The sequence below is a fragment of the Scomber scombrus genome, chromosome 20, assembly GCF_963691925.1.
Source record: "Scomber scombrus chromosome 20, fScoSco1.1, whole genome shotgun sequence".
NCBI classification, from domain to species: Eukaryota; Metazoa; Chordata; class Actinopteri; order Scombriformes; family Scombridae; genus Scomber; species Scomber scombrus.
Window position 1 is genome coordinate 22,368,647 of NC_084989.1, and position 69,689 is coordinate 22,438,335.

At 41.1% G+C, this 69,689-nt stretch overlaps 5 protein-coding genes across 6 annotated transcripts in view; 4 read left to right on the forward strand and 1 right to left on the reverse strand.

Annotated features, from left to right (window-relative positions):
* The first annotated feature begins 12,688 nt into the window (after nt 1-12,688).
* On the forward strand, nt 12,689-20,621 carry LOC134002133 (collectin-12-like). The gene is made up of 8 exons (XM_062441415.1): nt 12,689-12,782; nt 13,310-13,396; nt 13,497-14,540; nt 16,424-16,924; nt 17,841-17,977; nt 18,140-18,249; nt 19,458-19,603; nt 19,724-20,621. Exons 1-8 carry the CDS (start codon nt 12,689-12,691, stop codon nt 19,741-19,743), a joined length of 2,139 nt encoding a protein of 712 aa, XP_062297399.1. The 3' UTR covers nt 19,744-20,621.
* A 1,249-nt stretch (nt 20,622-21,870) lies between these two features.
* Nucleotides 21,871-37,173, reverse strand: hacd1 (3-hydroxyacyl-CoA dehydratase 1). Its single transcript, XM_062441834.1, has 7 exons — nt 37,055-37,173; nt 30,276-30,393; nt 30,131-30,149; nt 28,967-29,055; nt 28,235-28,356; nt 25,142-25,320; nt 21,871-22,712 (listed from the first exon to the last, which is right to left on the reverse strand). The coding sequence occupies exons 1-7, from the start codon at nt 37,171-37,173 to the stop codon at nt 22,630-22,632; spliced, it is 729 nt and encodes a 242-aa protein (XP_062297818.1). The 3' UTR covers nt 21,871-22,629.
* A 2,988-nt stretch (nt 37,174-40,161) lies between these two features.
* Nucleotides 40,162-43,141, forward strand: LOC134002517 (transmembrane protein 236-like). The gene is made up of 4 exons (XM_062441867.1): nt 40,162-40,558; nt 40,815-40,887; nt 41,641-41,764; nt 42,414-43,141. The coding sequence occupies exons 1-4, from the start codon at nt 40,287-40,289 to the stop codon at nt 43,139-43,141; spliced, it is 1,197 nt and encodes a 398-aa protein (XP_062297851.1). The 5' UTR covers nt 40,162-40,286.
* A 4,476-nt stretch (nt 43,142-47,617) lies between these two features.
* Nucleotides 47,618-60,176, forward strand: mrc1a (mannose receptor, C type 1a). Its single transcript, XM_062441529.1, has 30 exons — nt 47,618-47,759; nt 47,907-48,308; nt 49,627-49,800; nt 50,371-50,526; nt 50,610-50,723; nt 50,844-50,984; nt 51,095-51,277; nt 51,435-51,592; nt 51,695-51,811; nt 51,912-52,027; nt 52,267-52,415; nt 52,576-52,775; nt 52,859-52,971; nt 53,063-53,144; nt 53,233-53,377; nt 53,483-53,521; nt 53,672-53,835; nt 53,958-54,019; nt 54,164-54,264; nt 54,364-54,503; nt 54,719-54,827; nt 54,948-55,120; nt 56,021-56,126; nt 56,913-57,145; nt 57,238-57,403; nt 57,502-57,654; nt 57,747-57,863; nt 59,175-59,333; nt 59,414-59,446; nt 59,538-60,176. Exons 1-30 carry the CDS (start codon nt 47,690-47,692, stop codon nt 59,765-59,767), a joined length of 4,305 nt encoding a protein of 1,434 aa, XP_062297513.1. The 5' UTR covers nt 47,618-47,689; the 3' UTR covers nt 59,768-60,176.
* A 2,194-nt stretch (nt 60,177-62,370) lies between these two features.
* LOC134002402 (zinc transporter ZIP12-like) overlaps nt 62,371-69,689 on the forward strand; it is a 7,761-nt gene continuing 442 nt past the window's right edge. Inside the window, exons 1-12 of one of the 2 annotated variants that reach the window (XM_062441743.1) lie at nt 62,371-62,628; nt 63,387-63,740; nt 63,824-64,031; nt 65,019-65,182; nt 65,307-65,478; nt 65,965-66,137; nt 66,239-66,394; nt 66,425-66,433; nt 66,566-66,646; nt 68,246-68,318; nt 68,470-68,628; nt 68,741-68,928. In XM_062441743.1, the coding sequence (XP_062297727.1) occupies nt 62,371-62,628; nt 63,387-63,740; nt 63,824-64,031; nt 65,019-65,182; nt 65,307-65,478; nt 65,965-66,137; nt 66,239-66,394; nt 66,425-66,433; nt 66,566-66,646; nt 68,246-68,318; nt 68,470-68,628; nt 68,741-68,928 (1,995 nt within the window). The remainder of the gene's footprint in view (nt 62,629-63,386; nt 63,741-63,823; nt 64,032-65,018; nt 65,183-65,306; nt 65,479-65,964; nt 66,138-66,238; nt 66,395-66,424; nt 66,434-66,565; nt 66,647-68,245; nt 68,319-68,469; nt 68,629-68,740; nt 68,929-69,689) is intronic. The other variant, XM_062441744.1, reaches the window with a different exon arrangement.

Consider the following 69,689-nt stretch of genomic DNA (forward strand, 5'->3'; position numbering starts at 1 on the left):
AGGGAAGTAAAGGAGGAAGGGGAGGAAGGAAGGACAGAAGGAAGGAAAAAGGGAGGAAGGAAAGAGAGAAGGAGGAAGGAAGGAAGGAGGGAGGGAGGGAGGAAGGAGGGAGGGAGGGAGGGAGGAAGGAAGGAAGGAGGGAAGGAAGAAAGGAGGAAGGAAAGGAGGGAGGGAGGAGGGAGGGAGGAAGGAAGAAAGGAGGGAAGGAAGAAAGGAAGGAAAGGAACGGAGGAAGGTAGGAGGGAGAGAGGAAAGAAGGAAGGAGGGAGGGAGGGAAAAAGGAAAAGAGGAAGGGAGGAAGGAAGTAAAGAAGGAAGGAAAGGAAAAGAGGAGGGAGGAAAGAAAGGAAAGAAAGAGAGGAAGGAAAGAAAGGAAGGAGGAAGGAAAGGAGGGAGCAAGGAAGGAAAGGAAAGGAGGAAAGGAAAGGAGGAAGGTAGGAGGGAGGGAGGAAAGAAGGAAGGAGGGAGGGAGGGAAAAAGGAAAAGAGGAAGGGATGAAGGAAGTAAAGAAGGGAGGAAAGGAAAGGAGGAAGGGAGGAGGGAGGAAGGAAAGAAAGAAAGGAAAGAAAGGAAGGAAGGAAAAAGGGAGGAAAGAAAGAGAGAAGGAAAGAAAGAAGGAAGGAAGGAAGGAACAGTCAAAACGGACGGGGTCATTTTGACCCGGGAGGACGACAGGAGGGTTTATAAAGAAAATGATTGGCGCTGAAAATGATTATTAGTTGCAGTCTGATTCTATTCACCTCCACTGTACACGTGTATGTGAGCCTGCAGGCAGAGATCTCACAACCTCAGCACATGAAACCCAAACTGTCTGCATGACTTCATACAACCAGCAGCAAGTGAGAAAATCTGTGTCTTTGTCATTTCAGTGAACCGACTCTTCTCTCTCTTTTCTCTCTTTTCTCTGTCTCTTGTCTCCACCCCCCCTCCTCCTCCTCCTCCTCCTCCAACCTTCACTTAGTTTATTTTACCAACACCCCCAAAGCTGACACCTCCAGGGGGTGGGGGGGTGGGGGGAGGGGCGGGGGAGGTCTTCAGGCTTTTGTGGAGCTGAACTTCCTGGTTTCACATATTTTCCAGGTCGGGAAACGGTCCCCGCCGTCTTTTGCAGGACTGAACTCTGAATGTTCCTGCCATAATTGTCCTAAACATTCCCATATGCGACCACGTTAGGGTCCCCTCCTTATTTTCAATTTGTGTAAATGGCATGAAGTTAACATGTTCAGGGGGTTATCTTGTGTGTCTCGAACACACGATGTCCCCTCGGTCTTTGGGGCGCAGGCGGCCCTCCTTGTTCCACGCTGCATGTTTTCATGGAGGCCTAATTGATCCCAGATGAGCAGCGAGTGAACTCAGTGCAACTCCAGCAGAACCCACTGAAATTGGGTTTTTACTGGCACTGAAGCGCCGCTCTGTCAGGGGAACCGCAGCTCAGCCTAAACACACTCCCAGCTCCAGATGGTTATGTAGTAGAGACCCAGAGCGCTCTATGCAGCTAACATGTGTGCTTCCCTCTGTCCTCCATCACTGACCCACAGAAAAAATTGTCCTCTATGTGGCTCCCTCTTGTTTTGATGCAGTTTAACCAGGAAGTACGGCCGGCCTCTGTCTTCTCCGCTGCAGCCTATACTGTCTAGATTGACACGACCAAAGGCAATATGAGGTCACTCTCTGGGCTCTTGAGGTTTTAAGTCCCATTCATTTTGTTCTTGAAGCCGGTCACAAAAGAGCATTTTACCTCAGTGGCTTTGTGCATGTCTTTCCTCTCAGAGACCAACTGGTTTTAAATGATGCACAAAGAGGAGACTCTCTCTTCTGTAGATATTTTTATGGCTCTTAAAGGCAACTGAAGAGGGATTTATGTCTGTATCTAAGGGAAGATTTGCATGTTAATAACCTTAAAATGAAACATCTCAGTTCAATTCAGTCTAAATTGAATTGAGTTCGATGCAGTCCAATCAACAGCGAGTCAGTGTCGACTGTTGTTAAAGAGAGGTGATGTCACTTTTAACCCTCCTGTTGTCCTCCAGTCGAGGAAGGAAGGGAGGAAGGAAGGAAGGAAGGAATTGAGGAAGGAAGGGAGAAAGAAGGAAAGGAAAGAAGGAAGGAAGGGAGGAAAGGAAAGAAGGAAGGAAAGGAGGAAGGGAGGGAGGGAGGGAAGGAAGGAAGGGAGAAAGAAGGAAGGAAGAAGGAAGGAAGGAAGAAGGAATGAAAGAAGGGAGGAAAGGAAAGAAGGAAGTAAGAGGGGAGGAAGGAGGAAGGAAGGAAGGGAAAAAGAAGGAAGGAAGGATGAAAGAAGGAAGGAAAGGGGGGAGGAAGGAAGGAGGGAAGGGAGGGAGAAAGAAGGCAATGAAGGAAGAAGGAAGGAAAGTAGGGAGGGAGGAAGTGAGGAAAAGAAAGAAGGAAGGGAGGGAGGAAAGAAGGAAAGGAAGGAATGAAGGAAGAGGAAAGGAAGGAGGGAGGAAGGAATGGAGGAAGAGGGAAGGAAGGAGGGAAGAAGGAAGGGAGGAAAGGAAGCAAGGAAAGAAGGAAGGAAAGAAGGAAGGGAGGAAGGAAAGGAAGCAAGTAAGGAAGGAACAGTCAAAACAGACGGGGTCAATTTGACCCAGGAGGAGGACACAAAGGTTAAAAGAAGAATCACAGTCTTCTACTCACAAATGAAACGTTGAATCATGAGCGATAAAAACAACCTTTCTAAGTTCAATTGTTTTGCTGCTGCAGCCTCACTGAGTCTGGTAGTTTATGGAGGCTTCTATTAGTTGTGAATGTTATAAAACTAAACATAGATACTGCTTACATTAGATACTCATTCCTCCCTCCCTTCCTTCCTCCCTCCATCCTTTCCTTCCTTCCTTCCTTCCTTCCTTCCATTCCTTCCTTCCTTCCTTCCTTCCTTCCTTCCCTCCTTCCCTTCCTTCCTTCTTTCCTTTCCTCCCTTCCTTCCTTCCTTGCTTCCTTTCCTACCTCCCTTCCTCCTTCTCTCTTTCTTTCCTCCCCCCTACCTTCCCCCCCTTCCTTCTTTCCTCTGTCCTTCCTCCCCTCCTTCCTTCTTTCCTCCCTCCCTCTTCCTTCCTTCTTTCTTTCCTCTGTCCTTCCTTCCTCCCTCCTTCCTTCTTTTCCTCCCTCCCTCCCTCCTTCCTTCCTTCCTTCCTTCCTCCCTCCTTCCTTCTTTCCTCCCTCCCTCCCTCCTTCCTTCCTCCCTCCCTCCTTCCTTCCTTCCTTCCTTCCTCCCTCCATCTCTCTTTCTTTCCTCCCCCCTACCTTCCTCCTTTCCTCTGTCCTTCCTTCCCCTCCATCCTTCCTTCCTACATCCTTTCCTTCCTCCCTTCCTCCTTCTCTCTTTCTTTCCTCCCCTCTTCCCTTCCTCCCTTCCTTCTTTCCTCTGTCCTTCCTTCCTTCCTTCTTTCCTTCCTTCTTTCCTTTTCCCTTCCTTCCTTCCTTTCCTTCCTCCTGCTTACATTAGATACTCATTCCTCCCTCCCTTCCTTCCTCCCTCCCTCCTTTCCTTCCTTCCTTCCTTCCTTCCTTCCTTCCTTCCTTCCTTCCTTCCTTCCTTCCCTCCTTCCTTCCTTCTTTCCTTTCCTCCCTTCCTTCCTTCCTTCCTTGCTTCCTTTCCTACCTCCCTTCCTCCTTCTCTCTCTTCTTTCCTCCCCCCCTACCTTCCCCCCTTCCTTCTTTCCTCTGTCCTTCCTCCCTCCTTCCTTCTTTCCTCCCTCCCTCCTTCCTTCCTTCTTTCTTTCCTCTGTCCTTCCTTCCTCCCTCCTTCCTTCTTTCCTCCCTCCCTCCCTCCTTCCTTCCTTCCTCCCTCCTTCCTTCTTTCCTCCCTCCCTCCTTCCTTCCTTCCTTCCCTTCCTTCCTCCCTCCCTCTCTCTTTCTTTCCTCCCCCCCTACCTTCCTCCTTTCCTCTGTCCTTCCTTCCCTCCATCCTTCCTTCCTACATTCTTTCCTTCCTCCCTTCCTCCTTCTCTCTTTCTTTCCTCCCCTCTTCCTTCCTCCCTTCCTTCTTTCCACTGTCCTTCCTTCCTTCCTTACTTCTTTCCTTCCTTCTTCCTTTCCTCCCTTCCTTCCTTCCTTCTGCTTACATTAGATACTCACTTTGCTGCCTTTCTGACTCTCTCTCTTTCTACTTGTGCTACTGTTACTGGGCTTCATGTCACTGATTAACTGTTGAATGTTTTTGGCATAAAGATGTAAAACACCACTTAACATGAGACACATGAGTTTCCTGCATGTGGTCCCATACAAAGTCTCTCTCTCTCTAATGTTGCCTTGTAATGATGTCTGACTCAAGAGGCTGATTCAACGTGCCATTATCCTGTATTAGAGAGCCGAAGACCTGACGTCACCTTCAGGCTTAGCTGCTTTTCTACTAGATTAATTCTGCGAATCTCTCATCGAGCAAATATGTCCGTGATGTTAATCTATCCATTCGGTGATAAACGAGTATGTACAGTACGACAGCACCTGCTATTCACGGTGGCAGCTGAGGACAAAATGCATACATGAGAGAGTGCACAGACGTTGAGGGAAGCGCTACAAATACAAAAATACATGCATAAGTGCTTTGGACTGTAGCTGCATGATAACTTGGTTTCTTTATGTTTGTATTACTGTAATACTGTTTAAACTGTTATTGGCTCAGTGATAAATAAAGGTTGGCAAGATGTGCAATTCAAAAATATCGTTTAAAACTAGTTTTAAAAGCAGCATCAGGTTTGTAAAAATGTATATTTAGTATTTTTGTTGGTTTTATATCATTTGAAATGACAATTTACACCATTTTTTTTTTAACCAAAGGTAAGACTGAATGCTGCTGAAAATGTCAAATGGTGTAACCACAAAAGAATGATAGATATTACATATTTTACCCACCTAGAAAGAAAGAAAGAAAGAAAGAAGGAAGGAAGGAAAGAAAGAAAGAAAGAACGAAGGATAGAAAGAAGTAAAGAAGAGAGAAAGAAGGAAAGAAAGAGAGAGAAAGAAGGAAAGAAAGAGAGAAAGAAGGAAAGAGAGAGAAAGAGAGAAAGAAGGAAAGAAAGAGAGAAAGGAGGAAAGAAAGAAGGAAAGAAGGAAAGAAAGATAGAAAGGAGGAAAGAAAGAGAAAGAAGGAAAGAAAGAGAAAGAAGGAAAGAAAGAAAGAGAGAAAGGAGGAAAGAAAGAGAAAGAAGGAAAGAAAGAGAGAAAGAAAGAAAGAAAGAGAGAAAGAAGGAAAGAAAGAGAGAAAGCAGGAAAGAAGGAAAGAAAGAAAGAGAAAGAAGGAAAGAAAGAACAAGAAGTAGGAAGAGGAGGAAAGGAAGAAAAAGAAGTTACCACAAAAGAATGATAAATATACATATTTTATCACCTACAGTGTATTTAAGTGGACTTATACTAATAATTACTTCATTTAAAACATGTAAATGTTTCCTGATCTCCATGGTAACCAGATGGAATGTAATATTTAGAACAATTGTATTCCATACCTTTATTTAATATAAAAGTTATAATGTAAGATCATGCCAAACTAGTTGATATGGTGTTTTTATTGACAATTTACTGTTTTTAAGCAAGTTGAATTATTTGGTACAAAGTTTTTATGGTTACACCACTTAGACATTTTTACTATAATCCTCTAATATATTCTCTCAAAATGGATTAAAAGCAGAAATTTGATGCTGGGTCCACAAAAAAAAGAATGTGTGCAAGTTATTCATACGTTTATTTTCACATTTTAACCTCTTTAAATTGAACTAAACCATACATATGGGGTCACTGTGTCACTCGTTTGACCCTTCAAGTGCTGCTCGTAAAATGTTACAACTAACTACAGTGTTGGCAGATTGGCTCAAGTAGTTTAGAAGAGTTATTCCTTCACTTTCACATCTTTCCAACATTTAGCCAATTCAGCAAAGTGCAATAACACTACAAAAACATTACTTGAAAGCATGTAAACTATAAATCTCCCCTCAGTTTTTTTATATACTTTTTACTTCAGTTCTGCAAAAAATCCCCAAAGCATGCAGTTAACAACCTCAGTCTGTTTTGACTGTTCCTTCTCTTCCTTCCTTCCTTCCTTCCTTCTTTCCTCCGTCCTTCCTTCCTTCCTTTCCTTCCTCTTTTCCTTCCTTCTTTCCTCCGTCCTTCCTTTCCTTCCTTCCTTCCTTCCTTCCTTCCTTTCCTTGCTCCCTTCCTCCTCTCTCTTTCTTTCCTCCCCCCTACCTTCCTCCCTTCCTTCTTTCCTCTGTCCTTCCTTCCTCCCTCCTTCCTTCCTTCCTTCCTTCCTTCCTTCCTTCCTTTCCTTCCTCCTTTTCTTCGTTCTTTCCTCCGTCCTTTCTTCCTTCCTTTCCTTCCTCCTTTCCTTCCTTCTTTCCTTTCCTCCCTTCCTCCCTTCCTTCCTTCCTCCTTCCTTCCTTTCCTTCCTTACTCCCTTCCTTCTTTCCTCTGTCCTTCCTTCCTCCCCTCCTCCCTTCTTTCCTCCCTCCCTCCTACCTTCCTTCCTTCCTCCGTTCTTCCTTCCTTCCTTACTTTCCTTCCTCCCTTCCTTCCTTCTTTCCTTTCCTCCCTTCCTTCCTCCGTCCTTTCCTTCCTTCCTTCCTTCCTACCTCCCTTCCCTCCTTCCCTCCTTCCCTCCCTCCTACCTTCCTTCCTTCCTTCCCTCCTTCCCTCCTTTCCTTCCTTCCTTCCTCCCTCCTTTCCTTCCTCCCCTTCCTTCCTTCCTTCCTTCCTTCTTCCTCCCTTCCTTCCTTGACTCAAGGGACAACAGGATGGTTAAGGAACTTTAGATTTTTTACAACACAGCCCGGATAAAGAGTGCAGTGTTGAATTCCTCCAACATGTTGAACTGTAAAGAGTCTCTGCCAAAGTCCTGCTGACTCATTGTGTGTTTTATGGTTCATTTTGCCACAGTGTGATGCAATGGGACTCTCTGGAGGCCAGTGCACGGACAGAACATGTGGAAAAGGCCCAGAAATGTCTGTACGTGGGAGTGTGTTTGTGTTTCAGTATCTATGCTTGTGTATCCTGCGAGTGTCAGTGAAAGAAAACAATGTGCTCAGAGGTAAAAAAAAATAATGTGGTAATCCGAGGGTATTTTTATAGGAAGGAAGGGAGGAATAAGGAAGGAAAGGAGGAAGGAAGGAAGGAAGGAAGGGAGGAAAAAAGAAGGAAAGGAGGGAGGAAGAAGGAAGGAAAGGAGGAAGGAAGGGAGGAAAAAGGAAGGAGGAAGGAACGAAGGAAGGGGAGGAAGAAAGAAGGAAAGAAGGGAGGAAGAAGGAAGGGAAAGGAGGAAGGAAGGAAGGAAGGAAGGAAAGAAGGAAGGGAAGTAGGAGGGAGGAAGGAAAAGAGGAAGGGAGGAAGGACGGAAAGAAGGACAGAGGAAAGAAGGAAGGGAGGAAGGTAGGGGGGAGGAAAGAAAGAGAGAAGGAGGGAGGAAGGAAAGGAAGGAGGGGAATTAAAGAAGGAGGGAGGGAGGAAGGAAGGACAGAAGGAAGGAAGGAAGGGGGATGGAGGGTGGAAAGAGAGAAGGAGGGAGGGAGGGAGGGAGGTAGGGGGGAGGAAAGAAAGAGAGAAGGAGGGAGGAAGGAAAGGAAGGAGGGAATTAAAGAAGGAGGGAGGGAGGAAGGAAGGACAGAAGGAAGGAAGGGGGATGGAGGGTGGAAAGAGAGAAGGAGGGAGGGAGGGAGGGAGGGCAGACGGAAGGAAGGAAGGGAGGAAGGTAGGGTGGAGGAAAGAAAGAGAGAAGGAGGGAGGAAGGAAAGGAAGGAGGGAATTAAAGAAGGAGGGAGGGAGGTCAAAGTGTCTTTTGTGCTCTGCATGGCGCTGGACTGCGTCTGGAAATGTGTCCCGTTTAGTTTGGAACGTTTTCTCTCATTACCAAAATAATGTGGTAATCCGAGGGTATTTTTATAGCTTCGTATGGTTTTAAATCTGTTTATTTGTTCCATGAGACAACTCTAGGTGGGGTTGGAGGACATCTAACACGACTATAAGAAGGGAAACAAAAAACAGCTTTCACCATTTTACCAATTTAAAGTTTCCCCAAACATCTCAGTGTCAATTTCTCAGGATTAAAATTTTCCATAACATCAAAAACATCTTTTACAGTATATCTTCTTTTTTCAGTCTCGAGACCAATTACCCATTTTCTTTTTTACTTTGAATTCTTACATTTAACCTCCTGTTGTCCTGGAGTCAAGGAAGGAAGGAATTATGGAAGGAAGGAAAGAAGGAAGGAAGGAAGGAAGGAAGGAAGGAAGAAAAGGAGGGAGGAAGGAAGGAAGGGAGGAAAGGAAGGGAGGAAAGGAAAGAAGGAAGGAAGGAAGGAAGGAAGGAAGGAAGGAAGGAAGGAAGGAAGGAAGAAGGAAGAGAGGGAGGGAGGAAGGAAGGGAGAAAAGAAAGGAAGGAAGGGAGGAAAGAAGGAAGGAGGAGGGAGGAAGGGAAGGAAGGAAGGAAGGAAGAAAGGGGAGGAAGGAAGGAGGGAGGGAGGGAAGGAAGGAAGAAAAGAAGGGAGGAAGGAAGGAAGGGAGGAAAGGAAAGAAGGAAGAAAGGGAGGAAAGGAAAGATGGAAGGAAGGAAGAAAGGAATGATGGAAGGAAGGAAGGATGGAAGGAAGGAAGGAAGGAAGGAAGAAAAGGAGGGAGGAGGGAAGGAAGGATGGAAGGAAGGTAGGAAGGAAGGAAGGAAGGAAGGAAGATGGAAGAGAGGGAGGGGGGAAGGAAAGGGAGAAAAGAAAGAAAGGGAGGAAGGAAGGAAGGAAGGAGGAGGGAGGAAGGAAGGAAGGAAGGAAGAAAGGGAGGAAGGAAGGAGGGAGGGAGGGAAGGAAGGAAGAAAAGAAGGAGGAAGGAAGGAAGGGAGGAAAGGAAAGAAGGAAGAAAGGGAGGAAAGGAAAGATGGAAGGAAGGAAGGAAGGAAGGAAGGATGGAAGGATGAAGGAAGGAAGGAAGGAGGGAGGGAGGAAAGGAAGGAAGGAAGAAAGGGAGGAAGGAAGGAGGAAGGGAGGGAAGGAAGGAAGGAAGGAAGGAAAGGAAAGATGGAAGGAAGGAAGGAAGAAGGAAGGAAAGGAGGGAGGAAGGGAAGGAAGGAAGGAAAAAAAGGAGGGAAGGAATGAAGGAAGGACAGACGGAAGCAAGGAAGGGAGGAAAGAAGGAACAGTCAAAACAGACGGGGTCAATTTGACCCGGGAGGACGATACAAAGGTTAAAGGAATAGTTCAACATTTGGAAGGTTTAAATGAGAAGATTAAAGGTGTCACCCCTTCAGACGTGGTTGTCAGACAGTAGGAAGGGCTCATTAAACCTCCTCCTTCATCTTTCTCATGGTGGTTAAGAGGCAACTGTACAGTAAACTGCCATTTCTGTAACTTTCCTAAACAGACAAACCAACATTCACACCCACTTCATGCAGTGATTGGTCAGCTGTGCCGAGGTGAGAAAGGAGTCAGCGTTTGAATGTCTCTTTCTATTGTTTTTAGCAACTAGTTACTAGTTACGTTACTTTTCATGTGAACAGTACAACTGCTTTCCAGGAGAGACTGTCACGCATTTAAACAATATGACATCTACCCTGTTCCTCCTCTCTCTGTGACAGTCGGACAGTTTATATCTAGATATGAACATGCAAGATATTAATATCGCCAAAAAGCAACAATATGGATGATATCAAAATGAAGTAAAGTACCTCTCAATCATCGTGTGTCCAGCCCAAGCAAACTTTATTTAATTTTTAAAGAAAGAAGGAAGGAAGGGAGGAAGAAGGAAGGAAAGGAGGGAGGAAGGAACGAAGGAAGGGAGGAAGAAAGGAGGAAATGTGGGAGGGAGGAAGGGAGGAAGGAAGGAAGGAAAGTAGGGAAAGTAGGGAGGAAGGAAGGGAGGAAAGGAAAGAAGGAAGGGAGGAAGGTAGGAGGGAGGGAGGAAAAGAGGAAGGGAGGAAGGAAGGAAAGAAGGACAGAGCAAAGAAGGAGAGAGAGGGGAAGGAAGGACAAAAGGAAGGAAGGAAGGGGGATGGAGGGTGGAAAGAGAGAAGGAGGGAGGGAGGAAGGACAGATGGAAGGAAGGAAGGGAGGAAAGAAGGAACAGTCAAAACAGACGGGTCTGTTTGACCCGGGAGGACGACACGAAGGTTAAGCTTATTGGTCTGTTGTGATCATTATGCTGTTTTTTTTTTAAGAAGCTTCATTTTCACTGTTGCTACACTTTGAATGTCCAACAAGTGTGACATCATAGTCGTATCGATATCGAGATATTTGGTTTCAATATCAAGATACGATAATTTGTCCATATCGTGCATTTGATTTCTGACATGGTCGTATAATACATCGTAAGAGCCAGTTCTGATTTACCAAATATCAAGCTTAATGCCACTTATATCTATATAGTTTGGCTGCTGGTTAGCTTAGCATAAAGACAAGTGATAAACATATTTAATTGCCTTTTATCATATAACTTTGTGTAGTTAATTGTAATCGATTACAAATTAATAGCCCATTTTTCTGTTAAAAATATACCATAAAGTTACAAATATGATGGCAGATGTGTGCATTTTATTATTGGAAATCAATTATCAACACAACACAGTGACAAAGATGGTCAGAAACAGCATTAAGCTTTTTTTTAAATGTGCTCAAATCATAACTTTATGGCAAACCGAAGCTCAACAGGAACAGATGGGCACATTGGCCGGCCTTAAATGTTCCGTTCCTTCAGCACTGATTAAAGATCGCTCTGCGGATCCTCCACTTCAAAAGCAAATCACACAATGTAATTTATGTCCAACCTCACATGGGAAAAATAAAGACTCACAAAAACATCCTCTTGTGCTATGGGATCAAAAACAGGATGATGCAAAATAAACTGAACAATAAATAAAGTGAAACAGTGGAAAGGGAGCGGTGGAAAGAAGATGACTTCAGGCTCAGATACGTTGATGGGTCTCCATGGTGATTCAAGCGCGGTCGTTGTCTTAAATTTAAATTATTTCACAGTCACAGAGACTCTTGTCCTTAACTGGCCCGCATGCTGTCGTCATGCATTTAGAGATTGCTGTTGAAAGCTGGCTGCTTGTAGTTTTGTTTATGGGTTGTCCTCACATGATATCAAGTGTGTTTTTGCTGCAAGCTGGATGGTTCAGAGCCAACGAGACTGTCTGTATTAGCATCAGCTGTGTGTTGGAGAGTAATTATAATTAAATTACAGTTACTTATGAAGATGTTGGTGATTATAAAGGAGGTTATATCTGAAGTCAGACCTTTAAGATTTTACTCAGGAGGGTTTTTTCCTAATTTTTAAATATTTAACATGTTACTGAATACATATATTGCTGTTTTTAATTCTTTGAAATCAATATTTTGTTTATATATTTAGTAAATGGTAAATGGTAAATGGACTGTACTTATATAGCGCCTTTCTAGTCTTTTCGACCACTCAAAGCGCTTTACAATACATTTCATTCACCCCATTCACACACATTCATACACTGATGGCAGGAGCTACCACGCAGGGTGCCAACCTGCACATCAGAGGAAGCTAATCATTCATACACATTCATACACCGTTGGCACAGCAACGGGAGCAATTTGGGGTTAAGTGTCTTGCCCAAGGACACATCGACATGTGGACTGGAGGAGCCGGGAATCGAACCGCCAATCTTCCAATTGGTGGACGACCGCTCTACCTCCTGAGCCACAGCCGCCCCAATAAATAAATCATGACGTGGGCTTAAATGGAGTCACAGTACCAATTAAACCCACTTTATTCATCAAATATCTTTATTTTATATTCCAAAATCTACATGAACTAATGAATACATTTTCAAATGAGAGATAAATGTTGCTTTATAAGAAATGATCTCCCTTATAAATCATGTCAGTATCCATGAAACACAGCTGGACTTAGATTTTGGTGCTTAATGGGAACAAGGAAGGAAGGTAGGAAGGAAGGAAGGAAGGACAGATGGAGGGAACATTTACCCTAACAGCTGGAAACATTGGTTAGAAAATTAGAAAAGTCATCAAATGTAATAAGTTACATTACTTTGATGAAGTCATTGAAATAGTTACATTACTTATTACATTTTAAATAGAGTAACTAGTAATCTTTAATCTATGACATTTCTTCTTCTTCTTCTTCTTCTTCTTCTTCTTCTTCTTCTTCTTCTTCTTCTTCTTCTTCTTCTTCTTCTTCTTCTTCTTCTTCTTCTTCTTCTTCTTCTTCTTCTTCTTCTTCTTCTTCTTCTTCTTCTTCTTCTTCTTCTTCTTCTTCTTCTTCTTCTTCTTCTTCTTCTTCTTCTTCTTCTTCTTCTTCTTCTTCTTCTTCTTCTTCTTCTTCTTCTTCTTCTTCTTCTTCTTCGGCAGTTGGTATCCAGTTTATTAATGCATTACTGCCACATTTTCCTCCAGAGTGTGAATCAGATAATTTACTTACAATATAAATCCCTGTAACAGAATGCGTAAATAGCATCAATTAAATTGCGTTAACTTTTACAACCCTGTATAAAACTACATAAAGATGCATTTAACGCCATGTTGAATGGGGCCAGAAATAAAACCCCTTCACCCTAGCCCGTATTTGAAGGGATGGGTTGATTTAAAATGAATGATCTTGTCTCTTCTGTTGATGTAACCTCTGAGGGTGAAAGGCTTGGGTCTGAACTGTTGTCTTAACAGTTGGAACAAACAGCTTCCCAGCAGAGAAGCCCAAGCAGTCTCCAGAAAGAGGATGTGTCCCCCTGGCGAGGCTGGTGGTGGTAGCAGTGGGCCGGTTCCCCGAAATCCCAGACACATTCCAGAGGAAATGAACACTGGTGTCGCCTGTGGGGCGTGAAGAGCCTCCCTGCCACAGCGTCTGCCTCCTCCGGGCTGTCTTTGATCCGCCTGTTTACTGAAGACCCCCCCCTAGGTCACTTCCTGTCCCCTAGGGCCCTCGCCATGTCTCCCCATGCACCTCCAAACTCACTCTCTGTCATTGACCACCCACTCCATCTTTGCTGAATCATGTGTTTTTCCCCTCCCACCCTCCCTCCTTCTGTCTCTTGCTCAGTCACTTCCTTTTTCTTTCTCTCAGCCTAAATTTAGTTCCACTCCAATTTTAGCCTTTTCTACTTACGTCTGTCATACATTAAATGTGACCTAATCCAAGAGATTACGTTAATCGAGTCCACCATTATTACATGCCTACAAGATATGTAGACACGTCTCTTATAGTATCTGTCAGTGGTTTCCTCTCTGATCCCTTTTATATATGATGTCTGTGGTTGCAGGCAATTCTGGTCTGGTAATAAAGGACAGATCCTGTGTGAGACAATGACACTAACCTTTGTCCTACCTGCTTTTGTTACAGTGGTGCAAAAAGTTGACAGTGTGTCTGAAGGTATTGCAGACTATGGAGGAAAGATGACTGCTGTTGAGAGGGATTTGCAAAAGCTTGGTAAGTTTCATTCATCTGTGTTTGAATGAAAGTAAACGTTACAGTGAGAAGCTGAACTGTTTTTTATGATTGATGGTGCTGATGACTCTTTTTTCCTCAGATCATCGAACTGGGGTGAAATCTGAGAACACCACCACAGAGATCCAGAGTTTTAAGAACAACATCTGGACTCTTCAGAGGCAGCTGTCTGCGGTGGAGGAACGCATCCACAGCGACCAAGCTAAGCTGAGTCAGCTACAGAACGTTGGCTCAGACATCCAGAACAATCAGGACTCCATTCAGGGAGTGCTGAGCAGCAACACAGCCACCTTACGCCTTGTAAATGGCACCCTGCAGTCTTATGACGGCATCATTGGGGGTCTGCAGGAGGACACCGCCAGGCTGCAGAGAGAACTCCAGCAGCAGATGAAACGTCAGAACGAGGCGCTGCTCAGCATCAGCGGCCTGAACCTCACCCAGGCCCAGCAGAGAGGCTTCATCGCCGTTCTGCAGCGCTCAGTGGACGACACCAGCCAGGCCATTCAGAAAATGCGCAATGACTTTCAGAGCTTGGAGCAGACGACCCGACAGACGCGCTCTGATAGCGATTGGCTTCGAAGTAAAGTGGAGAACCTGCAGGTTATGTCCAGTAATGCATCAGTTCTGGCAAAGACCAACAGCGACAGCCTGGAAGACGTGGGATCGCAGATTACTATGATGTCCAACCAGCTCCAGAACACCAGCACCCTGGTTGAAACTCACGACCAGTCCCTGAGGGAGGTTATGGACCAGCAGAGGGACTTCGGCAACCTCACGTCCACTAGGTTTGACCGTCTGGAGGTGAGGCTGGACGAGTCAGAGCAGAGTATGGACCGCGTGACCGGCAACATCAGCTTCACCACGCAGCTCCTGGGCGCCATCAACCTCAACCTGAACGATTTGCGCACTTGTTCCGAGACCGTCGGCCGTCACGCAGAGTTCTTGTTGAACCTCAACAACAGTGTGACAGATGTGACGATAGATGCCGGCAGTCTGAGGTCCCAGCAGGAAGATCTGGCGGCACGTGTGGACAAGGAGGTCACCAACCTCTCTATTGTCATGGAGGAGATGAAGCTGGTGGACACCAAGCACTCACAACTAATAACCAACTTCACTATTTTACAAGGTGAGAGATGAACGGTGAAATGTTTCATATTGGGAAATACGAAACTATTAAATAGTCCATTAACCCTCCTGTTGTCAAGGAAGGAAGGAAGGAGGAAGGAAGGGAGGGAGAAGGAAGGAAAGGAGGGAAGGAAGAAGGAAGGAAGGAAGGATGGAAGGAAGGAAGAAGGAAGGAAAGGAGGGAGGAAGGAAGGGAAGGAAGGAAGGATGGAGGAAAGAAGGAAGGAAGTAGGGAGGGGAAAAAAGGAAAAGAGGAAGGGAGGAAGGAAGGAAAGAAGGACAGATGAAAGAAGAAAGGGAGGAAGTAAAGGAAGGAAGAAAGGAAGGAGGGAAGGAAAGAAGGAGGGAGGGAGGGAGGGAGGAAGGAAAGGAAGGAAGGAAGGAAAGAAGGAGGGAGGGAGGGAGGAAGGAGGGAAGAAAGGAAGGAGGGAAGACAGAGGGAGGGAGGAAGTAAAGGAAGGAAGGAAAGAAAGAAGGAAGGAGGGAAGGAAAGAAGGATGGAGGGAGGAAGGAAGGACAGAAGGAAGGAAGAAAGGGGGATGGAGGAAGGTAAGAAGGAGGGAGGGAGGGAGGGAGGAAGGACAGACGGAAGGAAGGAAGGGAGGAAAGAAGGAACAGTCAAAACAGACGGGGTCAATTTGACCCGGGAAGACGACACAAAGGTTAAAAATGAAGCTGGAACTAGCTTAGCTGGACCGTTACCTTAGTAGATGAGAATCTTCAGTCTTTTACCTTTTTTGATGATGTCAGAATTTGGCGTATTTATAGTTTTTATCCTCAGTAACTTGTCTTACTTTTTATCACTATTTATGAGATGTATGCTTTACTGTCATCCTGAATTATTTGGTACCGTACAGCTGCAGCGTTGTGTGTCCAAAGGGGAAATTTCCCTGTGGGGCAATAAATTGTTATTGTATCTTATAAAAATGTCGGCACAGGTGGAAACAACTATCTTGGCTCTCAAAAGCTTCAATGTGTTATGTGTTGTTTGTGTAATTTGAAGAAAGAAAAGTGTAAAAAGTTGGAGTTTTACTTATGAGTCAGTATTTGTTGGTCTACCTTTGGACAACGCCAGTCTTGAAAAGTGTTATCGACCGTTTCCTCCAAGTAAAGAAACGTATTATTTCAGAGTATTTCTCCAAATGTCAAAGACTCCTTTAACCCTCCTGTTGTCCTCGAGTCAAGGAAGGAAGGGAAGAAGAAGGAAGGAAAGGCGGAAGGAAGGAAGGAAGGAAGGAAGGGAGGGAGGAGAGAAGGAAGTAAAAGGAGGAAGGAAGGAAAGAAGGACAGAGGAAACAAGGAAGGTAGGAGGGAGGAAAGAAAGAGAGAAGGATGGAGGGAGGAAGGAAAGGAAGGACAGAAGGAAGGAAGAAAGGGGGATGGAGGGTGGAAAGAGAGAGGAACGAAAGAAAGAGAGAAAGAGGGAGGAAGGAAGGAAGGAAGGAAGGAAGGAAGGAAGGAAGGCAGGAAGGAAGGAGGGAATGAAAGAAGTAGGGAGGGAGGAAGGAAAGGAAGGACTGAAGGAAGGAAGAAAAGGGGGATGGAGGGTGGAAAGAGAGAGGAAGGAAAGAAAGAGAGAAGGAAGGAAGGAAGGAAGGAGGGAAGGAGGGAATGAAAGAAGCAGGGAGGGAGGAAGGAAAGGAAGGACTGAAGGAAGGAAGAAAGGGGGATGGAGGGTGGAAAGAGAGGAAGGAAAGAAAGAGAGAAGGAGGGAAGGAGGAAGGAAGGAGGGAATGAAAGACGGAGGGAGGGAGGAAAGAAGGACAGAAGGAAGGAAGGGAGGAAAGAAGGAACAGTCAAAACAGACGGGGTCAATTTGACCCGGGAGGACGACAGGAAGGTTAAAGATGGTTTCACTGGCTAATTGCTTGTTTTCTGTCTCAGGTCCTCCGGGTCCCAGAGGCCCAAGAGGGGACAAAGGACCTCAGGGACCAGCTGGTCAATCTGGCAAGAAGGGAGAGAAAGGTGATAAGGGTCCAGCGGGGATACCAGGTCCCAGAGGAGATCAGGGTTTCCCAGGACCACCAGGTTTACCAGGGTTAAAAGGTTTGCCAGGCGTCCCCGGCGGCCCCGGGTCCAAAGGCTCCAGAGGGTCAGGAGGCAGAGCCGGGCCTTCTGGTGCTAAAGGAGAGCCGGGTACTGCTGGTTTGCCCGGGAGAGACGGACAGCCTGGTCCTCAGGGGGCACAGGGCCCACCGGGTATCAGAGGTGCAATGGGGCCAGCTGGAGAGCAGGGACCAAGGGGACTGCCAGGACCAGTGGGGCCTCCGGGAGCAGCAGGACCACCAGGACAACCAGGATTCCCTGTTCGGGTTCCAGCGATGCCTCTGGGCCCGGTGTCTCTGCTGGACGACCGGACCGTGGCTCCTACACTTTGGGCTCCAGGTAACTTCAGTCAGAGAGCGAAAATAACTGTTTTGACTGTTCCTTCTTTCCTCCCTTCCTTCCTTCCTTCCATCCTTCCTTCCTCCCTTCCTTCTTTCCTCTGTCCTCTGGAGAAAGGAAAAGTGGAAGGAAGGAAAGAAGGACAGAGGAAAGGAGGAAGGAAGGATAGAAGGGAGGAGGAAGAAGAAGGAAAGGAGGAAAGAAGGAAGGAAGGAAGGATGGAAGGGAGGAAGAAGAAGGGAAGGAGGATGGAAGGAAGGGAGGAAAGGAAAGAAGGAAGGAAGGAAGGAGGGAAGGATGGAAGGAAGGAAGGAAGGAAAAAAGGAAGGGAAGAAAGGAAAGGAAGGAAGGGCGGAGGAAAGAAGGAAGGAAGGAAGGTAGGAGGGAGGGAGTAAAAAAGGAACGAGGGAGGGAAGGAGAAAGGAAAAGAGGAAGGGAGGAAGGAAGGAAAGAAGGACAGAGGAAAGAAGGAAGGAAGGATGGAAGGGAGGAAGAAGAAGGAAAGGAGGAAGGAAGGAAGGAGGGAGGTAGGAAAGGAAGGAGGGAGGAAAGGAAGGAGGGATGGAGGAAGGAAAGAAGGAAGGGAGGAAAGAGAGAGGAAGGAAAGAAAGAGAGAAAGAGGAAGGAAGGACAGAAGGAAGGAAGGAAGGAGGGAAAGAAGGAAACAGTCAAAACAGACGGGATCAATTTGACCCGGGAGGACGACACGAAGGTTAATAAACCAATGCATTTTGGCTTGAGGCCTTCATCATAAAACATTCAGACTTTTTTCCCTTCTCTATAGCCTTCTCATCAATCTTCTCATCTAACTCTCTGCAAAAAAAAAAAACCCAAATAAGCCTACTTCCTATAAATAATCTTGCACTATTAATAATGATAATGTCTCTTATTAAATGAAATCACCTGATGTTTGCAGGCTGCCCTCCTGAGTGGGCAAACTACAGAGACGGGTGCTACTTTTTCTCCAAACTAATGGACAGTTTTGATGAAGCAAAGGCAATGTGTGAAAAACAATCTGCTTCATTGGTGATCATCAATGATCTGGAGGAACAGGTGACTATTATTTTATTAGGGGGGGGGGGGGGGGGTGGGGGCATTGCAGTTGCTTATAATGCAAATAGGCAAAAAATAGCATGGATGAATGTTGTATTTAGTGTCATTTAGTATCATAATTCTTCTGTTTTTGACTCTTTTTCTGTCCTCATGTCACCTCAGAAATGGCTGAAGAGGCAGATCCTTGGAAAGGGTTTCTTCTGGATGGGTCTGACCGACAAAGGAGACGAGAATGTGTGGCGATGGCTGGATGGGACTGAACCTACTTTCACGTCAGTACAAACAAAAACAAAAAAACAAAAAAAAAACTCTCATCACTGGGAACATTTTCTTCTCTGTAAAAGCTGCTGCTGTTCCCAGGATGGATATTTTGTCTCAGAGCTGTGCAAAACACTGCTTTCCAAGAATAATAAGAGATTAAAAAAAGCACATTTACTGATAAAGCCGGTGGGTAAAACAACATCAAACCTTCAAATTCCTGTGAAAATCTCAACTTTCTGATTTTCTCTGATTGTGTTGACTAGCGAGTAAAATCCTCTGTTGCTGCTGCTCATTCAAACAAGACAAATACTTTCAAATTGAGAGAAGTGTGCAACCTGTGCACACAAAAATATCCAACAAATGTACAAAACTGCACATAAAAGAAATGTATAAAAAGGCGAAGGGTACAAAAACCAGCTTTAACCTTCCAGTCTGTTTTGACTGTTCCATCTTTCCTCCCTTCCTTCCTTCCTTCCTTCTTTCCTTCCCTACGTCCTTCCTTCTTTCCTTCCTTTCCTTCCTCCTTTCCTTCTTTCGTCTGTCCTTCTTTCCTTCCTTCCACCCTTACTCTTTTCCTCTCTCCCTCCCTCCCTCCTACCTTCCTTCATTCCTTCTTTCCTCCATCCTTCCTTCCTTTCCTTTCTCCCTCCCTTGTTCCTTCTTTCCTCCCTCCCTCCTACCTTCCTTCCTTCCCTCCTTCCTTCCTTCCTTTCCTTCCTCCCTTCCTTTCTTCCTTCCTTCCTTCCATCCTTCCCTCCTTCCTTCCTTCCTTTCCTTCCTCCCTCCTTCCTTTCCTTTCCTCCCTTCCTTCCTCCCTCCTTTTCTTCTTTCCTTTCCTCCCTTCCTTCCTTCCTTCCTTCCTTCCTTTCCTCCTTCCTTTCTTCCATCTTTCCTTCCTTCCTTCCTTCCTTCCTTCCTTCCTTCCATCCTTCCTTCCTTCCTTCCTATCTTCTTTCCTTCCTTCCTTCCTTCCTTGACTCGAGGACAACAGGAGGGTTAAATAAGATTTACACAGAAATACAGTAAAGTGAGTTAACTTAACAGATCCAAAACATTGCAGAGGCAGGAATATTTAATGATCAATAAAATCAATAAAATATGTGCAATCTGCTGCAGAAATTGGAAGATCCCTGTCAAATACCTGCTGCACTTTTATCAGACCCTTTATATGAAACAGTGTAAATCTGATGTGAGGTCGCCCCCTGTTGTTTGCCTGCAGGAAGTGGAAGCCCGGTCAGCCTGACAACTGGGGCCATGGGCATGACATAGGAGAGGACTGTGCAGGTCTCGTCCACGAAGGGTTATGGAACGATTTCTTCTGTGAAGATCGCATAGGCTACATCTGTGAGAAGAAAATGGAGACCCGTAAGTGATTGAACTTTCTGTATTAACATTTCTTTCAGGCTCTGTGTCTCTTCTTTGTCTTCCTGTTCAGTTTTTTTTCCTCAGAGCTTTGTTAATGTCACTTTTCCCGTCTTTCCGCAGCATTATTCCCAAGCTCATAGCATTATCTTGAAAGGGAGCTTGCAGTGAGCAGCTAGACTTCACCCATTGTGGCACCGGTCCACTGACCCAGCACATGGACGGTCGGTACGGAGAGAGCAAAGGGACAATTTTTTAAAAGAGCCCGGTGCTGCAGCAGCGAGCGTCTCTCTGATGCTGATGAGAAGCATTTCTCCTCCAAAATGAAACCAGTCCAACGTCACCAGCAAGTGCAATACAGCGGGGCAACCAAAGAAGGAGAATCAGTGTTTTCTATTTTTTTAAATTACCAAATCACCTATTGAGTTATATATAAATATATATATATAAATATTTTTTATGGTTATTTGAAATACATTTTATAAAACTGTATTCCACGTGCAACTGAATATCTGAATGTATATTTCATTATGCAAGTTTTGTAGGAAATTTATAAATTCTATGAATCAGAATGGATTCACCGTAGTGCTTTTTCATTATATGTAATTTGTCTTAAAAGGAGAATAAAAAAGGTGCAAAAATGATGCGCAAAAAAAATGACGCTGACATGCTATCTTCCAGAAAACTGTTATCTAACCTCATGAATGTCTTTATATAGAATATTCATTTTTATACCAAGAACGAATGAAATATTTACACATAAATGCAGAAAAATCAGCTTGAGTTTTGGTTCAAGACTGCAAGTTTACAAGTTTAATACTTTATGTACGGTATGTTGTGATTACGGGATTTATTTTTTAACTATTACAAACAACATATGTATGTTTATGAATGAGAATCTGTGGATCCCAGCTACAAATATAAAATGTGCCATTTTCTGCACTCAGGTAAATACTGTTCCCTGTTGAGTATAAAATGAAGTACGGCTACGAAAAATGAAGAAAACGCTCACAAATAAATCTGTAAAACCCCACGAGGCTTTTTGTATTTATTGGCTTATTTCTAGATTTACATGCCGATCTCGTCTTTCTGCGTGAGTCAGTGTGAAGGTAATCACAAAAACTCTCCAGAGTATTGTAGAATTTAGTTTATTGATTTTGCACAAAAGATATTTTCACATTTGTTGTTTTTTTTTCTTTTCTCTTTGACATTTGGCTTTTGTTGTGTTTTTGTCCTCTTTAACCTAAATTATGAGCAAAAAAAAAAAAAAAGAAAAAAGTTGATTTTCATGACAGACAACCATGAGCTACGCAGTTCATTGATTAACATTTCCTCTTTCAATCATTTCACATCCTGTTTTCCTACTTTAGATCAACTCCCGATCACAGTCACTTCCTTCAGCTGCACAGAAGATTGAAATGATCTTACAATAGCACCTTTTTATTAGGAGGGAATCTAACTACCTTTCTACCAACACGGACATCAGATCCTTTTTATTCAAAAACAAACAAAACAGTGACTAACGACTGCGAGTGCTCACATAAATTTGAATTGTAGTCTCAAAGACGAAAGCTTCTACTTTTCTGAAGACTCAAATTTGTTTTAAGATGCACTCTTGTAAATGAATTTGACATAGTAAACATCAAAGCAACATAAAAAGAATGCATGAGCTGAGCCAAGCGGACATAATGTAAAGTTTGAGCTCTAAGTGAGTATACAGTATGTGAATAAATTATCTTTTTAACAAACAGATGATGCTCACTAGTAACCGCTCCTTTCACATTGCATCATTTAAACATAAAAGGTAAAACAAACATACACAAAAGAAGCAGCATATTGTCTAAATGTAGGTTTATTGTTGAGGTATGATAAATCGCTGAATATTTTCTTCATATTTTAGATTTTTTTTTTTGGTTTTGTTTTGTACAGCCACACGATTCGTTTTGTAGAAAATCGCTATGATGGAAAATGCACACACACACACACACAAATATATATATTATTGCCAATTGGGGTGGGCTTGTTGGGGGAGGGGGGTGCAAGTCAAGACACTAGGGCTGGGCAATTAATCGAAAAATAATTGAAACCGACATTTAGAAACTCTAATCTTGCTCATGTCAATTCATTGTAGTGTTCACTGTTGCCATGACAGCAAAGGTTGCATATCTTTAAGGAATTTGAAAACTTGTCTCCAGTGATCATTTCAACCCAAACCATGATCTTTACATAGTTACATAGTTCTAATCAAGTAAACTAGACATTAACCACAGCGTCACACCTTAAAACATCATTATTTTCACTCCCTAAAGATCCTCATGTGTGAGGGCAGCAGTGTAAAATACAAAACAAAAGAAACTGTGAAAATATATAATGGTTCATCAAGGGTGGAGATAATCGTTCATTAATCGTAATTGAGGTTAAAAGTTCAATTATTTAGATTTTTGCCATAATCGCCCAGCCCTACAAGACACACATTACAAATCTTCCTCCAATGTTTCATTTCACATTTCCCTGGAAAGCTTTTCATTTGCTGTTTTCTCGCCCAGACGGTGGATGCAGTGCTGTGACTCAGCTGTGGCTCATGTTATATGTTATTCATGGTCAGCGCGTGTTTCTCTCACTGCGGTGAAGCCGGTGGGTGAATACGCGACTCTGCTTTGAGGGGGCGGGGTTGCACTTCTGCCCCCTCGAGCTCCCGCAACACTGGGGACTGTAAACATGTTTTCCAATATTAGAATTCAGATAGGAATTAATCCTGTAGAGAGAGAGACACTCAGGATTCAGCTTTTTATCAGAACTGATGAACTCCAATGGGGTTTTTTTTTTTTTTTTAGTTTTCTAGCTCTCGTCAGACAGGTCGTCAGCTTCCGGTCCCGATGCGATGTAGAATGTAACGGCTGATGGTGCTAAAAGATGAGATGGTGATGGTGATGAAGCAGGTTGGGGGGGTGAGGGGGAAGGGGGGATGATGAAGGTGAGGGTGATAAAGAGGCAGGCTGGCTCAAACGAAGGCACGAGGTGGTGTTTGTCTAGTCGTCTTTCTCCACTATGACTTCCCCGTGAAGCATCCTTCTCCTCTGCCGCAGCATGTGGAAGTAGAGCTGAGGAAACACTGCGGAGGAGATGAATAAATGAAACATGATCAATCACATTGTCAATACTTTTTCTAATCAATATGTGTCATAATCAGGCGGGGAGCTCCGGTCCTCTGAAATGATGCCAATGCGGAAGTAACTTAAAACTGCATTCTATCAAAAGGCCACCAGGGGGCGACCGTTTTGGTGTCAAAAGGACTTCCGTCTCTATACAAGTCAATGGAGAATTCACCAACTTCTCACTTGATTTCTAACCTCAGTAAACGTTTTCAAAATGTGTTTATGGTCTCAATCGCTAGTTTAAAGCCTTCTTCAATGCAGTATGATGTTCATTTGGGACATTTTGGCCTCCCTGATTTTATATTTGATGATAAAGCAGGTCAAATCACCCCACTCTAACACACCTGATTCTAATAATTAACTTGTTATCAAGCAGCTGAAGCTTGTCAACAGGCTTGTTAGTGACTTAATTATTAGTATCAGGTGTGTTAGAGTGGGGTGATACCTAAAACATGCAGGTCAGTAGCTCTCCAGGAGCAGGGTTGGAGATCACTGCTCTAAAGGCTTCGCTCATAGACACTGAGGACAATCTCTCAGGTAGGCCTGTCATATTAATTATCAACATCATCGTGTCTATATACAGACTTATCTTATGATACATGGGCATGACCTTTGACCTCAGTATTGCCACACTTCACATTAGCAGCTAAGAGGCTATTCATGTCACATTGGCTAAGTGAGTAGTGTCCTCCATTCCTCACTGTGCTCGTGACAATGACAATAATATTGTGATTATTTCTGAGACAATATGCTGGTATGGAAATCTTCCCATCTGAGAAAAGAATGTAATGTCAAAGATTGTGAAGGTGGCCAGCAAGATAGTGGGAGTGGAGTTTAGCAGTCCTGCAGCATTTTATAACAAGCATTTGTTAAACAAAGCAATCAACATTTATCAAGACAAATTCGCCCTCTGCATGGAGAGTATGTACGCTTTTACCATCTGGGAGGCGCTCTAGCACTCCCATAGCTTTTAAACAGCGGTACAAAAAATCCTTTATCCCTCTTTCCATCCAAGCACTGAACGCACTTTACAGAGGGAGATAGTCCATGTCCATCCTAGTCCTCCCTGTCCCTGGCTTGGACATATTTATTCGGATTTATTAGTTTAAAAAAATGTGTTTGTTGTGTTTTAATCTGTTGTGTGATCTGTGTTGTTTTTTCTGTATTCCTGCTGCAAACTAAGTGCCCTTTTGGGACAAAGAATAAAATTAATCTGAATCTGAATATATCGTCTATAAGTAGTTATCGTGACAGGCCTACTTTCAGGTTTCAATGTTGAAACTGGGTGCAAAGAATGTGAGAGTTAAAAAAAACATTGCATTGCAGAACTTAGTGGACAATGGGGGATGTGGGGGTATCATTTCCAGTAAGGTGTGTCCTTAACTTAATGTAAGAGGTGTAGGTTTGGTGGTGGCCGTTCCTTCCACCATTCAAGCAGCTGCAGTGCATTTAGAAATCCACAGACTTAAGTAGGCAAAGATCTCTGATTGGCTGGTATCTTGTAGACTACATTTTTGGGAAATGCGCTCATTGACTTGATCAGATTCTTCACATCCATTTATAATTGTGTCATCTTATTCTTCCATGCTGTATTGCTGTAATTTTGCCACCTTAGTCTATTATGCACACACAACATCTACAGCATGCTTGTCTGTCCTGGAAGAGGCATCGCTCGTCTGATGCTCTTCTTGAGGTTTCTTCTATTTGTCCCCAAAAAAACCACAGGGAGTTTTTGTCATATACAAATTGAGGGTCTAAGGATAGATAGAGGCAGATTTGTGATTTGTGGTATACACTTAACTCTACTTTCTTGCCAAAAGCTGCTTAATAAGGCCTGTACATCATATACGAAGCTATTGCTAGAAAACTGTACCTTCATATTTAGAGTGCAGACATGAGAGTGGTATCATCCTTCTTCTCTAAACTCTCTCTAGCAAGAATAAAAATGAGCATATTTCCAAAGATGTCAAATAATCCTTTCCCAACCCAAGTCTGCCTCTTGCAACATAACAACGCGTAGGTCTATAATAAGACATGTGAGATGCTTCTTAACGCTTCCTCTCCACTTGTCACTTTGCTTGTCATAATACTTCAAGACACACGAGAAGCTGCCATGTCTCATTTAGTGAAATATGCACGAGTCTATCCTGCCTTTTGTGGGTCTGACCTCCATCTACAGTTTAATGTTCACAGCTCATTATTGTAACATGACAGGCCATCAATCTATTACGTCAAGGTATAAAGGTTAATCTGAGAATAATGGTGCACATAAGGAACACTTCAAAAGCTAAGTGTACGGTTTTCTTCTTTTTTTTTTAAAGTAAGGCGATCTGGCTCTATGTGCTTTTACAAAGTGCACAGTTTAACGACTTCAGATCCTCCTTACGTGGGATGTAGGACAGCATGATGATGATGAGGCAGTAGTAGTAATCGAAGGACACGTTATACTTGTTGGGGAGCCTCATGGAGTACATTCCAGATCTGCGTACGAACGGCAGAGCAGCATAAATGGTTAGCAGCTCTCCAACGACTCCCAGAGGGTACAGGATGATGAAAAGGTTGTATCTGGAATCAAAGAAAAAGGAAAAGAAGGATGTTTTAACTGTCTGCAACATGCTCAGAGATTTACACGGCTTTACAGATCTGCAGCTACAGATTGTGGAGGTTAAAACACTCGTGCACGGGAACTCAAACAGGAAAACTAATGCACACTGCAACAAAGTCAAAGGCACCAAACCCTGATGTATCCACTTAAGATAAATCCTAAGTAAAAATATAAATCTTGAGTCATCATTTGGCACATTTTGGCTCTCAAAATCAACTCATCTTGGATCTTTTAGCCAATTTACTTGTGCAAAAAGTAGAAATAAATGGTGTTTTCCAAATTTCTAAGACAGTTTAAAGTAGGGCTGGGCAATATATTGATATTATATCGATATCGTGATATGAGACTAGATATCGTCTTAGATTTTGAATATCGTGCGTGATATGTCATCAGTCGTCTTTACCTGATTTTAAAGCTGCATTACAGTAAAATATACAATTTTTCTGAACTCACCAGACTGTTATTTACCTTTTACCCACTTTGTCATTATATCCACATTACTGATGATTTATCAAACATTTCATCGTGTAAATATTTTGTAAAAGCACAACCAGCCATCTCTATAATATTGCTGCAATATCGATATCGAGGTATTTGGTCTAGTATCGTGATATTTGATTTTGTCCATATCGCCCAGCCCTAGTTTAAAGACCCTGTCCATACTGTCCAGCACCAACTAAACTGATCAACATTAGCTGAATAATTATGTGATTTTATGAATGGGCTAAAAGAAGTATTATTTGCTTAAGGCGATAAGAAGATATGGGAGTATGACACAACTTGACAGGTGGTAGTAAAATACAGTAAATAAGAAGACGGAGGCGAGTTTTTAGGTTATATCAGATGATAAAGATAATAACTCATTGGGACTGACTGGAAGGTTAAATAAAGCCTGGTCATCTAAAAAGGGAGACACAACTTCTGCCTTGAAAGTGTGTCTATAATGGGTTTTTTAAACATTTAATGCATCCAAAGAGAGCAAACCAGCCAGACAGGAAGTCAGGAAGGAGCCTTAGTGACGAAGACTTTGGAGCAAAGAGCTGAAGATTTGATTTGGCATGTGTTCAGACAGCTGTCAGCGAATGAATCGCTCCACTAAATGGTTAATTATTAGAGTGACAATGGATGCATTTTGGTTATTTCATTACTTATACTTACAAATATTGCTAAGTAGGTATTTTAACTTCCATAACATGGTAAAAGTAATGTGGGAATCTTCCAAATGTGGTCCTAAATTTGTCATAAAATCATCTAAAATCCATTATTGAGCCATTAGAGTCAAAGTGAGCAACTGTGAGATATTACACATACAGAAATAATCCACAAACTATCATGTTCTCGCCGGTTACTCCACATGCAGCGGGGTGTGAGATGGCGTGACTCCCTTTTGTGACAACACATGGCCTCTCTAGTAGGGTATACGCCATGACTCAGGGCTACAAGGGGGTCCTGTATTTAGTCAAGACCGCAGCGAAGGGGCTCGGGGGAGCGTCTCAGCGGATGTGGGGAGAAATGTTGGGTGGACATTCCATGACCAAAACAGATGGGGTCTTAAAAAACAGGAGCAGCTGAACATGAGCTACCCCCCCCCCCTCCTCGCTCAAGAGAGAGGGGCGGCCTGGCGTCTCCTCCATGCTTTAAGAAAAAGACGTAAAGGGTTAGGTAGGGTGTGTGTGTGTGTGTGTGTGCAGGGAGCGATATTTAATGCACGAGAATCAAGACTCATTACAAAAGGAGAGCTGGCATGAAACTACAAAGCCTCCTGATGATTGCATTGTAGTAAATCTCTCTCTCTCTCTCTCTCTCTCTCTCTCTCTCTCTCTCTCTCTCTCTCTCTCTCCAAGATGCCAAGCCTGTGTGTTGGACGGCTATCAATGTGTACAGCTGACGTTCCTCCCGACCGACGACTCAGGTTTCAGCTGAGCTACTGTAGAGCAGGGACACATGCAAGGCCAGACTGCCACGTCATAAGTCCTCTTCATACAGTAGTAGGCCGGCATTATGTCACTCTACAGCTGGGTGCATTTTGTTGTTCGTCATATTTAACCGATAAACACGAGATTTGCCTCAATTTTATACTTTTTATGCTCAAAAATCAATACTTTTTGATTGCTAATTCTAAGAAATTCTGTTTTTAAAAAAAAAAAGTTTGATAAGTACATCAATAAAGCACATTTTATACATAATTGTCACATTTCTGTTAATTTAGTGTCATTATTTAAATTTTTTATATGCATTTCCATATATGCATATTTATTATATTCCATATATTTATCTGTTTTATATTCAATTTCTTCTTTTACTGGCATTTTACCTCTTTAAAGTAGCGTATTTCTTTAATTCGCACTTAATTTCTTCTTACTTTAACTCATTTCAGACTTGCACTTTCATAATTTTTTATGAAATGGCCTCAGTGTTAATGGATTTCTGTTTCTTGTATGTCACACAGCGAGTGGCTTATATATGGATTTCTGATTCTTTATTCTGTAAAATATTTAATAAGGGAAGCAGTTTGTTATTGTAGAGTGCTATAAAAATACAATCATTGCTTTTAAAATACATCTAGTATCTCAATAAACCCTAAAACTATTAAATATCTTCTGTAACATCAGCATTGTCCGAGTTAGCGTTAGCGGTTAGCCCACAAAGTGCTAATCAATAAACACACACATGCTTCTTCTATCTGCACACGCGGCTGATCTACTTCCTCATGTAAAGCCAGTCTCAGGCCCGAGGGGGGAAAGGGAAGCATGCCAGAGGTGAAATAACCAGATCGGGCCGACATGCTCAAAACACAATATCAAGACAAGACATCGAGACAATTCAAGCTCAATTCCAGCCACCACGTGTGTTTATGCTAGCTAGCGTCTCCACCTGGCCCATTTGATGAAGTACGGCAGGAGGTGGAGCAGGTTGAATGTGTAGTAGGAATATCTGGTAATCTCTGTCATCGTCCACACAACCAGGAATAGGAGTACGCTTTCTTCATTCTGGATCTTCGGTTACGTCAAAAGAAATTAACAAATATATATAAAAAAGGAAGAAAAAGGTTTAACATCAATCAAACCTGGTTTCAGACATGTTTTGTTACCCCCGTCTGTTTTGACTGTTCCTTCTTTCCTCCTTTCCTTCCTTCCTTCTTTCCTTTTCCATCCCCTTTCTTCCTTCCTTCCTCCCTCCGTCCTTCTTTCCTTCCGTCCTTCCTCCCTCCCTCCTTCTCTCTTTCTTTCCTCCCCCAACCTTCCCCCCTTCCTCTTTTCCTTTCCTCCCTTCCTTCTGTCCTTCCTCCGTCCTTCTTTCCTTCCTTCCTTCCTTCTTTCCTCCGTCCTTCCTTCCTTCCTCCTTTCCTTTCCTTCCTTCCTTCTTTCCTTCCTCCCTTCCTTATTTCCTTCCTTCTTCCTCCCTTCCTTCCTTCTTCCTCCTTTCCTTCCTTCTTCCTCCTTTCCTTCCTTCTTCCTCCTTTTCTTCCTCACTCCTTTCCTTCCTCCCTCCTTTCCTTCCTTCTTCCCCCCTTCCTTCCTTCCTTCCTTCCTCCTTTCCTTCCTTCTTCCTCCCTTCCTTCCTTGACTCGAGAACAACAGGAGGGTTAAATATAACAGTAGTCACCTGTCTGATGCTGTTGGTGACGAACCAAACCATGAAAATCCGCGAACACACTTGAACCCCGGTTACAATCACAGAAGTCCTCACGATACCTGCAGATCAGGTAAGAAAGAGTTATGTTTGTGTTGACACATAATGAAAAACTCTTTTAACCTTTGTCGTCCTCCCGGGTCAAATTGACCCCGTCTGTTTTGACTGTTCCTTCTTTCCTCCCTTCCTTCCTTCCATCTGTCCTTCCTCCCTCCCTCCTTCTCTCTTTAGTTCCTTCCTCTCTTTTTCCTTCCTTCCTGCCCCCTTCTTTCTTTCCATCCCTCCTTCCTTCCTTCTTTCCTTCCTTTCTCCCTTCCTTCTTTCCTCTGTCCTTCTTTCCTTCCTTCCTCCCTTCCTCTTTTCCTTTCTCCCTCCCTCCCTCCTTCTCTCTTTAGTTCCTTCCTCTCTTTTTCCTTCCTTCCTCCCCCCTTCTTTCCTTCCTTCCTTCCTTCCTTCTTTCCTTCCTTTCTTCCTTCCGCTGTCCTTCTTTCCTTCCTTCCTCCCTTCCTCTTTTCCTTTCCCCCCCCCCTCCTTCTCTCTTTAGTTCCTTCCTCTCTTTTTCCTCCATTCCTTCCTTCCTCCCACCTTCTTTCCTTCCTTCCTTCCTTCCTTCTTTCCTTCCTTTCTCCCTTCCTTCTTTCCTCTGTCCTTCTTTCCTTCCTTCCTCCCTTCCTCTTTTCCTTTCTCCCTCCCCCCCTCCTTTTCTCTTTAGTTCCTTCCTCTCTTTTTCCTCCATTCCTTCCTTCCTCCCACCTTATTTCATTCCTTCCTCCCTTTCTTCTTTCCTCTGTCCTTCTTTCCTTCCTTCCTCCCTTTTTTCCTTCCTTCCTCCCTTCTTTCCTTTCCCTCCCTCCTCTCCTCCCTTCTTTCCTTTCCCTCCCTCCTCTCCTCCCTTCTTTCCTTTCCCTCCCTCCCTCCGTCCCTCCCTTCCTTCTTCCTCACTTCCTCCCTCCCTCCCTCCTTTCCTTCCCTCTTCCTTCCCTCTTCCCTCCTTCCTTCCTTCCTCATTTCCTCCCTCCCTCCCTCCCTCCCTCCTTTCCTTCCCTCTTCCCCCTTTCCTTCCTTGACTCGAGGACAACAGGAGGGTTAAAAATGTAAAAATGAATCTGTAATATAAATAAAATCATCATCACGTACCTACGGCACAATGTCCCACCTGTAAGACAAGAAAAACGTGTTAGTTCATCCTCTGTTTCCTTTTCTTGCTGATTCCTTTTCAGGTGAGACAGCATCTTATCAGTTAGATGTATGACATAACGTCTCTCTCCTCTTAAAGTCTTACCTCAAGTAACGCAAAGGTCTGGAAAAACTTGAGTGTCCTCGCTATACTTCTGTACAGACCCTTGTGTGTGCCTTTCTGGATGTAGAAGCGCATCATTGCTATGGCCAAAACCAGCCACCTGCAGAGGAAACACACAGGGATATGTTAGAAAATGACACGTCTAATAGTGAAGAGTTAAAGACAACAGATTGTATAGGATTCATTTGTACAGACACTAATATATAATAATATATCAGTATAGATGAAGCAGAAGATGGAAAGAAACTTCACTGAAAGTTAAAATGAGGCTAACTTCTTCTTCTTCAGCTCTGTACAGACGAGGGCTCGACTGGTAGTTGATTTCTGGGGCTGATGCCGATATTAAGGAGTAAAAAAAAAAGCTGATCAGCTAATAATCATATGCATTTTTTTTTTTTTTTTTTGCAATGATCCCTGAAATGTGAATATCAAACACTTGCGACAGAAATATGTAATGGAGATAAGTTTGCTTAAATATGGGACCCAGTATTGAATTACCTTTTAAAAATGTGAGCTCATAGACACTGGCTATTGTACAAAACCTCACAGTGAGAGTATGATCTTGTATATGGCTACCAACATATTTATTTTACTATTATATATAATTTTTTTTTCTGCTCTTATATTCTGTCTATAGTAGATACTCATTTTATGACCATAAAATATCATTGTAGTGCCTGATGTGCTGTGTTCTTTACATTTTTTTTTTCTTCTTCTCTTTTTCCTCTACTTATTTTCTCTCTATTTTTTTCTTTATTTTATATTCTTTTTCTTTTTTCTCTATATTGAAAATCGATAAACATATTTCGGGGGGGAAAAAAGATATGTAATGGAGGTATGATATTCTACAGTTTAAGAATAAACGTAATTTTTATAAAAATGACAAACTGTAAACTTCACTGGAAATTTAATATTTAGATTTTATACTTGATATTAAGAAAAAATAATCAAATATCCATAAAATGCAGCCAATATAGGGTGAATTAATGTAATGTGGGACATCTAAGCTCCAATGCATTTATCTCTCTTTTTTTGATCATGTGACTTTGTAGTTATGATGTCATAAATGGGGGTAGGAAAATAGTCAGACAGGAAGTAACCCCTTGTGAAGTCCATTTATAAAGTGTCCCACATTACTCTACTCCATCCTATCTTAAAAAAATAAATATCGGCACATATCGGGCGGCATAAACACTGATACTGGTATATCTGTGATAGGCCAATATCAGCCGATAATATCAGTTGACTAATATATCGGTCGAGCTCTCGTACTGACTACAGCAGAAAGTTGATTTTAAAGCTTTTGCTGCTTTACTTATTTCTGTCTTATTGATAGAAAACTGAATATTTTTCAGTTTTTAAGCTGTTGGTTGGACAAAACAAGCAGTCTGATAACTTCCGCTTAACCTTTACACAAATTAGGATGCACATGTTTCACTATTTTGTAACATTTTATGGATTTTTACAACAATTAATAAAGAAATGAACTGACAGCTTAATCAGGTCATGCTCATTTATTAAAAACTCTAAACTCTAATCTTGTCTCTGCTCTGCTTGCATGTTTCTCTCTCCTCCTCTCTACCAGTTTTTCTTTCTTTCACACCAAAAAGAAAACATTGGTCCTCTCACAGATGCATTGGACCAAAGATCAGATAAAAGCACAGCAGCAAACATTACGTCCCGTTTGTGGACATTTTAAAATGTTGGTGTGCGTTTCCATAATGTAATTAAACTCTCCACTGAAGCGCAGTTAACCCTCCTGTTGTCCTCGAGTCAAGGAAGGAAGGGAAGTAGGAAGGAAGGAAGGAAGGAAGGAAAGGAGGGAGGGAGGGAGAAAGGAAAAGAGGAAGGACAGAGGAAAGAAGGAAGGGAGGAAGGTAGGGGGAGGAAACAAAGAGAGAAGGAGGGAGGGAGGGAGGAAAGAAGGGAGGAAAGGAGGAAGAAGGAAGGAAAGGAGGGAGGGAGAAAGGAAGGAAGGAGGGAGGGAGGGAGAAAAGAAAAGAGGAAGGAAAGAAGGACAGAGGAAAGAAGGAAGGGAGGAAGGAAGGAGGGAGGGAGGAAGGAAGGACAGAAGGAAGGAAGAAAGGGGGATGGAGGAAGGAAAGAAGGAACAGTCAAAACAGACGGGGTTAATTTGACCCGGGAAGACGACACGAAGGTAAAATAGAAAGATTTACTGACGACTATTAAAAGATGACATGAGAGGGGACATCGATGAAAGCGATGACTCTGCATTTTTAAAGTTAAACTTGAGCTGGAAAGAAGCCCAGACCAGACGTTTCATTTTCACCTCCTTCATCAAGAGACGACATGACATGAGTGTCCTCACGACGCTGTATAAGTTATGTCACATCTAGTATCAACACAACCGTGACCCCCCCCCCCCCCGAAAGCTTTACAGGCTCCCCCCGTTTGAACTTGATGTTGACGTCTCGTCTGCTTTTAAAAATCATTTCTCACCCGCACATCTTCACTTTTTAACCAAATATTTACAGCTTCTCTACGACCTATTAGCTTGAGGTTATTGCTCTTTCCAATACTGACATAAATCTCCTTCACTTAATCTAGAAAAGAGCTGCAACTGATGATTGTTTATGCTTTCAATTCATATGTCTTCTATTAATCTATGACTTATTTAGTCTATGAAATGTCATAAAAATCAAAAAATGTCTGATGTCATGAAATTGCTTGTTTTGGTCCGACCAACAGGCTAAAACCAAATATATTATATTTACAAGCATTTAGGAAAATGGAAGCAGCAAATATTTTGAGTTTATTCCTTTTTATAAATTACATAAAATATTACTTTTTTCACTGCTTTCTGACAAATGTTGATTTTTAGAAGAAGAAAAAAGGTGATTACAAAGCCTTCACAGTTTTCCCCCTGGTCAATCTAAAATAAATCATAACAGATTTAAATGTGTATCCTGTAGATGGCATCACTGGCACATTTTTATTTATAAAGCTATTAACGGTAATCTACCTAGCTATCTCGCTAGTCTATTGACCTGGAATCCCTCCATATACAATCTCCGCTCCGTTAACACTCTGGTTCTAAATATTCCACGTAATACAACCGAATTTGGTAAGACTACTTTTAGTTACCCTTCCTTCCTTCCTTCCTTCCTTCCTTCCTTCCTTCCTTCCTTCCTTCCTTCAATCTGTCTTTCCTCCCTTTCTTCCTTCCTTCCTTCCTTCCTTCCTTCCTTCCTTCAATCTGTCTTTCCTCCCTTTATTCCTTCCATTTTTTCCATTCATGTTGGAATCTGCTCCAAAAAAGTTTTGAAGCTTTTCTGTTTTTATCCCACTTGGACATTTTAAACAATTACTTAAACAATCCAAATCTGAACAATGCACATGTCTTCAATGACCCCCCCCCCCCCCCCCCCTCATTTTTAAATTGCTTTTACATGTAATTTATGTAAATCTGTTTTGTTTTGTTGTGTGTTGCTTTTTTGGCATGTGTTGCTGTTTTTCTGTCTTGTCATCATGTCTTTCTTCCATTTTATTTTTGTTCTTATCAGTCTTGTCATCAATGTTTCTGTGTAACTTGTCTATTTGTTGCCCCAGGGCTCCTTTGTAAAAGAGATTTTAATATCTCAATGGGACTTCGTCTGGTTAAATAAAGGATAAATAAAAATAAAAATAATGGCCAAAATGTTGGTGTAGAAGTCAAAGAAAGAAAGTAGTTAAGATTCAGAAGGTCTCTAAAAACACATCTCACTCCACAGTATAACAGACTATAGCCATGAAATACTGGTTGTGGTAATGACTGGTATTAATATCTTTGTTGGTTGATAGTGGGATTGGATACTTTAAATACTTTAAATGCTGCTCTGAGTGGAAAAATACCATAATACTACATAACTATATTATCTTCTTCCAATAACTACAATATATGCTCACGCTGTGGTGATTAGGAGACGAACAAAACATTGATAATCACCCAATATTTTGATATTGGAAGTCACTTTCACTAGTTCCACCTGCACAGATACGCTGGAGTTAGTGGTAGATTACAGTAAAGTGAATATCTTTGGGCTAAATAAGATATTTCATGACATCATCTCCAACTTTTAGGAAACTGTGATGGATATTTTCCACAATTTCAAGATGTTTTGTAGAGTTAACGATTAAATCTGTAATGAAAATAATTGTTATTTGCAGCCCTCCAGCATTAATGAATCTGTGTTATTATGAAGTGAGCCATGAAGAAGTACAAGAATAGAGGGGCTGCAACTATTGATTATTTTCTTAATGAATTGATTAGCTACTAACATTGAAAACAGTGAAAAATTGTATTTTTGTCCACAACCTAAATATATTCAGCTTACTGTCACAGAGGACTAAATAAACCTCATTTAAGAAGCTTGAATCAGAGAATTATAACATTTTACCTTTTTAAAATATGTCTCAAAACGGTTAATCGATTATCAATATAATAGGTGATCAACTATCTGTTTTATCGACTAATCATTGCAGCTCTACAAGAATAAGTCTCAGTGACGATAAATCATTATTGACCGAGCAGACAGACACAAGATTATCATAATATCCTGCAGAAACATCTAGAGCTGTAAATAAAGGTGTAATCGATGCCCGAGGCACTGTGTTTAGTCGTCAGGGCCACTTGCTGATCCGACAGCAGCTCTTCCAATATTTTCATTGCTGAAGTGACACGAGCAGACAAGTATTGACTCTTTCTTCGGTTTCTGTTCTGTCTGGCCACTTTTGAGGAAGACGTGGAAAAAAAATGGACTTGAAATTAAAGCTTGGCGATAAAGATAAAATCATATATCACGATTTTTTTTTTTACCAAATACCTCGATATAGATATTACAACAATATTGTAAGGATGACTTTTTGACAAATAATCAGCAGTAATTTGAATATAATGACAAAGTAGGTAAAGCCAAGTCCAACTAGAACAATGTGGATAGTTCAGAAAATTACATCATTTTAAAACCAGTGTTGTTTTTTCCTACAACACTTCTGCTGTATCACGATATTACGATATCCAAATTCTAAGACGATATGGAGTCTCTATAAAATATCGATATATGGGTCAATGACGTATAAGGACTTGCAACAACTCAATTGTAGATTGATAAAAACAAGCATATCTAATGCAGTAGTTCAAACATTCAGAATGTTGTGTACCTGAAGATTCATATTATAAATGTGAAATTAAGTGATTTTAGTGTTTTTTCTAGATTAATTGGCCTTAAAACAAGTCATGTGGTGCGACCATGATTCATCTTGAAATAAATTAATTTATTTAACCCTCATGTCGTCCTCCCGGGTCAAATTGACCCCATCTCTTTTGACTGTTCCTTCTTTCCTTCCTTCCTCTTTCTTTGCTCCGTCTTCCTTCCATACTTCTTTCCTAGCTTCCTCACTTCCTTCCTTCCTTCCTTATTTCCTTCCTCCTTTCCTTCTCTCCTTACTTCCTTCCTCTTTTCCTCCCTCCCTCCTTACTCCTTTCCTTTCCTTCCTTCCTTCCTTCCTTCCTGCTTTCCTCCCTTCCTTCCTTCCTTCCTCCTGTCCCTCCTTCCACCTTTCCTTCCTCCCTTCCTTCTTCCCTCACTTCCTTCCTTCCTTCCTTCCTTCCTTCCTTATTTCCTTCCTCCTTTCCTTCTCTCCTTACTTACTTCCTCTTTTCCTCCCTCCCTCCTTACTCCTTTCCTTCCTTTCTTCCTTCCTTCCTTCCTTCCTCCTGTCCCTCCTTCCACCTTTCCTTCCTCCCTTCCTTCTTCCCTCACTTCCTTCCTTCCTACCTTCCTTCCTCATTTTCTTCCTCCCTTCCTTAATTCCTTCCTCTTTTCCTCCCTCCCTCCCTCTTACTCCTTTCCTTCCTCATTCCTTCTTTCCTCCCTTCCTTCCTTCCTTCCTCCTTTCCTTCCTCCTGTCCTTCCTTGACCTGAGGACAACAGGAGGGTTAACATGCTTCACATCTTTCAGTAATATAAAGTGTTTGGAAACAAAGTATTTGCATCTTTTTTTAAAATGTTGTAAATGATGATCTTTTATTTATATAAGATATTTCAAGATGAATCATGGTCGCACCACATGACTTTTTTTTTTAAGGCCAGTGCCAATTAATCTTAAAAACCCACTAAAATCACTTTCAAATTGTAATATGAATTGTCAGGTAAACAACTTTCTGAATGTTTGAACTACTGCATTAGATATGCTTGTTTTTATTATTCTACAATTGAGTTGTTGCAAATCCTTATACGTCATTGACCCATATATTGATCTACCCTGCTGGAAATTGCAAAAAAAAAAAATATCATTGCAATTCACTAATATGTGTTGTTTATTAAGAAATCTGCCCATGGAGCATTACACTGTCCCAGACCTGAGCTCCAGTGTCAGCTACACTCCGGCTATACTTATCACTGCAACTGTCGGGCCGAGCTGTGGGCCTGACACCATGCAGTCAACCCTATTTGGACACGGCTGCAGCGCGAGCCTGTTACTTTCACCAAACGCCATTCATTCATTTTCAACAACGCACATAAATCCCACTCGCTTTTTCTATATATATCATATTTTTTTTTACTATTAAATACTCTCCTCAAGTTTCCTCCAACTCCTCTAAAGCCGCTAAATTCAGCGAACTGAACAGGCACTTTCGGCTCGACACAGAGACACACAGTCCTATAAACAGCAACACACGCTTACAGTTTTTTAGGGAGAGGCTAAGTTGAAGGGTTTTCTTATTAATAGGCGACAGTTGCGCGTAATTACGCACGTACCCGGCGGTCATGGCGATGTTGTAGAAAGTGAGCCATGCTGTAGCGACGGTGCCTTTCGTTCTCTTCTTGTTGTTGTTTTCCTTCTCCTCAACCGTGCCGTCCTCCTCGCTGGACGCCATGGTACCGGGGGCAGCAGGGTGGGTGAGTCAGGAAGGGACCTGACAGCTGGGGCTGGTTGGGAGGGGAGCAGGAGTAGGGTCATCCATCCATCTATCCGCCCACGGCTCCCCCCTCTCTCGCGGGACTAGTGCTGCAACAAGTGCGTGGCCTGCCGGTGGGCCAGAGACTGTTATTATAAAGCTTGTATAGAGAAGCAGTGTTTGTACAGTACAGGGGCAGTGCTATAGAAATTGGGGACCTTCTACTCTGGGGGTCCAAAATATAATGCGCTTATGTCCCCTCAGACAGGTGCAGGGTTATTATAGTTTTGAAATTTCCATTAGTTTTTATTTGCATTTAGTTTTTGAGGTTTTTTTTTTTTTTATTTCAGTTTAGTTTTAGTGAGTTTAACAAGTGATTATGCAGTTTTTATTCAGTTTTAGTCTTAGTTTCCCGGGTATTAGGAGGAAAGTCTTGATTAGTACAAGCTGTAAAGGATGAAATAATGCTACTGGTGAATGCTAATGCTTCTCCCTACTGGTACTTGCCCGTTATCTCAACAAGTCAAACTGAACACAACACAGTAAAAATGGAGAAAATGAAAAGAAAACTAAAACTAAGCTTTTTTCACTGCTGGTTTTAGTTTTAGTTAACTATAATAAGCCTGCTCAGGAGTACATTCATATTTCCAAATAGATGTTAAATACGTTTTGAGCCTCCTTTTAAATCACTTCTATATAACTATAAATGGAAAAAGAAGAAATAATGCAACAATTAACAAATCAATCAAGAGAAATTTAATCGCCTATTAGTTTTTTTGTCATTTAAAAAGCCCAAATTTTGTTGTCCCAGCCTTTCAGATGAACATAATATTTTCAGATTTAGATTGTTGACTGTTGGCTGGTACAAAACAAGACTTTAAGCTTTGGTGATTGACACTTTCAACAACAATGTTCTGACATTTTATACTCCAAAATGACTAATCGAGGAAATAATCAACACATTAAATGATACTGAACTTTTTTAGGAACTGAGTGTCCACAATTGAGGAGGCTATTAACCTTTTACTGTAGCTGTTTACCATCTACTTTTATCCTCCATTAGGGTAAGAAGAGGAATGGTTTACAGATTATTTTGAGACAGGATGGTACGAACATCACTAGAAACCAAGCTAACAAACCTAGCAAGCAGTTAGCAAGCTTGATTGCGTGAGAGCAGATTTTCCTCTTCAGTAAAACTCCGTATTGTATTAAATGATGTGCAATCTTGAGAACTAAATGACTAGGTGCTGTCAACTGCACGATACAGAAGAAAGAGAAAATAGCATGTTTCCAGGTAGCTGATACAAGCCAGAGTACTTCAGAAGTCGGCCTGGTGAGTACAACAGTTTGCCTTTAACACAAGTTTCCTCTAGTTTGACTCTCATCTCATACAAATAACAACACATAGCAACTATAAAACAGAAACAACACAGCCATACATTTCTTGCTAGTTGCAGAAATTGCCAAATCTGAGTGTTTCTGCAGGAATAACCGTCTGTCTGAATGTGCTATTGCTGCAGCTCTGAAATGGGATAATATTATATTTATCCATGTATTTTATACACTAATTAACATCAAAGGTTTCTACTATAGAGGCCTATTTGTTTTAAGTGTGCACAAACTAACTGATAACTGGAGTTGTCAGCATCTTGACCTGTTCATAACTGAAACTGGAAACAGCCACACAGGCGACTAAATATGATTTTTATTGTTTATTTTAAACCGCAGATGACTTTGACTCTTACTCAGGCCCTTTGTGCCCTCTACCTGAATGTGGTGTAAAGAAACTTGTAAAAAAAAGTCTGACTGCTTCACAGCTTTGAGTCTTGTCTTGCCAAGGAAATTATAATTAAATTGGTTGAGTAGAAGCCTGTGGTATTATTGATGGGCTTTGGTTTTAGAGTCCTTCTGTTCAGGGTTTGTCAGTCACATAGTCAAACTGACCTGAGCTCCTCAATTGTAGGAAGAACTGCCAACTCCATTATACAGTGCAATACTTTCTAATCAATCAATTCCATCACTGCTATGGCCATAATTTTCCCTTTTTTTCCTTATGCAAAGTTATTAATCTGTACTGGTCTGAGATCTGCCCTCATGGAGACATTTCCTGACAAATTGCATCAATGCAGACGATACAATTAGCTCTTCTAATGATGCCTGATCCTGATACTGAAGTGTTCAGGTGTCTGAGGTTAGAAACACCAGCACAAAATCCAGCTGTTTCAGATTTTATGGATGCAGACTGCCGAAGATAACAACAGTTTCTCTTCAACATTGGTTTCACTGGGTCCTGACTGGTATTTTAACTAAAGAAACCATTGATAAAAGCACTTCATCCATCATGTCAGATTAGATACAAGACAGAGAGCCAATAAGGCATATCTGGCAACGTTTCATTATCATCTCATCAAGTCTTAAATGATTTATCTGAATTTCAGAATCAGTAAAAAAGAAAGCTATGATGTGCACTACCAAAAATATTTTTACATTTTGCAGTTGTCACATTTTGCCACTAGATGGCAATGTATAAATATGAGAGGAGCCACAAGAGCGATTAGGTTTTCTGTGTTGAAGGTATACAGCCGCTAGTTCCTGGACGTTGCTTTTACAGTGGGTGTTATCATGTCCATCATGATTTGACTGGTCAAGCAGAATACAAGGCATATCTGTGTTTTAGTTGTTCATAATAATACAGGTAGTCTGTCATGTATAGCAGATTGATAAAATGGGATTTTAGCTTCAAAAACATTGATTGAAATGCCATTTTCAAGACTTTATCATCCCACTGAGATGCCCTGTAGTACATACATATCCTTCAGGGTGCAGAGTTAGACAACGTATGTTTGTATTCTGTATATAAAGAGAGTAAAGAGCCAGTCACATCACTGTCACACCGAGGTACACAATGCCTACTGCAGTGTAAGCAGTTGGGTGAGCAGAGAGCCAGGGCTGTGGTGTGTGGAAAATGCTAGTGGAGGCAGACAATGCACTGGTCCGAGGCCTGACCAGCCCTCAGAGGGACAGGGGTCGCCTCACTGCGACAACAGCCCCTGTCTCCCTCCCTTCTTTTTCTTTTTTTGAACTGCCACAGCATGGGCTCGGGGAGGACGCTGAAGTTCGCCCTGTGCGAGGTGCTGCAGTTTGCAGGCCTGTGCGTGCCACTCTTCATCGTCATGCAAAGGTTCGCCATCATCGTAGCAAAGGTCAAAGCGTCGGCGCAGCCCCCCGGTGACGGCAGCACGGCCTACTGGTTGATCGTGGCTTCCTCCATTGCCTATGTCACTTCCACCGCCCTGCTGGTCTGGGTACCCCTGAAGTATATGGTCTTTGTGAAGAAGAAGTTTCTAATTGGGAGGAAGAAGTGGTGAGTTTCTCCTGCCTTTGTCCTGATGTCAGGGCCCTGGAGCGTTAGCATGGGAGATCTTAGCTGTGTTTGGTCAGCAGCTGTGATCCCAGTGAAGCACTGACTCAGACCTGACCAGCTGGTTTGAGTCTGAACAGGCCTGTAGCTGGTTTGGACTGCACTTGGCTGGTGAATATCATGAGTTAGCAAATCCTGCAACTGCCTTTGTCTTCCTTCCTTACTTTTTTGTCTTTCCTTTCCTTTGTCTTTGTATCAGGAGGCCTGTGGCTCTCGTATATGTGATCCTGTCCACATTACCCTGCTTTGCCTTTCTCATCGCCAGCTCTGAGGTACAACATGTTGCAGATTGTTTTTCATTTGTTTTATCACATCAATGTATCTACTCTGATCATGAACTCTGACTCTTATATTGCTATATTTGTAAAAAGACTTGTCTGGTATTGTCGACCCTTTGTAGTTATTTTGGATGACAGTGTTTATAATCCAAAGAAGTTGCTTGGATAAACTTTACATTTGAGAGCAAAATTACATAAAATTATGCAGAGTCCCAGTGCAAGGCCTCTGTGACTGGAATAAAGGTGATGATTTGTGTGGAACCTTTTGGTTCTCGAGGGAGGAATACCCAGCCTTATGTATCCAACCTTATGGTTCAGGAGCTACAGATAAGCACCTTGGGTCCTCTTCCTGTCCAAGCTGCCCCTGTCAAATCATCTGTCCATGAGGCACATTTTCACTTCCTTGATGGCTGCAGCCCAGGTCCCATTTGCAGTTTTATGTGGTACTTTGTATAGCCCAAGCTGACCTTTCGGCCTTTTCTTATCTGGTGACTTTTACATAAGAGCCATAAATTCTGCTAAGATGTCTGCTTTGTTTTCTGTCATGTTGGTATGAAGTCCTGACTCAGGCAAATACCAGAGCTGCAAGTGATTTAGCCCACAAATCCAGAGCTAAAGCAGGTCAGAAATTTGATGTAAACACTTGGTGTAAAGGTCCCTTGTTGTCCAATATTGATTGTAAGTGAGTAAATACATTAAATGTTCTGGTCAGAATGTATGTTCATGATTTTCTGGTTATTTACTCAGGTTCAAATAAATAACAACATGAAACATGATACGTTCACGGAGCTCCCTGTATCACTAGTCCTCTTCTCTCTCATCTGTATTGATGTTGTGGAAAGGATACGTCACTGCAGACTGACCGGCCAGGGTGAGCACAGCTCTCTGAACACATTACACAAATCACTCACTGAGAGCTATAGATCCTGAACTTTCCTCTGCCAATTTCTATAGTGTAGTACTAGGCTGGCTTTACATTACAGGAGCGCGGAGGCAACAAATACAGTTAACAGTTCTTTAGATAATTTATCCAGAATGATTTACAGACCCAATTTGAACTTCTTATTCTTTGGCTCTGTGCCGACAGTTGAAAAATATTGCTGCAACTGAGGAAATGAGCAGGAAATTTGGTAGGCCAGCTTACTTCTTATGACAGATGCTGAACTGACAAAACCGCAGCAATGTTTTTCTAAAGAAAAGCACTGACATGGTCTGAGTAAATGCTGAATTGGTTGATTTGTGAAGTCCCTGGAAATACTCATGAAGCTTTGGTTTTCATCAAACAGCCTATTCAGTTGGTGACTCAGTTGGGGAAGTCAGAAACTAACCACAACTTTGGTCAAATTGTGTTCAAAATGAAATTCGGCTGAACATTATGATTCTCGTCATGTATGTTAATTTTTATAAACACCAACACTACATGAAGAAAATAAAGAAATGCAAACTCTGCTCTGCTTTATTCTATATAATCTGATTTAACTGGACTGCTGTCATCAAAATCTTTCCTTTTCTCTCTCCAGGTAGTGACATGGAGAGAGACGCTGACGTCCCCTCCGCTGTCCTCACACACATGGAGCAGGTAACACCAGTAGCACCTGTCACACCAGCTGTGCCAGGGCCAGCTGCGCCTGGGCCAGCTGTACCCGGGCCAGCTGCACCCGGGCAGGCCCAGCCCACTCCTGTGCCACCCGGACCAACCCAACTCAATGACAGAAACCAAAACGGAGCTGGGGCTCGACCAGAGACCAATGGAACAGTTCCAGGTGTACCAGGTAACACGGGGAGACCATTTAGTATCTCTGGATTGAGCTCACGTTCAGCGAGCACCACAGCGTACCACCTATCTCCATACGCCTACGCAGGGCCACTACGGTTCCTGTGTGCTAGTGACGCCCGTGCTGATGTGTTTGTAGACAGCTTTATGTTCTGGATGGATACAGTGGAGATGGTGAGGGTGGCAGGACATCCGCTGGTCTACTACTCTGGCTGGGTGTTCCCTATCTATATCTTCAGCTACCTGTCTTGCCTGCGTGTGGTGGTCATGCCCCACAGCCCCCTGCTTTCCTCACTAGGAGTGGTCCTGCAGGATTTGCCCTTCTTCTTTGTGCGTATTGGCCTCATTGCCTTCTTTGGGTTTGTCACACCCCTACTCTATCTGATGAAGAACCTGTTGGTCTGCCTGGCCTTCATCTATTTCAACTTCATGACCAAGCTGAGGGTCTTCAACACCGAGAGGATGTTCTTTTGAGACCAACACGTCAAGCAATAGGTTGGCACAGTCAGGAAATGTAAGATGCTAAGATTCAGGAGCCGGTTGCACCAGCTCTCCATAACTTCAAAATTATTCTTTGAATGGATATTTAAGCATCACTAACACTATAAACAGGTCACACTAAATAAACCTGTTCTTACATAAAGATTTGTTACTAAATATTGAGACCCAGTAACTGCCAGGTTTAACTGTTGCATAGCTAACTAAACTAGTTAACTGACAAAATTAACATAAACTTTCCAGTAACGGTTAAAGCCTGAAAGAATGAAAACAAAAAAAAATATCGACATATGTGAAACTTGAGCTTGAAGTCTGGAAGGATTACAAATTCTATTAAAAAAGAAAGAACAACATACCTCAAATTTCAAAATGTTATGATAATGGTTGACCGAGCTGTATTGCAAGTTACATTGGCATAAGCAGTGTAAGGCGAGTTTTATACAACACATTTCAGCAACAAGGCCATATAATATATTAAAAGCACTGAGACAAAGAGCAAAAGAAGTACACCATAAAATATATATGTGTATTTCTGTAATACACTAAAAAAGTTGAAGAAGAATCATAAGCTAAGAGAATAGAAAACAAAAAAAGTTAAAATAGAATATGACAGGTATAAAATGCGAGAAGAAAAAATACAGTGCAGTGTGAGGATCAGACTAATTATTTGATTTAATCAAAGACAGCAACAAATAAACTCGTCAACCTTGATTTTAAAAGAACAGAGTTGCAGCAGACCTGCAGTTTTCTGGGCATTTGTTCTAGATATAGAGCATAAAAACTGAACGCTGTTTAGTTTTGACTCTGGGAAACAGACAGCAGACCTGTCCCAGATTAACTGAGAGGTCTGGATGGTTCATAACATAGCAGCATATCAGAAATGTTGCCTATTTTGTCCCGAAACCACTCAGTGCCTTATAAACCAACAGTAGTATTTTTAAAATAAATTATTTGACGAAGAAGCGAGTGTAAAGATCTGAGAACTGGAGTGATAGGATCCACTTTCTTGGTCTTAGTGAGGACTCGAGCCGCAGCGTTCTGAATCAGCTGCAGCTGACTGATTTTTTTAAGGAGACCTGTAAAGACACCGTTACAGTAGTTGAGTCTACTGAAGTTAAATGCATGGGCAAGTTTTTCCCAATTCAAGTCCTTTAATCATTGATATATTCTTAAGGTGATAGTAGGCTGACTTTGTAATTGTCTTCATGTGGCTGTTGAAATTCAAGTCTGAGTCCATGACAACACCAAGATTTCTGGCTTGGTTTGTGGTTTTTAACATTACCGATTGAAGCTGAGCACTGACTTTTAATCGTTCTTCCTTGGTTCCAAAGACAATTTACTTCAGTTTTGTCTTTGTTTAATTGAAGACATGATGTAAAATGGGAAGCATAATCATATACTTCCATTTAAAACTGCATGAATACATGTATAAATAAAACAAAGACACATCTGCACTTCCAAAGATTGTATGTTTATCCCTCAACCCCCTATGACTGTTTTACTTGGCAGTTATGTTACAGTTTGTGATGCTAGTTGATCGCTTTTGGTAGAACGGCACTACAGTTTCTAAGTGTTTACTAAGTGGAGATTTACGTATCTCTAAAGTATGGGTTGCACCACATAAACCAGCTCTTATGTAGCATTAGTGATTAGTCCTAGTAGTATCTGCCGGGTGTAACTGTTGCATAGCTAACTGAACTAGGTAACTAACAAAATTAACGTTAGCGCTCCAATATTGGTTCAGACTAAAATAAGTAAAATGAAATTGTATTGACATATCTGAAACTTGATTAAAATGCTTTTTAAAAATGAAAGCTGGGAAGATTTAAATTTTTATATATAATAAAAATAACACAATATACCTCAAATTACAAAAATGTTATGCTAACAGTCGACAAAGCTGAATAACTAGATATACTGCAAGTCACGTTAGCATAATTGCTCACTTCCCATTCATTCTAAACTGCATGAATGCTAACTGAAACACAGATTTCTTCATGAATGCATGTATAAATAAAACAAAGTCATATCTGCACTTCTGAAAATTGTGTGTTTATCCCTCAGCCCCCTATAAATGTTTTATTTGGCAGTTATGTTACAGTTTGTGATGCTAGTTGATTAGCTTTTGATAAGAGCAGCACTCCAGTTTCCTAGCAACCATTTTACATACACATTATTAAACTCTTTACTAGAAGACATTTCGTGAGTTTTAATGATGCAACCTAATTTTGTAATTCACTAGTTTCTAGCTAGTAGTTACTATGAACTTCAAAACAACTTAAAACACAAACTTAAGGATTTCCTATGGGTATATTTATGTTTACTTGTGGAGATTTATGTATCTGTAAAGTATGGGTCACGCCACACAAACTAGCACACATGTAGCATTAGTGATTAGTTATAGTAGTAACTGCCAGGTGTAACTGTTAAGCTAACTGAACTGAGTTTTTTGATATATGACCCATTTTGACTGAATAAACACCGACAACACAACTTCACATTTGAGTTGATGAGTTGTTTCCTAGCAAACGGTTTACACACTACTACTACTAGCTTAGACATTTCTTAAATTATGATGGTGTAACCTAATTTAGTTCATCATTAGTTTGAAACTAGTAGTTACTAAGAAGAACTTAATGCATAAACTTGGCGGTGAATTTACGAATAGCTTATAAAACCCAATCCACATGAGTACAGATGAAGAATTTTCTGTATGCTGCACAAAAAGAGATATTTTGTTAAAATGCATGGTGGTGCTTTTCAGAAGGCCAAAAGGGAGATCATAGGCAATCTTTTCCCATGAAGGACATTAATTGTGAAATGACTATATTGTATGTTGTGTTTATTAATACCTTAATGTTCAAAGTTATTTTTTTTACCACTCACCCTCACCAAGCATAGCACTTTGAGAATGTACCTGTAATGTCACTTAAGAGTTTATAGCAGATTTTTTTCTACTATCATAAAGTGCGGTGTAACAGATGAATCAATGTTGTTTATATTAGGTTTTTCTTTGCTAAGTTATATCCACTAAAGGAAAACAAAGCGTGAGTTTGTACCATTGATACATATATTTTGGTAAGATTAATAAAGAAAATCATTCAAATTTATGCTTCACTTGTGTGATTTATTATGTATGTAGAATGTATGAGTATTTATTTAAATGCATATACAGTATGTGTGTAAGGCTTTGACCCCCATTTTAACATTTTACGCTCTCATCCCATTTCTTCATTCCCCAAGAGAAAAGGTTTCCTGTGATTATTCTGCAAAACATTCTCATCACTTCCCTTCCCGCAACCTTACATGGTCCATAGCACAAAATCAACTCTCAGCAAATACCATCACACCTATGCAATTTACTGTACTGCAAGTCAACACAAACGCCTTGCAACAACAGAATATATTCCATTAAAACAATACCATAAGTTGAAAAAAGTTACTATTTATTGCGGAGCTTTTGTACTGGATTGCATTAAATAACAGATCTTCATGATATTACATCCACTATTCAGTATATGATCTTTTTTTTTGTCTACTACTTGAAAAGAGCCTTGTTGTTGTGTTTAACATCACAAGATTACAGCACAGGAATGCATTTCAATAAACAATTAACTGCACATTATGACTGAAGTCTTGCCATCCTCATCCTCAAAGTGCATTTAAATATATTGTTTACATTGTTCAGAGATAGACTCTTCTAAATCTTAGTTCAGCATACAAGGGACAGGTATTTCACAGGTACATCATGGCCAAAGCTATTTGTCTGAGCAGCAGTAAAGGGCATCCCTGGAGTTTGAGTCCAAACAGGTCAGATCTCGACTTCCCCTAATAGGAAGCAGGATTTCCTCCTGTCCTGTCTTTCTACTGACTCCTATCATCACTGCACTCCTCACCCAAAGCCTCTCAGGCCTCCTGGGGGTTACTATCTCACAGAACCTGCATATCAGCAAAACCTCATTTAAACTTCATTCATTCGGGCACAGTCATTATGAAATCTGTACATTCCTCTGATTCCTGAAGCGTATTCAAAGCAAGACTTCAATCGTCTTGATGATTGGCATCTGCTCTCTGGGTTGGTTATCCAGGTACAGATTTAGCACAGACACAGACTGAGGGGCTATTTTTAACAGAAAATCTCAAAGCCTGCTGATCAAACACTTAGATCAACTTTCCCCAAAGCCATCATCCAGTTCTTGCTTGTCTTTGATTTATTAAAAATAGGCTTGTGGTTCTACCAGGATTTTTATTACTGTCATTGATAACTTTCAGTTCCTTGGTAATAGTAAGAAGAGATTACTTGCTTCCCATTTCCTGACTTCCTCTCCTCTTCCATTGAAATTGCTGCCGTTTGACCAACCTCAACTATGCCATGTGACAGGATATCCATCAGTGTGATTAAAGGAGGAAAGCACCATGTCCCTGTGTCATTGTTGCTCTATGTCACACACCTTACCACACACCAGACCTGCTCTCTCATGAGTGGACAACTCAGCCTCATCCTCTGCTGACACACCAAGGATAATGTTACCCTGTTTGAATTTTGCTGTAATCATCTGTCTCCTGCAAGTTCTCTGCATCACCGCTGATGTCGGTAGGTACTCTTGACAAAGTTTTCTTTTAATCAGCTCGACTGGGAATAACAGATTTGTGAATTCATCTGAAATTGGGAATTTTTAATGTGGTACTGATGTAATTTTTTTTGGCATATTCACGACTGTTCTGTTCTGTTCTGCTCCAGACAGTGGCTCCTTTCTGATCTTCAATGAGAACCACAACAAGTGCGTAAGGGCGGAGAGTGCCACCTCAATAACGGTGGCTCGTTGTGATCCTCATGCCAAAGACCAGCAGTTTCGCTGGGCATCCGAGTCGCGCCTCCTCAGTCTGTCGCTCAATCTCTGTCTAGGGGCCACAGAGATAAAAGACTGGGTGAAGGTGCTCCTCTTTGAATGTGACGAGAACAGTGAACTCCAGCATTGGCAGTGCAAGAATGAGACTCTCTTTGGCCTTAAAGACCAGGACCTGCACTTCAACTGGGGCAACCACAATGAGAGGAACATTATGATTTACCAGGGCTCAGGGCTCTGGAGCCGCTGGAGGACATTTGGCACTAAGAAAGACATTTGTTCAAAGGGTTATCAAGGTAGGAATTATATGTGCATGAACATTGTGATGTATTTCCATAAAAGGCTGGAAAGGTGTTTAATATAGTCTTGCAATACAATGTTGGTTACAATGTTCCATATTTGTTTTTCTAAACAATTAACACATTATGTACAAGTTTATATTTATATAATATAGATCAAGTAACTATAGACTATAGATTAAACATTTTTTAAAATCAAAACAGGTGTCTATTCAGAGATGGACTTGATAGCAACTCAATGCAACAACTTTTTTGTCTCTATAATGCAGTGTTTTAACAGGTGAGGTAGTAGTAGAGTATTAAGTATTAAGATTCAGCCTTTATTTTTGATTTTCTTCAGATCTGACCCCAATTCAAGAGTAGGTTGAGGTACTGAATTGATAAATATGTTTCTCCTGTTTGTACATTTTGGATGGTGGTACTTTCCATAAGAACATATGAACATGGCAGCATTTGAACTGAGGAGTTATCTTAATGCTAAAGGCCCATTCACCAACGGTTCTATGGAAAGCTTAGCCCATTTGCTGCAGATTACATTTTCTTCACATGGAGCAACCAATTACAACCTGCGGTGTGTTATGGGGTTTATACATGCATGTAAAAGGTATGTTTAAGTTCAGGCATCATATCATCTCTCTCCATCTTTTTGTTGAACTAAAAATTAGACCTGAACCCATCTGCAGCTCAACAAAAAACAGTCTGTTAGGGTAATACATTAATAAAACATGTTATATTTATAATATACATTTCAAGAGTAGGCTTCAGAAAAAGTTTTGGGTAGATTAAAAACCAAGTCGTAAAACTATTTTATCTTGCTGAGTAGAAATATGTTGTATATGGTACACTATTGTGTAGATAGCAGTAGTGTATAGGATGGTTAACTTTGTGCCAACATTTTAGAGAAGGGACCTTTTTCAATATGACAGCGCACAAGCTGAGGTCCATAAAGACGTTGTTTTCTAAGTTTTGTGTAGAAGAATTTGACTGAACTCACTCAACAGAGTCCTGACCTCAATCCCATCCAACACCATCGAGATGAACTAGTACGCAGATGGTGGCCGGGCCGTCTTAATCAACTCCAGTGGCCAACATCCTTAATTCTCTTATGGCTGAATTCCTGCATCCATGTTCCAAAATCTTGAAGAAAGCTTTCCCAGAAGAGTGGATGCAGTTATAACAGTAGATTATTACCCATGGTCAACAGTCACATATGGGTGTAATGATTGTCTGACCATGTAGTGTATCTAATAACCAGCTGCTTGTAAGTTCAACACATTTTTCATTACCTTTAAATGCGCACTTTGTGTCTCCTCAGAGATTTTCACGATTGGAGGCAATTCATATGGAATCCCATGTCAGTTCCCATTTAAGTATTCAGAGAAGTGGTACTCTGAATGCACAAAGGATGGTCGCTCAGACGGACACCTGTGGTGTGCCACCGAGACAGATTACGATAAAGATAAGAAGTGGGGCTTTTGTCCCACAAAAGGTAAGAGTTACAAATCATTTCAACCCTTACAGATGACCTTAAGCGAGTTTGACCTTTTAGCAAAATTTGCTGTAACTGGCAATTTTACCAAGAAGTCAGAGGCCAGTCAAAACATATCACAATACCTACGTTTCATCAAATCTCTCTTCTGTGCTATCACTCAAGAGGTCAGTGCTGACAGGTCTGGTTTCTGACCCACCTCACAGAGCAATACTACCACTTCCTCTCATATGTTGTCAACACAGCACTGTCCTCGTTTTCCTCCTCTGACAGGCCTGTCTTCCCCCTGGCACTGCTTCAGAATTGGGGCAGGAAAAGGATGAGAAACAAAGCTTTTACTGTAATCTTTTGTGAAACACGTGTTGCTTTGTGACCTACTACATAAGCATGTAGTAGATGTTTCTCCATCTTCAAAATTAATCCGTTAGTTTGGGTTTTTTCTTTACACTTTTAGTCCTTGTTCTATGAATGTATGTTCTAAGACATATTACACAACAACCCTTATAAAGTAAATAAATTATGTTTGTTTTATCATTTTTAATACTCTACATGTTTATTACCTTAATCTAGCAACCACAGGCTGGGACACCGACCCAGTCACAGGGGTTGAGTATCAGAGGAATGTACAGTCAGTGTTAACCTGGTACCAGGCCAGGAAGAGCTGCCAGCAGCAGGGAGCCGACCTTCTCAGCATCGTCGAGCTCCATGAGCAGTCGTACATTTCAGGTACAAAGTCAGCCTTGTATCAGCTACCCATATTACAAATATGTCATATCACTGAATATTAATTGCATTATAATGCAACACAGGATTGACCAGCACTTTGGGAACATCAGTGTGGATTGGACTAAATAGCTTGGATTTTGAGAGTGGATGGCAGTGGAGCAATGGAAACCCATTCAGATACTTAAACTGGTCCCCAGGTTAGTGAAGACATGTTGACTGAGACAAGAGCAGCACATTATTGGACAGTAGGTCAGGGTTTTACTTCAAGATAACACAGGGCATATTGATTGATTGACCCTGATTTTTGTTTCCAACAGGTCATCCCTCATTAGAGCCTGGGCTTAACTGTGCAACCATAAACGCTGCAAAAGCCTCAAAATGGGAGAGCAATGCCTGCAGCAAGAAACTTGGTTACATATGTCGCAAAGGAAATTCTACCAGCCTGCCCCGACCCCCACGTAAAATATCATTATTACAAATAATCTAAAATCTGGGTAATAGCAGATTTTTTGGTGTGTGTCCTCATAGTCCAAAACCAAATATGTTCTCTTTTGTTCTCTGTCCCCAGCCAAAAACCAGCATAACTTCTGCCCCAATCACTGGATTCCTTATGCTGGTCACTGTTACTACCTGGAGAGGAGTAAAAAGATGTGGCGTGACGCATTGTCTGCCTGCCACAAAGAAGGAGGAGATTTAGCCAGCATACATAATATAGAAGAGCAGAGCTTCGTCATATCTCAATCTGGATACTGTGAGTGTGCAAAAAGTCATTTTTTCCAGTGATTCATTGGTATCCAGTTGTGTAGCAAGAACACACCTTTTTAATTTAAAGAATACCACAACTTAATACAGAAAAGAAAATACATCCATAACCACTTCATATCTCTGTGTGCGTTTATAAACCTCAGTGCCGACAGATGTGCTCTGGATTGGCTTGAATGATCAGAGGAACCAGATGCTGTTTGAATGGTCTGATAACTCCCACGTTACCTTCACCCAGTGGGCCACTGCTGAGCCGTCTCACGCCTCTAACCTCCAAGAGGACTGTGTCCTCATCAAAGGAGAGGTAACACCCATCACTCACCCAAAATCAAATGGGTCAATGAAACTGATGTTGATGTAAGTGAAGATGATGCCAGTGTTCTTATCTTCTGTATATTACACACAGAATGGGAGGTGGGAAGATCACATGTGTGAGAAGACGTTTGGATACATCTGTAAGAAAAAAGCCTCCACTAGACCAGCTGAAGGCACCCATGAGGAAGCCAACCCTGGGTGCAAGCCTGTGCGTGATGTCATTTCCTTTTAATCTAAGTGTAATTATAAAACAAAGCATTTGTCAGATTTAGTCTCACAGTGTTTTTTGTTTTTTTTATCACCTCAAGGGTTCATTCAGGTTCGATTCACATTGTTACAGCATTGGAGCTGAGAAAAAAACTTTCGATGAGGCAAAGGAAGCATGTTCACAAGCCGGCGGTTACCTGGTGGATGTGTCTGGCAGGTATATTTTGTTGTTTAAGTAGTATTTATCAAGGTTACAAGTTATCGAGGCATTACATTCACTGATTGATTAACTTGATTAACTTAAGTCTCAGAACAAGAGTTCAATAAGTTCAAATAATTAGTCTGAAGTAGTCGGTTTGAATGCATTTTGAAGCTGGGAATTGTTTTCTAACATTATTTAATTACTGGGGAGTCATTTCATTGCTTGTATATCTGCTTTTATATGTTTTTATGCAGATATGAGAATGCCTTCGTGGTCAGTTTGGTGGGTTTGAGACCAGAAAAGTATTTCTGGTTAGGTTTGTCCAACACAGAAGATATACACACTTTCAAGTGGACCACCAAGAGAAGGGTCACATTTACTAATTTCAATGTGGACATGCCAGGTACAGCGCTTCTAAGTCCTGTTTGTCACTTATTGTTTCTTCATTTTATACTCATTATTTATTCCACTAAATCTCCCCTGATGTGTTTCAGCACCACTTTACATCTTTGAGCTCAGTTTAACCATATGTCTGCCATTTCTTTTGGTGTGTTTCATAAAAGCCAGAAACCAAGGATGCATTGCCATGACAACAGGGATTTTTGCTGGATTATGGGATGTTGTCAGCTGCAGCAACAAGGAGAAATATATCTGCAAGAAGCTGGCAGATGGTATACAGACAACAACTATTCCCCCCACCACCCCGTCCCTGAGCTGCGCCTCTGGGTGGACCCCTGCTGGCAGGAGGAATGTCTGCTTCAAAGTAGGAAGGAAAACTGAAATAATCTGTGAAAAAAGTAATGTTAAGTGCATGAAACTAATCTTCTTTTTTCATTAATTGAAAAGGTTTACAAAAATAAGGAACAAAAGAAGACTTGGCAGGAAGCGCAGGACTTTTGCAAGGCCATTGGTGGCAACTTGATGAGCATACACAGTAGGCAGGACATAAGCAATGCTCAGTACGTTAAACAGCTGGTTCTATATCAGAGTATATATTATGGTAATCAGCCATTCTAGTAATCAATACCAATGTTTTCTACATCATTAAAGGTTTCGTGGCTCTAGTGCAGCCTGGATTGGCCTCAGTTTACAGAGTACCAATGGAGGTTATGTCTGGACTGATGGGACGGCTGTATGTAGCTCTTCATTATTATCCCAAAATGATTTGCTAACTGTCATTCTCAGTCTAATTATGTATATTTCCCAAAACTCTGACCTAGTTTTCTTACGAGAACTGGGGCTTTGGAGAACCAAACAATTACAATTCCAACGAACATTGTGCAGAGGTCCAGTCTTACTATGGCCGGCACTGGAACGATCGGCACTGTGAGGTCTATAATAACTGGATTTGCCAGATACCCAAAGGTAACAGTGATCAGTCTCATCGTGGATCTCCTCCTCAAATATAGAGACATTTGTCCAAAGTAGTTGCATAATGATAAATTAGAGCTATTCCCTGCTGTTTTTCAGGTGCAACTCCCAATCCCGAGCCTGTCGAGGTTCAACCAGGCAAGTTCCAACAGCTTCTAGCTCTCTTTTAATGTATTTGCTTGATTTACTGAATAACAATCTTTCCCTTTTGTCAATCCTCTTTTTTTTTTCATCAATCCCAAATCCTGTATCTGTGGGATACCTTATAACTGTTTTCGCCTTCTACAGTGCTCAACAAAACAGAAGATGGCTGGTTAATATACAATGACACACAGTTCTTCATCAATTCTGAGCCCCTACCTATGGTAAATGCCAGAGCATACTGCAGACAAAACTTTGGTGAACTTGCGGTCATCACAGGGGAGAGTGAGAGGAAGTTCCTTTGGAAACAGGCAAGACATTTTTCCCCCAAAAACAACAAAAAAAGTTCGGATCCATTCTGGTGGTAAAAATACTAAAAGCTGAATGTGTAAGAGCTGTTTTTGATATCTCTCTTACCATTATGCTCCAACAGATATCGAAAGGCTCAGGACAGTACTATATTGGCTTGACAGTGAATTTAGATAAATCATTCAGGTAGGTAAATCAAAACTTTATTGGTTAGACACCATATTAGACAGACTGCCTATTCTACTTCATTACCCATCAATCAAGTCTAGTGTAGTACTGTAGTAATGTTGATTTGTGATGTCTTGTTCATTATCTCCTGTCTATTTTCAGCTGGTTGGATGGCACCCCTGTAACATTCACTGCATGGGACAATAACGAGCCCAACTTCGCTAACAACGATGAAAACTGTGTGACTATATATGCAAGCATGGGTGAGCTAATGCAGAGACAGAACATACGATGTTGATCTTGTAATTATTAGCTAACCTTACCTCATAATTCATTTTTTATTTCCTTTTGTAAACATATAGGTTACTGGAATGATATTAATTGTGGTCTCGAGCTACCATCTATTTGCAAAAGGAGCAGTAATTTTGTCAATACAACAATGGCCCCTACCACTATGCCCAAGGGAGGATGTGCCCCAGAATGGATACCTTTCAATGGAAAGGTAAGAATGTATAACTTTATACAACAGAGATTACACCAATACAGAGTTGAAACTGCATAAAATGTGCATCTTTTGTCAAGACAAAGGCTTCCTCCTAGTCTGGTCTAGTAAAATGTGTTTCTGTATTTTTCACCAAGCTTGAATGGACACTAGCTGTCTACTATTCCTCTGGTTGTTATTCTAACACACACTGCAAATTCATCGTGTTTACACAGTGCTACAAAATCGTCACGGGGAATGACAAAAAGACTTGGCAACAGGCCAGGGCGTACTGCATAAACCAGGGAGGAAATCTGGTTTCTATCGTTGGCGAGAACGAGCAAGGTGAGTGATGAGAGCAAGGCTGCGACATTTGTGGTTTTCTAAGGTTACATTTTATTGAGGAGCGATGAGTTCTTATATAAATAAACCATAATTAAAGCATCATTGGTTCCTCTCTTCTAGCATTCCTAATAACACAGATGCTGAACTACAATGAGGATTTGTGGATAGGCATGAATGATATCAACTGGGAGATGCACTTTGTTTGGACGGACGGCCGGGGCATCGGGTACACCAACTGGGCCAAAGGGCATCCAACATCAGTGCCTGATGGACGCCATTCATTTACAGAAGAGGTTATTTCAACTTCTATGTCAAAATCTTTATTTTTCTTTCCCTCTCTCTCTTTCTCTCTTACAGTTTAATTTATAATCAGCATGAATTTAAACCGTAGACAAAAAAACCCATCTCTAGATAGCATACTGAGCATAATGAATAATTTATGCACATATATGTATGTAAGTTAATCAGGGAGCCCTGGATTATAACCAATCTCAGTTAAAGCAGACAGATTTTCTTCTGATATGTTATTATCTACAAAACAACACAGGGTGATTGAAAATCTGTAGAAAGGAACCCAAAGATGATTCATTGCAGATTCATTGCAGAGTGATTTAAATGTCTGCATAAAGGCATATACAGAATAAAGATGTGGCGGTGTTGCATTTCTACTATAAACCACATTAAAACACCTGACGGTATCATTACTATTAAACATTTCCATCAGCGTCATTATCGTTGTTTTCAAAGGAAACCGTGAACACCTTTAACTGTTATCAACTAGCAGATGACACTTACTAAAAAGTTCTTCTCCAGGAGTCAATCAATCAATTTCATCAGGAAGAATTCATGAATTTCCAAAATTTGAATGGGTGCATAGAATTTAGGAGAATTGCATTTAAAGAGATTTCCACTGTCTTAAACTTGATATAACTATATTTTAGCACTAATAATACAATTTCAGGAAACCTAATTATCATGATAATACTGTTTATTGTTTTATTTTTACATGTCATATTCAAAGTGGAAAAATTGATACCAACACCTCCCTAGTTGGTTGTATATGTTAGTAATCTGTGCATCTAAAATAAAATGGTAAAGTAATATAAATCATTCAGTAGTAAAACAAAAACAAAAAAAACAATATTCTTATTGTTATTGAAAAAGTATCTAATGTACCTTTTTCTGCATGATAGGTTTTTGACTGTGTGATTATGGTCGGTACCAACGCCAAACAAACAGGAGCGTGGAAGATTGAAGACTGTAACTCGAAACTAGGCTTCGTCTGTAAAAGAAGCGTTGGTGAGTAAAATATTAGTAAGGCCACATTATCGTCAATTGTACTGTTAGATTTTTTTTTGAACATATTAGGTTTAGTCAAATTTAAAGGGGTTAAAATGTGAAAATAAACGTATGAATAACTTGCACACATTCTTTTTTTGTGGACCCAGCATCAAATTTCTGCTTTTAATCCATTTTGAGAGAATATATTAGAGGATTATGGTAAAAATGTCTAAGTGGTGTAACCATAAAAACTTTGTACCAAATAATTCAAATTGCTTAAAAACAGTAAATTCTCAATAAAACACCATATCAACTAGTTTGGCATGATCTTACATTATAACTTTTATATTAAATAAAGGTAATGGAATACAATTGTTCTAAATATTACATTTAACCTGGGGAATCATGTCAATCAATTTCAATATTTTTTAAATGAGGTAGTTATTAGTATAAGTCCACTTAAATACACTGTAGGTGGATAAAATATTTAATATGTATCATTCTTTTGTGGTTACACCATTTGACATTTTCAGGAGCATTCAGTCTTTTGGTAAAAAATGGTGCAAATGTCATTTAAAAAATACAAAATGTACATTTTAACAAACCTGATGCTGCTTTTAAAACTATTTTTAAGATATTTCTACATCTTGCCAACCCTTATTTGTTAATGACCCATATGTGACCCATACATAAATACCATACTAAGGTACAAAGTTTGTGTTACAAAGCCATGAGGTAGAGGTTTTTCAGCAGAGTGATTTATCAATGACTGTAAATAACAACCGATGTGTCCTATTTACAAAGATTCTCAGATTGCAGTCCAATCGACCACCGTGTCACCAAGTGGTTTCACCAAGCTCGGCAATGACTCATACAAGCTGGTGGCACAGAAGATGAGATGGGACGAGGCGAGGAGGCAGTGCCAGGCAGACGATGCAGATCTGGCCAGTATCCTGAACCCCGTCGTCCAGGCATACATCATTTTGCAGATCTCCAAGCACGATGAGCCTGTGTGGATTGGCCTCAACAGCAATGTGGTAAAGGGCTTATTCAAACAGGCTTTCAAACTGAGACAAGGATCATCTAGCTGTGTATATAAGCTTTGCAAGTAATGATTTCTTTTTCACAGACTGGCGGGCGATACAAGTGGGTCGATAACTGGAGGCTGTCTTATACCAAATGGGACATAGATGAGCCTAAACGCAACTATGGCTGTGTGTATATGGATGTGGACAGGAAGTGGAGGACTGCACCGTGTACCAACAGCTACTACTCCCTTTGCAAGAGGTCACCAGGTCAGATAATCCCTGTGTTCGTTCCCTTCCTTCATACAGACAATACCAAAAACCCAATGTTTTCAGACTTGGATGCAATCTTCTGCCTCTTTTTCCAGACATAGCTCCCACTGAGCCCCCACAGCTCCCTGGAAACTGTCCAGAATCAAAGAAGAGAAGTACCTGGATACCCTTCAGAGGCCATTGTTACGCCTTCCTCAGTGCAGTGGCGGACAATTGGGCACATGCGTCAGTTGAATGTCTAAAAATTGGTACGGTTTACAGAATTTCCGCTAATAAACCCTTATATGTATAAAATCTTGCAGCCTATAATTGCAGTTTATGATTTGTCTGTGTTCATCAGGTGCGAATCTGGTGAGTATTGAGGACCCTCAGGAGAGTCTCTTCATACAGCATAATGTGGAGATTCTACAGGACAGTGCCAAGTCCTTCTGGATTGGCATGTATAAGACCCATGAAGGTGAGCAAAGCTTATGGAAGTTAAATTCACCCTCAATGTCTTGCTATTCTTTTTTCAAGTATATAAATGAATTAAAGGCTGTGTCCCAATTACACACTACACACTTATCCTGAGCAGATTTTGAGAATGTGGTGACTCAAAAAATTAATACCCATACTAACATAGTATTTAGTATGCCAGAATTAAGGCTATTCTGACCCACAATCCTCTACAAAGCAGAGGATGCGTCACATCAACTGAGCCAACAGAAGCAGCAATAACAGACAAAGTAGTAAAGTAGTCCCAATTGTATGCCTACTGTATGCAAATTACATACTTTGTAAGGGCAGCTGCAGTACACAGGAGGGATGTGCATGAGCCCATTTTGTCATGGTTGGTTAATTGGTGGGTATAACAGACGAATAGCCAAATATTTTTTTGCATCCCAACATTCACAGGGGCTAAATAGAATAAAATAACTTTCAATATTCGTGACAAACAACAAGCTTTAATTGCACAAACTAAAAATATAACAGACTTTCCTCCCCATCATAAACAACGCTGAGCATATCCTTTACAGTCATGTTAGCAATGACCGACGTAACGTTAGTTTTCTCTCTGACACTGTAGTCACACTTTCGAGGAGCCGTTACAAAGGTTGACGTGCTAGCTTAATGATTAGCGTCAGGTCCGTCTCCCTTAGTAACCGTCACAGCAAACAGCAGCTTTCTGTCCATGTGAAACCACGATAGCTCAACTTCGCTCCACACAATACACACCTGACAACATTATCCTTTACTTTCTGTAATTTTTTCCACGCTGGGCTTTTTTGTGGCTCTGTATCATGTTCCCTCCATTTAGCTAGCTAGCAGGCTAATTTACTACCGAGTCAAAGTAGCCGCAGCAGGAGTAAACTAGTAATCCTAGCACATCCTCCTAGTGGCTAAAATTGAAAATTGCTCTCCAGTAGCTGTTATTGAACCCTTCATGACCCATCCCTAGTACACAGGGCAATTTTTTTTTTCAGAGCAACTTTTACAAGTGCCACAAGTTGTGATTGTGTTTCCTATTAATTTGCCAATTAGGACGTATGTACACCTCCAGAAAAATTCAAAATATTGCATTAAAATATAAGATTTAGTTCTAATTTAGCACTTTTTTCCTTTAAACTGGCTGCTGCTTTTGTTTGGAAAATACAATATAATCACAGTTATGGAAAACAGATTATAAACCTTTTTTTTTTTTTTTTACTTTGCAACACACTGAATATTCTTCTTCTAGGTAGGTTAGAAAAGACTTTGGTCAGTAAGGTAACATGTTTCCTTGTTCCAGGTGAGTGGATGTGGATCGATAACAATGTTGTAGACTTTACCAATTGGAAAAACGAGATGCCAAAATTCGATTCATGTGTGGACATCAATACTGACAATGGACAATGGAGTACATCCAGCTGCGGCAGATACAGGCCTTACATCTGCAAAACACCCAAAGGTAAGTTTAATCAGCTGTTATGTATGTTATGTTTTTAGAAAAGCCCATCAGTTACTAACACTGAGCTTTTTTTATTTCAGTTATTACGCCTACAGAAAAGCCTCCATCTGTTGGTAAGTTATTAAAATTTTATGTGAGATATCGAATTTGACTTTTCAAACTATCATGTCACCGTTAATAATTCTTCATGTTTTGTCTCCTCAGCCCACGTCGTTAAAGAGGCTTCACACGGGTCTGCTGGCATCATCGTGGCTATAGTACTAGTAGTAATTGCTGTAGTGGGACTAGGTGCCTTCCTCTTCCGTAAACGGATACCAATGCCTGTCTTGGGAGAAAGCACCTTCGACAACAAGTTGTACTTCAACAATCCAATCCGAGCCGCTGTAGACACCAAGGGCCTGGTGGCCAACATAGAGCAGAATGAACAAGCATAGAAATGACATGAGATGAGATGAGTGGTAATCAGATATTTTGATTTTGGTTTCTCAACCGAACCCTGTGGTGTTTTTTTTTTTTTTTCCCATTTTACAAGAGGGCTGAATAAAAGATAATGATTCATAATTATAATATAATAATCCATGCAAGCACTGGCACTGCACTAACTGAATAAGGGACAAGATAATAAAAGTGAACAATCTATACCAAATTTAATGATTAAGTGATATGTGAAATGTGTACAGATTAATTTTTTTACCAATCAACATAACAAAGAACATCAACTAATATCAGTGCTAGACTAGTTGCAGTTACAAATCAAAGACAAATGAATTAAATTAAATTAGATCTTTTTTAACTGTGTTTTATTGTTATTTTTTTTATTTCTCCGTGATCTGTCCATCAACCTGTTTTGGCTTACGACTTTGTAAATAGATGACCAATAAAAGAAATTAAAGAGAAAGCTAAGTTGTCCTTCTTTGTTTCGAACAAGTGACGAGATGCATTGAGAAGTATATACACAGGTGACGTGGAAAGTACTGGTACTGAGCTCTCTGGATACATTTATTGAAGCTGAAGTGGGCTGTGTAATGCAATCTCCCATCACCTTTGATACTGTCATTTTGATTTTCTGCAAGAAACAGGAAATAAAAATGACCGTTTGCTTGTTTGTTTACAAGTAAAAACTCCACAAAATGTATGCCAAGCTGTGGCATTCTCCTGCCATCACACCTCCGCATTTTAAACCAAATGTTTAACTGTTTTTATAAGAATCTAACACAACATTTAATCCATTAGATAGATACCATTATTTGGCTGTTTCAACTTTTCTTACTTTATCCCATTCTCTCTTTTATTCAGATATCTCTATCTCTATCCTAAGAGGTTTCTTTTGATTGCAGCACATTGTTTTCACTGCCCTAAATCATCATATTCTGCACCTTTTTATCCGTCAGATGTCCAGTATATCGGTGTCTGATCCTCCAGGGGGCTTAGACACCCTCTTGGAACTGATCATGTTTTTGTCAGGCAGTGTATTTGGCTTTTTTCCACCTTTGTGAGGAGAGTTAAGCTGCTTTGAAAACTTATGAAAATGATGATTGCCAGACTTAACATGGTTATTATGTACAGCCTAATATGACTCCCTCATATTACTACCTTTGAGATTTGAAGTAGTCACCAAAACACCTCTGTAATGTGACAGGGAAAAAAAGAAGTTTGCAAGTGCTTTAGGGAAATCATATCCACTATTTTGTCCAGTGGATTTAGCAGTAATCCTTACATGCACCCAAATGCTGTCTCAAAGGTGGCTAGATATGATGAAGTTCATAATGTGAAATGTCTGTCAGGCACCAGACTTTCAATCACCTCTGCCAGCGTCTGGCCACCCCCATCACCTCGCTGTTGAAAATGAAACAGCCTTTTCCATGGCAACCACAGCTCTCTCAGAGGCTGTCGCAACTAATCCTTAGCTGAGCTTACTTCTCGTAAGAGGGCTTTACCAACAACACCAATGCCCAGGAATTCTCCCCAAACAACCACTGGATCTGTTTATCCTGCCGGAGGAGGAAAACAAACCTAGTTACAGCAGCTGAGAGGTGAAGAGGGAAGAGAGGTAGGCCCGGTTCATCCGGTGTGCTTTTTCATCCGTTACATCCGAGGTATTAATGTTGCTTTTAGGGATTTTCAACAACAGTTCTGTCCTCCTGTTTCTCAGTCAGTTTGACCTGCAGGTTGTACAGTGTGGGAGGATGTTGGTATGTGTTGTGAGATAGCTTGGCATATTTTGCTCCATGTGTTTGATCTGTGATGACTCAGACATCTAACAAAATAAAGAAAAACCTTCCATTTGAATGTCACAGGTGGTTTCGGGGGATTATATGGGGCTCGTAGTCAGCGTTACCACATGCACTCTTATGGGGGCTGTGGGGCTCGTAGTCAGCACTCACTCACATCTTGCTCCAGAACAACTGATGTTTCTAAATAAGGAAACCGGCTCAATATTCAGACAGAAAACTGACAGTGTTGAATTGAAACGGAAGAGGTTTTTCAGCATTTATAGTGACCTCTGTGCTACTTGTGTACTTCAGGGGAACCATATAATAATAGCTTTTCCCTAATTTGCCTTTTTTTTTTCTTTCTTCTAATTTTGCACCAGCTTTTTTTTTTGCAACCGTAGCACACTGTAATTTTTCCTCAATACTAATTATTTCCCCGACAATCTCCCCCTTCATGCCCCCTTCTCCCTGCCCCTGTGCTCTCTCACTTGCCTGCACTAATCCTTTTGTTGTGGACTGAGGGGCCCAGGCTTTGGCTGACCGTTCGTCACTGTAAGGGCTGGTTCAGCTGAAGAGTGCCCACCGAGCCCTCCTGTCCTCCACCAGATCAGGCGTGCCTATTATTAATGCCTCTCTCAGCAAGAACACATCCGCTGCTCTTCTCTAGAAGCTTTCTCTCTCCTCTCCTCATTCACTGTCATTCAAATTTCTCCTCTTTTTTTTAACTTCTTCTCTGTGTTCTCTCTCCATCACCTTCCTTGCTGTCTGTCAAGCCCTTTGCCAGTCCTGGGAGCTTCAGGGAGTCAGACGGCCTCGGTAGGAACATGCACTTCAGGAGCAGTGCTCCCCTTTTGCTGCTGCTGCTGCTGCTGCTTCTTGTCTGTCTGCTGGGGAGCATCCTGGAGGTGAGAGGGCAGGAGCTGGGCCACCTGCAGGAGGCTCAAAGGGCCTTGGATCTGCCTCTGGGTACAGACGTCGAGCCTCGTTTCCAGAAGAACCACACGGGCATCCTGATCACCACGCTGCTCCGGGCGGTGCACTGTGAAGAGCGGACTGGCATCTCTCAGGACATCTGTGACAAGGTAAGGCATTCACCTGTCATTCTGCATGATCAACTAAGCTCACTAAGTGCTCTGTGACATGATAGTACAATATAATAATATTTGAATAGATTCCCCACATCCCTACAAAAACAATTCTTACACCCAATATGCTAAGTGCTTATTATGTATTCATCCAATTCCTGCCTGCTTATTCCAGGAGACATGCTTATTATGGCTGGAATGTGAGTGAATGTGGAGGCTTAAGTCCTTGACCTCTATGGGGCATTCACGCTGAGTGGCTTTAGACATCCCTCAGTTTGACATAATAAACTCCATAGAGTGGATTTAGAGGTACTTCACATGTTTGTGCAGGTTGACTGACAATGGGATTATGTGTGTGTGTATGTGTGTGTGTGTGTGTGTGTGTGTGTGTGTGTGTGGAGCCTTGAAAGAAATCCAGACTGAGATTTAGAAATTAAGAAAGTATGCTAAATTTCTTCTCAGTCTGAATAGTGAACTCTTGTTAACACACTCTCCCAACTATCTGTATTTGTGTGTGTATGTGTTGGTCTAATTGGGCATCACAATGTACTCCTTTCCCAAGAAGGTCAGCACAGTGCATGCAGGGAGAAAATAGGCCTTTTAATAAGCTGACCTCTTTTCGACAACATGGTAACATGCAAATCTAAATTCGGTCAGTGCTCACATGACTGAACACCATAATCCAGATTTTGTTTTTTTCTTTAAAATCTGCCTCATTGCTCTCTTTTGCTCTCTTGATTGTCTTCTTTTCACAGTGCTTGACACCGGACATCGCTCTCTCTGTGCTGGAGGATGATGGGAAGGCTTATCTCACTGAGGAGGACTTCCAGCGGATGTCCACTGTTCTGCTGTACTATATAATTAACTTGCAAGATTTGTGCATGTCCAATTCCGCCTCTCCTTCCTCCCTTTCCTCATCCACCTCCTCCTCCTCATCCTCCTCCTCCTCTTTTGGGAACTATCAGTTCTACCTTTTGGCCCTCATCAATCTACACCCAGCTGAGGACAACCGCCTCCTATCATCAAGTGAAACCGAAAGTATTCTGCAGCTCATCAACCAACACTACAACCCCTCCAACCAAGATGCCTCTACCTCATCTGATATACAGGTACGTCTTTTTTTAAAATGTATGTATCCCTTCTTAATATGAGCACATCCAAATATTAGACCTTCACCTTTGATCCCCCACAGTGTATCGATGCCGCTCATCTCCTTGAAGATGTTAACAGAAAAGAAAATACAGAAGTCGGTGCGTCTTCGGTGCCCAAACTGGCCGCAGCCATCATCAGCCACATCCTGCAGGGTCACTGTTTCAGCCAGAGGAACCTCCCGTCGCCTGCCTTCTTTACCGACTATATCTTTCACTCACTAAATCGCACTAGTAACATGCAGATTATAGGTAAGTTTATAAGTATATTCAGCTTGTTACAGACTAATGCTAACCTGATTTTAATAACCATAAATCTGTAAAAGTATTTCATTGTGTTTCCTTCTATTATTTCAACATTTTTTGGCCTCTTGAGCACAGTGGAAACATTCAACGTTGGTATATTTTCACCCTTTGAGTTAGCTAATTGGCAAATAGATACCTATTGACACATCCAGCAGAGAGGGAACAACATTAGCATTCATTTGGAAACTTGTTTTTGGCTACTCAACAAATTTAAGTCCAATATTCACTCACTTTTTAGCTCTGTTTTTGGTCTCCACCAATTCCCGAGGGATGTATTTGGCTCTTTAGCTGCTAAATGCTCCACTATGCTCACCAGCTAGATGCTAACTTTGTCTGACTGACGTTTTGTGCTGTTAAAGTAGCATACAGTGGGGTTTTTACATAGCTTTCTCACTGAAAACAGCTGCATTAAAAAACAACACTGATGAGAGCGGTGAGACTCAATCAGAGTTGCAGGCCAGGAAATCAAACCAATGAGCTGAAACTAGCTATAAAGCTGAACTGTGGCGTAAAGTGATAATTCTCTGTGGATTCATCACTGTTAGCCACACTTTCACATTACACATAGTCATTTTTATCCATTGTTATTTTAAAAATGTTGATTATAGCTGCTATAATGTCTCTATTTCCTCTTGCTGGCACTTACTATAAAAGATGAGTCATGGTGCTTGAGAGAGCTATTACCCCTCCTCTGAGATCTTCATTAGCCTGAGTTTTAAAGGCTTTTTTTAAAGACCATGCTTAGACTATATAACATGATATTTACATGAAAAGGGTCAAAATGATTATTGATTATTGGCGCAACATGCTTGGTGACCTAGCATGTCAAGTTCAATCCAAAATCTCAAAACCATGTCGGTATTTTGTCGACATTTTGAACCCCTGACTAATTTATATTAATCTAACCTGTTGCATTTGCCATTTCTGTGTAAGACTTAGAGGAGTTGCTTCATCAGCTGGGTGTCGGAGGCGAAGGGGCTGCACACTCTCACCGCAGGAAGAGACGGAGCATCACTGGGAGCATAAAGAAAGCGGTGGAGCGTCCGATTAATGGTTACAACCAAGAAACTGGGGGAGTGAACAGAGACTGGGCCCAGGTGAAGTTTATCAGAGAATATTCAAAAAATGTCTGCATGACTTTTATATTACTGCATGTGCTGATTTTAAGAGCCTCCTACTCATCTCCCCCCTAAATGTGTCTTTTCCTTTTAATCCAATTAGGTATGTTTTTCAGCCAATCAGTTGGTGGATATTTTTGCTCTGGATCCTCATATGCCGATTTCCAAGGAGCACTTCAGACAAATTTGTCCAGCCATTATCCAGCAGTTGCTAGGCAATGCCTGTGAGGCTGCAGAGGAGAAACCAAGAGGAACTCTGCCCACTGCTCTCGAGAGTAAGACACGTTAAATAAATAGAAAACCTGTTACAGGGAAATGTTTTATTTTAAATCATCAATTAAACTACTGAATAAGAAAAAGGGACACATACATACATATTACTATAACTGTGGGTCAGACAGCCACATATTGGTGACTGAGAAAAACATACAGAAAACTGGTAATGAAGGGCTGTAAATACACACTGATGATAAAAGCATCATGTACTTTCAGTTGTGTGTTTGCACAATTATGATAATCATGCTATCAACTATAAAACTAAATAGATATGTGCACAGTCTTACCAAAAAAAAGCTAACACGAGATGAAACAAGCAAGAATAACATAAAAATGAAAGAAACATAAAAAAGGGAACATTATTATTTGGTTAGATTTGGTTTAGAGAAACAAATGCACCATATAAAGTTAAACTGAGCTTTATATATAAATGTGCTTGATTCATATTTGGACATGAAAAGCTCAAAGCTCCCTCCTTTCTGCAGAGTATGGCTACAGCACGGCCGCTGTCCTGCTCATCACGGTGGGCTCCATGCTGGGAATCTGCCTGATCTTCTTCAACTCCTGCCAGGAAACCTACACCCTCATCCTGCAGCTGTTTGTGGGTCTGGCAGTCGGCACCCTCTCAGGAGACGCCCTCCTGCACCTCATACCACAGGTACATGACACAAAGCTGTCTGTTTCTGACATATGGGAGATTTCATGTCTTCACCCGGTGAGTAATTGTCTAATAGTTTTCTTCTTTGTGTCTTTTTGGAGATCCTCGGCCTCCACGATGACTCTCACAATCACGATGTTGAGCACTACGCAGAGGGAAAGGAGTATCTGTGGAAGATCCTCGGCATGATCGCTGGGATTTACGGCTTTTTCCTCATTGAAAGAATCTTCTCCTTTTTGGTTCCTTTTCATGACCATGTAAGAGTTTTAATTTAACAGTATCAAGAGGAAGGGAATGTTTATGTTGGACAAGTTTGTGGCTGATTTTCTTTATCTAAACCCCTTTTTTTTCACCATGAACAAGCAACTTTAAATGCTGAGGCTGAATTCTTGCAGACAGTGGACTCTCTCTCTCTTTTTTGTCCACAGGGTCATTCCAGCGACTTAACCTTAGAGCTGAACTGCAACGGTCAGTCACAGAGGGGCAAATCCATTTCCACTATCCAGCTGGTGAGTGTCATCACAACGCACGCTGACCTCTTATGTTCTTAAAGTGTTTTCTTGACGGGAAATCCTGATTCCTGGTAAACGTCTCTATTGTGACGGAGCACAACCGCGGACAAGACAAGAAAGGTTTAACTCATTGTAAAAAAACTAAAAAAACTGTACAAGAATTTAGTGGAATAGACTAATCTTATGTCATTAACCTAAATAAGAACATTTATTAATGACTGATGGGGAATTAATGAATGTGAATTGGTTTAGAGACTAATTATAGAGAAGAATATTAACAGTATGTAAAGGGTTAAAACAATTGAAAAAAACAACAACAGGTGTTTTTTTGCTGTAATGATAAATTAGAAAAGTCCCCATAAAGTCCCATAAAGTCCTAAAAATAGAATATTTAAAGGTTTACCTGAAGGTAATATGAAGCTTCAAAAGTCTAAGTTAGTCAAATCAAGTGGGTCTTAAAAAACTAAAAAAAGTGGAAGAATCGTAACAAAAAAGGGACTTTGGCTTGAAAAATAGTAAAAGTTTGTTGCTTAGAGGTTGTATTTTGAGGTCTGTATTTTCAATTTAGTCTATCCAACCTTTTTGGTTTTGTTTATTATAAATAAGATCAAATACCATTCACAATCACTATTCTATGGTCCAGGAGAACATTTAATAGAATATGATGAATACACAACATGTCTAAATGCTGATTTTTGAGGTTTTCTTTAATAAACACAGGCCAAAGTTGTAAATTTGCATATATAAAATGTTTATCAGTTGCACAAGAAAAAAAAAAGATGCATTTTGTTTGAGGATCACATTAGGAAAAGTCCAGCTAACAGAAATGTGTATATGGTGTTTTTACAGCTCTCAAATGTAAAAAATGAGCAGTGTGTAAGGGTTAAGAAAGACTTGAAAAATGTGTGAATGTGTTGTTTAAACTATATTATTGTTCTCTTACTGTGTGAAATTGAGCTCATTATGCTCCGAAACACCAAGATGCAGCAGAGTTTATGCATAAACTGTGCTTTACAGTAGCACTGTGACGTGATTTAAGTCAATATAATTAATTCACCCCAGCGATGCTCCACTCCCACACTACTCCTCCATCTGAACATCAAGACGGCTCTAACTCACCCCTTATAAACAGTATTCAGCGGATCACAACCAGTCAGTTACATCTGGACAAGGTTGGGGGACAAATACAGCTCATCTATCCAAAAAAAATCAACTAAAAAACAATTTAACTTCAAATTTTCACTGAAAAAAATAAAAAAAATCAATTTTTCCAGTTTTGCTCTTACATAACAGGAAATGAAGAGTGGCGTGGGAGCGGAGTTAAAGGAGCAGGGCACGTAGGATGGTGGAGAATGAGAAGTGTTGGATCATTCAGAAAGCACTTCATGCTTTGTGTTGAATCATGTTCACATATATATACAGTCGAAACACAAGACCATTTCAGTCTCAAAAGAGGAGTCCAAAAAAAAAAAAGGCAGCAGCTGTTCAATCCCTACTGTGCTCTAATTGTCAGTTAAGTCAAGTCTCGGAGCTATTTTAAATGTCTCAATTCTGGATTACAGGTTAAGAGAGAAAGTAATTATCTGTATCATGCAGGGACCAGTGGATGACTTGGAGTGTACAGAAATATCTCCTGAACACACAGACACAACGAGCCCTTCACATCAGAGTAAGCTACTATAAACTGCTCCTTCAATATAAGCTGCGCAGCACCGATGAATGTAATGCACTTTGTAATTAGTCGCCTGGCATGACAGAGGCGATTGTCAACGGTCTGAAGATGAGCTTTTGACGGCACAGACTCCCATTTGTGTTCCTAGGACAAGGGGTTCCTCTGCTGGCTGTGATGGTAATTGTTGGAGACAGCCTTCATAACTTCGCCGATGGCCTGGTTGTTGGAGCCGCCTTCTCCTCATCGGCCGAGACTGGCATGGCGACAACTGTGGCCATCCTGTGCCACGAGATCCCACATGAGATGGGTGAGAGGTCACGGTGATTAGTTTGGGAACGTTTCTGTTGTTTTTTCGCCCGAAGCCAGGAAACACTCTGGTTGACTGACCGACTTATCTTCTCTGCTTTTGTTTTTTAAAGGGGATTTTGCAGTGTTGCTCAGCTCTGGACTCTCTGTGAAGACTGCTGTGCTAATGAACTTTCTCAGCGCTCTCACAGCCTTCATGGGCCTCTACATCGGACTGTTTGTTTCAGCAGAGGCAGAAGTGCAACAGTGGATCTTTACGGTCACTGCTGGCATTTTCCTCTACTTGTCACTGGTAGAAATGGTAAGAGAGCCTTCTGAAAGGACAAAGCTGGTGATATTCTATATTTTTCTAGCTAAAAGCTCAAAATCAATAATCAGTATACCCTGAATGAAGCCTGATTTAGCTTATTCCTCTGTGCCAAACACCTCCATACTTCCAATAACTATTATCAAGTCTACCATCAAGTCTACAAACACTCTAGTGTCTTTAGGCTCTGTGTGTCTATACTATATCATAGCAATCCATCTAACAGTTGTTGAAAAGACATTTCACACTTCATGGTGGCATGAGAGGAAAAGTCAGGGGATCACCAAAGTCATTAAGATTAATCCACTGGACACCATTAATATACATTGCTAGCATGGCTAAAAACATGTTAATGAGCTACACCGTATGTATATATATATATATATATATATATAGGTCTGTGACAAATAAGGGTTGGCAATTCAAGATGAGCAATTCAAAAATATCTTTAAAAATAGTTTTAAAAGCAGCATCAGGTTTGTTAAAATGTACATTTAGTATTTTTGTTGGTTTTATATCATTTGAAATGACATTTGCACCATTTTTAACCAAAAGTAAGAAAATGTCAAATGGTGTAACCACAAAAGAATGATAAATATTACATATTTTATCCACCAACAGTGTATTTAAGTGGACTTATACTAATAATGACTTCATTTAAAACAATGTAAATGTTTCCTGATCTCCATGGTTACCAGATGAAATGTAATATGTAGAACAATTGTATTCCATTACCTTTATTTAATATAAAAGTT

Coding starts and splice junctions, on each gene's coding strand:
- LOC134002133 (XM_062441415.1), top strand. CDS start 12,689: ATGTGTCCCCCTGGCGAGGCTGGTGGTGGTAGCAGTGGGCCGGTTCCC. Junction 17,978..18,139: donor TCAATGATCTGGAGGAACAG/GTGACTATTATT, acceptor ATGTCACCTCAG/AAATGGCTGAAGAGGCAGAT. Junction 19,604..19,723: donor TGAGAAGAAAATGGAGACCC/GTAAGTGATTGA, acceptor GTCTTTCCGCAG/CATTATTCCCAAGCTCATAG.
- mrc1a (XM_062441529.1), top strand. CDS start 47,690: ATGTTACCCTGTTTGAATTTTGCTGTAATCATCTGTCTCCTGCAAGTT. Junction 51,278..51,434: donor CATATCTCAATCTGGATACT/GTGAGTGTGCAA, acceptor TATAAACCTCAG/TGCCGACAGATGTGCTCTGG. Junction 52,972..53,062: donor CAGGACATAAGCAATGCTCA/GTACGTTAAACA, acceptor ACATCATTAAAG/GTTTCGTGGCTCTAGTGCAG.
- hacd1 (XM_062441834.1), bottom strand. CDS start 37,173: ATGGCGTCCAGCGAGGAGGACGGCACGGTTGAGGAGAAGGAAAACAAC. Junction 30,394..37,054: donor AACATCGCCATGACCGCCGG/GTACGTGCGTAA, acceptor TTTCCTCTGCAG/GTGGCTGGTTTTGGCCATAG. Junction 22,713..25,141: donor CATGCTGTCCTACATCCCAC/GTAAGGAGGATC, acceptor TCTCCTCCGCAG/TGTTTCCTCAGCTCTACTTC.
- LOC134002517 (XM_062441867.1), top strand. CDS start 40,287: ATGGGCTCGGGGAGGACGCTGAAGTTCGCCCTGTGCGAGGTGCTGCAG. Junction 40,559..40,814: donor CTAATTGGGAGGAAGAAGTG/GTGAGTTTCTCC, acceptor TCTTTGTATCAG/GAGGCCTGTGGCTCTCGTAT. Junction 40,888..41,640: donor TTCTCATCGCCAGCTCTGAG/GTACAACATGTT, acceptor TTATTTACTCAG/GTTCAAATAAATAACAACAT.